Raw genomic sequence first — 72089 nt, forward strand, 5'->3', positions numbered from 1 at the left:
ACCTTTTTGCAGATTCAATGTAAGATTTAAATTGTGAGATTTTATCTAACGATATTGTGTCGGTCCATGTTCGCTCTGCTGGACATTCCCCAGGTTTTGGGCTAGACATTCAAGGATGCTTGTGTATTCGATGATATTGGTAGGTATTATGCGTCAGAGCTTTATAATTTTTTCGTTGAAGTATTTCGCAAGATTGGTTGCAGATGAGGTGTCTGTATTATTAGAGGTAACCGGTGTAGTATTTAGGAGTTTGTTTACGAGTGAGAAGAGTTTGTGTGTATCCTTGTAGTTTGGTCCTATTATGGTTTTTTAGTGCGTTCTTTTAGTTTGTCTGATGGTGTATTTGTATTTCTTTGTAACTGTTTCTGTAGGTGTTGTCCATTAGAGCTCACAAGGGTTTTTTTAGAATATCGTCACAAAATCATTATAGAGAAGTCCTATGATAGAGAAATTCGTCCACCCTTAGAGGGCTCCCTAAACAGGGGGCGTCTCACTTGGATGCGTTTATACTTCTGAGAACATCTCTATTAATTTAAAATAGTACATAGTTATATATTGTTCACCCAGAACCGTACTAGGTCAATCTTTTCACTAGTAGGGCTCCTGGAGTATGTTTAGGGATAAGCAAATGAAAAATATAGGCCTTTTGCCCCAAATTGAATCTTGGGTAGGAAATTTCCAAGTGAGGGTATTTCAGAATGGACTTCTAGAGTGAATACAAAATGACGACTTGAATATAGAGTCTAACGTGGGAATTTCTATAACAAGACGCCTCCATTTAGGTGCCCCTCTGCTGTACTCCAGATCAATGTCCTGATCTGTGCATAGGTGCCCCAGGGGCATCGTTTGGGCAGAGGGAGGGAGAGTTGCAGTGTATCCCTGCATTTTCTAAGATTGTCTCCTGGTCTCTTTAAAATGACTTTGCAAAGTAGAGGGGGAGGGAGGTTGAGGAGGAGGGGGATATAGGAGGGGGAAGGGTAATGTTCAATGCATAATAGAGGGACATGTGTATTATTAGATAGGAGAACAATCCTTTGAAGGAGCACATTAAGAGGACCCACCAGTAAATATTGTTGGGATAATACACGAGTTATAAATATTGGAGTTTCATATAAAAGTTTATTGTTAATAGTTATGCAACTGCACAGTAATTATACATGTTCACATTATAGATATAGGAGAAGACAAGAAGGAAGGGATAGGGGAGAAAAGTTTGGAAAACATTGATGATGGACGTTTCAGGTTTAGTAATGTGTACCAGACTTCGCTGTTCTACGATTTATATTGACTGAGATGGAATTGTATACCATGTGACCTCATCAATGAAAATTGTTGAAACATAAAATGACTTTGCAAATCAGTGACCTTCCCATGAGAAGCTCTTCTCTAATATGACTGTTTTCATTCCTTCCTTTAGAAGGTTCTTAACATCTATTGCCAGATCTATCATTGTGTTACTGTCTCAAAATATTTCCTTTCTTACCCAAGTTTCTGTTTGCCCCTCTAGGACGACTCAAAAGTCCTTCTCAGTTTAATGGAGTTCATAGATGAAGGTAAAATCTGCTTCATATTTTAGATATATTAATAGTTTATAATCAGAATGAATAATCTCGTGCATGTGGATTTCAGGCTGAAATCAAGCCTGGCTGTGTTCAATCAGTTGAATCTAATTATCAATAAAATTTGCTCCACAGGTTGATTGACGAAGTTTACCAAGCAGTGGTAAAAGGGGCCCTGTGGTGGTGTCTGGCCCCCTTTTTTTTCTAGAAGGAAATGGCCATGTGGTAAGTTAGACACTTCCAGTGCTGCCATTTCCTGGGGGAGCCCTTTCCGCCTCCTGCCTGATTAGCAACACAGAAAACGTTTAAAAATTCTGTCACAAACCAAACAGAGAGGGTAAACAGCATACATAGAAAGTGCACAAAGAACGCCTGCCTCACGGGTCAGGGTCTGGATGTAATTTGTTTAGAAATATGTGTCCACAGGGCCGCCGAGAGGGGGGGGACAGGGGGGACAAAATTCCCGGGGCCCGGCGCCACAGTCCCACCCACCTCTGCCACCGGGTCGAGCCCCTTCCACCCAAACGCCCGCCAGCAGAAGTGCTTCCTGTCTTCTGACTCTGGCATGCGTGGCCCACACAGACGTGCTCCTCTCAGCTGATCTTCGCTGTACGCTGCAGGGCTTCTGTGCGTCTGACGTCCTGCACAGAGTGTTGCTTTTTTTGTTTGTAAAAATTCTGTCACGCAGGAAACTGCAGGAGATGGGGGCGGGAACTCCCAAGGGAGCCCGGTGGTAGAGCCCAATTGGCACGTGGCAAAAGGGCCCCTAACAGCAGATACTTTATCATATGGCTACTACTCTGGCTATCAAACAGTATACACAAAAAGCATACAGAAGAAAAAAGCACAACTGGGCCTTCAAGACCGAGACAACATGAGTCCTTTATTAAGATCAGACCCGACACGGGCCGTGTTATGGCGCAAACAGCACCTGTCTCAGGGGTCCAAGTTTAATATCAAGATACGCAGGTAGGGAGCTCTTTAAAAACTGTGAGGTCCTTTGATTACGTTGTTGTTTTAGACACTAACATGTGCCTAATGCAGCAAAACATGGAGTACTATGGGATGCACTCAAGCGTCCTGCGGTAACTCTGAAATCTGTGCAAACTATAAAAAAGTTTCTTTTGGTGGGTGGGGAGTCGGGGCAGAAAATGGGAATTCCTGCAATAACTATAACAGGCTAACTGGTTGGTTCACAGATGAAGCAGGAGCCCTTATTGTGTATAAAATGGGTCGTGTGTAATTTTAAAAAATGGCCATTAATGCAAAAAAATAGAAAAAAGCCATTTTTGTGGCTGCGATAAAAATGACCTCAGTGTTATATGTTTACTCAGGATTCCTTTGTCTAATATTACAGAAAATTGTATTAAGATACTTTTTTTATATTACGTTTAAGCTCAGAATCCATTCAGGGGAAATCAGGAGGGGGGTCAATACTTTTCACATCACTGGACATTAACAGCCTGCAATCAGAATGATTAATCTTGTGTTGAAAGACTAAACAAACATCAAATGCAAACCAATTGACCCTTCCAGTCTACCCAGTGATATTCTTTTCCTCTTGTTTTCTACTACTTTGGGTTGATCACATTTATAAACCAACTTTTGCTTCCCCCTCCTCCTCTCAATTCTTCCTCACCACTGACCTACTACTACTACTACTACTTATCACTTCTATAGCGCTACAAGGCATATGCAGCACTGTACACACAAAGACAGTCCCTCTGGAATAATTTTACTGAAATCTTACTTCAGCATTGACAGGATGTGACAATTCTGTTCAATGAGCCTCCCAGTTCCACTTGTAACATTTTGCAGTTTGGGTCAGTCCTGTGGTTCAGTGCCATCCCCATGTACACCAAGTGGGAGGATTCAGGAGAGACCCGAGCCTATTCTCTGACAGTGTGGGTCTAGAAACACTGCAGAGGGGGCATTAACTGTGCCCTGAGGCAGGGGCGTAGCCACGGGTGGGCCTGGGTGGGCCTGGGCCCACCCACTTTGGGCTCAGGCCCACCCAGCGACGATGCAGAGCGACGACAAAAGAATTGATCCCCCGCCGGCACGCAGGCCTTCTTTCCCCTCCCTCCCTCCCCTTCGGGCAGCGCCGCTGTCTATCGCTACAGCTGAGCAAAGCTGCAGCGCACCGGGTTCGTCTCCGTCCTGCCGCTACTTCTGCCCTCTGGCTCCGTGATCTTTGTTTGCTTATCTGCAGCGGTTCCGGATCTGTGCGCTCCCAGGGCTGTCTGTGTATGCTGCCTGCGACTGCTTCCTCTGCGCTGGGCCCCGCCTCTTCAGAAGAGTAGGCGGGGCCAGCGCAGAGGAAGCAGTCGCAGGCAGCATACAGACAGGCCTGGGAGCGCGCAGATCCGGAACCGCTGCAGAAGAGCAAACAAAGATCACAACGGAGCCGGAGGGCGGAAGTAGCGGCAGGACAGAGACGGACCCGGTGCAGTGCAGCTTTGCTCAGCTGTAGGGATAGACTGCGGCGCTGCCCGAAGGGGAGGGGAAAGAAGGCCTGCAGCCAGGTGCCAGACTGTCGCTGGGGAAAGGTAGGGAAAAACGTGTGTGTGTGTGGTGGTGGTGTGTGGGTGGGGGGTCGGGGAGAGACAGGAGCACTGTTGGGATGAGGGAGTGAGACAGAGTAGAGCTGGGGAGGGACAGAGAGATGCTGCAAGGGGAAAGAGAGGGAGAATTGTTGGATATGGGTGGGAAAGGGCATGAGAGATAAAAACATTTTGGACATGGAAGTGGAAGGGAGTGGTGAGAGGGGAAATGTTGAACATGGCCGTGAGGGAAAAGAAGGATGGAGAGATGATGATGGTGGTGGTGGGGGGCAGAGAGAGATGTCAAACCAGGGGCTCAAGGCAGGGAGAGGGAGAAAAGTTGGACATGAAGGTGGAGAAGAGGAGAGGAAAGGAGAGATGCACAAGTGAGGGAGGGGAGAAAGAGGGAAGATGGATCCAGGGAGAGAAGATAGACAGTGGATGGTAGGGAAGAGAAAGGGAAAATGCTGGACAATGGGGGAGGGAAGAGAGAAAATTTTGTGCCCACCCACTTTGTGCTCAGGCCCACCCAAAATTGGCTGTCTGGCTACGCCACTGCCCTGAGGGAAGGACTGGGGCACAGAAATGTCTCTCAGAGCATTAAATACTGGCAGTGTCCTCCCTTAGAGCTGGAGCCCTTTACTTTCGTTATATCAGAGAACAGACATGAGAGCATTCCTTATTAAAAAGGAAATATGAGCAATCAGATAACAAAATCCTCACTGGCTACCAGTATAATACAGGGCTAAATTAAAAACTCTCTCTCTGACCTTCAAGGCACTTAAAGGGAATGGGCTAGAACACTTGAAGAACAGATCTCCTTCTAGGTACCTCCAAGGTTACTAAAGTCCTTCCAAGGAATATCCCTAACCTCACCCTCTCCAAAGGATGCACCAAAGAAGCCTTCTCCGGAGTAGCCCCCTTAGAAAGGCTTCACTTAATGCAAGGTTATCTCTGCTTCAGGAAGCAGGTGAAAGCTTGGCTCTTCTTCAAGCCTTTAAACGCAAGCAGCACCTAACTAGCTAGTCAGACACACAAGGACTGACACCAACTGCACATACTATAGCAGGACTTGTTTACTACAGGGCACCTTTTATAAATCCACATGCACCTTTTGTGTAAGTTAATCACCCTTATCTCCTATCTAAGCTCCAGTCAGTGGCGTACCAGGGGGGGGGGGGGCGGTGGGGGCGGTCCGCCCCGGGTGCACGCTGCTGGGAGGGTGCCGCGCGCCTGTCAGCTCTTTGTTTTCATGCTCCCTTTGCCCCGGAACAGGTTACTTCCTGTTCCGGGGCAGAGGGAGCATGAAAACGAAGAGCCGGCAGGCACGCAGAACCCCCTCCCCCCCAGCGGCGTGCACCCGGGAGGGGGGGTTCTTTCACCAGGGGATCGGGGGTTCTTTCGCTGGGGGGGCGTCGCACTGTCCCAGGGGGCGGGGCGCATCGGCGATCCGCCCCGGGTGTCAGCCCCCCTAGGAACGCCACTGGCTCCAGTTACTCATATCTTCTGTCTCCATGTTCAACACCCCCCCCCCCCCTTACCTCCTTTGCTGTCTAAGATGCTTTAATCTGTATTGTGCTGGCATTGTAAATGACTAAGAGACGTATTTTCAAAGCACTTACACTTACAAAGTTACTCAGTAACCTATGGAACTTTAAGTGCTTTGAAAATGAGCCCCACAGTATGCTATAAAGTGCAGCTGTAATTATCCAGGTTATTCTTGCTGTACAGTGCCTTGGCTGAATTTATTCAAAAAGTCAATAAATAATGCAATAAATGTTAATAAACAGGTACAATCACAGCAAATTAGCAGCCAATTAGAATCCTTCTACTGTACAGTCACCACTAAATTGAGCAGCCAATGAAAGTCGTTTTATACTACAGTTAGAACTCTGCAGTAATCCGGATAATTCCATGATGCAATCATAACTAATGAGCAGCAGTGTTGCCAGATGGGCGGTTTTACGCCACGGGAAATTTTTGCCCGCGGCGGGTCGCGGTTTTTTGGGCTTCTTTTTTTTCTTTTCCGCGGTTTTCAGGCGGTTTTTTCGGCCGCGGGGGGCGGGGTTAGTGACATTTTGGGCGGGGTTAGTGACGTTCTGGGTGGGGCCGATGACGGGGGAGGCGGGGTTGATGACGGCGGGGGCGGGGGTGATGACGCGGGGGTGGGGGTGTCAGCGGCGGGGTTTCAGTTTGGGCGGGTTTTGGGCTGTTTTTAGGCTGGATTGGGTGGGAAAAAAATTTTCCACCTGGCAACCCTGATGAGCAGCTAATTAATGTGCCCTGGAGGTGCCTTTACAGTACCTCCCTGCTTAATGTAGCTTACTGTGATCCGATCAGATGAATCTTTTATTTTTCTGTTAAAGATTGATTCTCTTTTGTATTTATTGGTCTTATTCAGTGAAGGTTTATTATCGCAAGTACTTGCCATGAAGACAGCTGAATCCTGTGTGCTCCTTTCTGTTCAGCATAGGGATCTTCCTCCATTTCTGCTGGCACACGAAGGACCTCGCTCTCTAGACACTTCTCATGATTCTGCTGTCCCTTGTATCACTTCCTGAATAAAGTAAAAGCAGTGACGTTCCTGGTTCTCCTACTTTCTTCTCTTTTCCCAGGAGAAAAGAGATTCTTTCTAGAGTACATAAGATGTAATCTGTACATTTAATTTATTTATGTATTTTGTGAACGTAGCCTGCCTGCAAACCTAGGTGGGTTACATCCTTTAAAACATATACAATATGATTAAAAAAACACAACTTATTTATTTATTAGAATTTATTAACCACCTTGTGAGGTAGTGGGTGGTCCATGGCTGGATTCCCATAGGATCACTCCGTAACTGAGACTGAGAGTGAGTCGCCTTAGGGTAGGTGGAGTTAACACATGCTGAGTCAGAGGGGCAGGGCTGAGGCAGGGAGGTGGTTAAATGCCCTGAAGTAGACTGGATCAGAGAGGCCCCAAGACAAGAGGTCTCCAAGAGAGAGAGGCCTGAGTCAAGAAGCCTCTGAGAAGCAGCCCTGGGAGAGGACCTCTCAGCAGTGGCGGATTTAGGGTAGGTGCGCAACTCCTTAAAGCCCTCTTGGCTCAGTCTTCACCCGGGCAATGACAGCGGCACTCATAGCCTGCCTGTAGCCTGCTCCGGGACTTTCTCGGTTCAAGGAGGAAGCCCCGGAACAGGCCGTGTATGAGTGCTGCTGCCCGGTTCAAGACCAAAGTCAAAAAGGTTTTAAGGTGGCGGGTGGGTGGGAGACAGAGACAGGGGTGGGGATGGATATGGGGTGGCAGCAGCAACATGGCACAGGCAGGGCCGGTCTTAGCAAGTGCGGGGCCCTATGCAGACCAATTTGGTGGGGCCCCATCCTAGCCCCACCCCCACCATAGCCCCACCCCACCGTAGCCCCGCCCCTACCCTAGCTCCACCCCATTGATAAAATTATTCCATTTTTAGAACATTTTTTTACTTATGAAATTTCAAATAAAGACAAATGAAGCTAAACTTGTACAAAAAACTGATTGAAATAATAAGCACAATGCTATCATGAAACCTCCCCTCCCCAGAAATTATTCCGTTCAAGTCCACTACAATTAGTAGTTCCAATTCTCATAACAAAGGAGAATAAAGGAAAAATATTAAGAAAAGATTCAGTACTTTCAAATTCCCCTATTACTCTGTAACCCATATATGCAATAAAATAAATATGAAATGAAAAGATATACAATAAAATTAAGTGATATGTAAAATATAATGTACAATATAAAAACATATAGACCACCAAGGTATTAAAATTGTTTTAAAATATATACCACAACTCTCTGACTCAAGAAGACTCCGACTCTGTCATCCATAATTGTCTGACAACACACAGAAAAAAATAAGTAAAAAAAAAAAAGTCACAATTAATACCTTATACACCAATATACCAGCCATACGGAAAATGCAGATTATCAACAATATGAAGCTAGCAAGGGATCATAATATCACAATTCTCATGTAGAGCCACAAAACACCCTTTTAGAGAGAGTGTGTCATGATTTAGGCTCTACACCCTTTCCGATGTTTGGTGCCACCTTAGTAAGGCCAACACACAATCTCTCCACTGCAAAACACTATACACAAACGTGTGCAAAAACACACTCATAACCTTAACAAACCATAAACAGCACTAATTCCAAGGACAGGACGAGCTACAACCTTATGCGTGGCGTGGAAAGGCAACTGTAATTACACCTGGCTCTAAAACACCAGTGCACAACCTAGTGAAAAAAACAAACAAAAAGGGCTGCAAACTATATGCTAGCAGAATACTGCACCTTCCTTGATCACACCTGAAAAACACATGAATGCAAAATACTGAACTGGAAAGTTACCTCAAGAAGTCAGACTCAGTATGTAGCAATACTACAAAAATTAAAACTTACATGAAAAATATCACAGATGCACATTTCCAAAAACTAACATATTCCAATTAATAAATCCTGAATAAAATAGTTTTTTCTATCTTTGTTGTCTGGTGACTTTGTTTTTCTGATCATGCTGGCTCAGTATCCGATTGTGCTGCTATCTGTCCTCTTAACTCTGTTTCCAGGGCTTCCTTTCCATTTATTTCTTTACTTTCCGCCTTTCTTCGGGATAAACATAAAGGAATCCTGTTCAGAAGGAATGGATCCTCAGAAGCTTAGCCGAGATTGGGTGGCAGAGCCGGTGGTGGGAGGCGGGGCTAGTGGTTGGGAGGCGGGGCTAGTGCTGGGCAGACTTCTACGGTCTGTGCCCTGAAAATGGCAGATACAAATCAAGGTCAGGTAAACACATAAAGTAGCACATATGAGTTTATCTTGTTGGGCAGACTGGATGGACCATGCAGATCTTTCTCTGCCGTCATCTACTATGTATGTATGTTACTATATTTCAAAGCAGCACAGGGAATTGATCGTCAGGCCTGGAGCAGTGAGAGTTGCTAGCATCAGGACATCACTTCCTGGAGCAGTTTAAGAGTGGAATGTAATGCTTTCTGTGTTACAGCGTTTAATCTCTCAGGGGTTCCAGCTGTTCCCAGGCTCAGAGAAGCAGCTGGACAACTAAGGCAAAATGAACCAACGCTTCACAAAACTGCCACATTAAACCAGAACAAGAAATCTTAGTACATCGGGGATCACTTCCCCCTCCACAGACCGAATATTGGGAAAAAATAACATAGTAAATGACGACAGATAAAGAAAGACCTGTACGGTCCATCCAGTCTGCTCAACAAGATAATCTCATTTTACATGGTATGTGATACTTTATACCCCAGTTTGATTTCTCCTTGCCACTCGCGGGGCACAGAACGTAGAAGTCTGCCCAGCACTGTTCCTGTACTAAAAGTTCTGAAGATTCTGGAATCCTAAAGAGTTACAAGATTCCGGAATCCCAATTAGTAGCAACATTTTCAGGGCACAGACCGTAGAAGTCTGCCCGGCACTGGCCTTGTACTCCAGTTACAGAAGCTAAATCTGGCCAACATTACAATGTGTTGACATTATGCCATACTTTGTATTGTCATTTGAATATTTTTACTGCTGTAATTGTCTTCTGCTTATGTTTGATTTATTTTTACTGTACACCGCCTTCAGTGAATTCCTTCAAGAAGGCAGTAAATAAACCCTAATAAAGAAAAATAAAATCCTGAATGATGGCTGGTGTAAATGGGCACATTTGGGATGTTCCAGAAAAATAAATTCTAGCAGTGTTTTTAAACAGTCTTTTCTTTTTTTATTTCTCAGATTCGTTGTAATGGTGAGTAAAGTGATGTGGTGGTCGTGTTAGTCCACTTTTAAAGGTAATAAACAGAAATAAAACAAAACATAGAAAATAAAATAAAATCATACCTTCTTTATTGGACTAACTTAATACAATAAAAAAAGGTATGATTTTATTTTATTTCCTAAGTTTTGTTTTATTTCTATTTATTACTTGGAATGGTGACAACGACTTTATACAGAAAAACTGATGCTGGTCGACCTTCCAGCAACAAACATGTCTATATCCTCAGGAAAGTACCTCAACCTGCAGTACCCCAGCTGTAAAGGTCTCAAGTACAAAACTTATTATGGATCCAATTTCTCCTTCCTGGGCAGCCGTCTATGGAACGCTCTCCCTAGACCTATCCGAGCAATCCATGACCACCTACCATTCAGAAAAGCACTAAAAACCCATCTATTCAAACAAGCCTACCCAAAAGACCCAGATTAATCTCATGAACCCATCTACCTTACATATACTGAAGAGAAAACGACATTGACCCAGAATCTATCTCCCACCTTACCCTCCTCTCTCTATCACCTGTCTCTACCTACCTACCCATCCATCCTTCTATTATGTTATACTTAATTTCCTACTTTACATAACAAAATTCTGTGTTACCTATTACTATGTAAGCCGCATTGAGCCTGCTTTTAGTGGGAAAGTGCGGGATACAAATATAATAAATAAATAAATAAATGTATTGATCTCAGCACTACTGGTGGCCTCTGTCCCAAAAATAGACCAGAAGTCCAGGCTCCTCCTATCTGTGTAAATGTTACCATGAACCATGCACAGCATGCTGGGAAGGAGGCAGGGAAATAGGGGCAAAGACTAGAGTGTTGCCACAATTTGGGTTTCTGCCAGATACCTGTGACCTGGGTTGGCCACTGTTTGGAAAACAGGATACTGGGCTAGATGGACCATTGGTCTGACCCAGTATGGCTACTCTTACGTTCTTAGGCCTGCTTGGGCAGCAAGGGTTATGCACGGCCATGGTTGGTCCTCTGTTTATTCAACCCTCAAATCAGCTTTTCTGCTTCTTGGGTTATTGGGGCTTGGGATGCTAAGAGGTAGCATGATTGTAGGGTTCTGGAAGGAGAACTGATGCATGACCCCCCTGGCCCAGGACTGATTCTGCAATGACTAGTCTAGGTACATGTGGGGTGGGGCAAGGAATATAAAATGGGGAAAATAAGGTCTTTGAGGCTAAGGCTCATGCTGCTAGATCCCAGACCTGCTTGGTTCTGATTGAACAGGAAGTGCAAAGGAGCAAGAAACTGCTGATCCTTCGTTACATTTTTTACACTGAATGATATATACCACATTGGAAGATGAGCAAGTGATAGCTCCCTGATAGTAACAAAGGGAAATGGGACTTGATATACCACCTTTCTGAGGTTTTTGCAACTACATTCAAAGCGGTTTACATACATTCAGGTACTTATTTTGTATCAGGGGCAATGGAGGGTTAAGTGATTTTCCCAGAGTCACAAGGAACTGCAGTGGGAATCGAACTCAGTTCCCCAGGATCAAAGTCCACTGCACTAACCACTAGGCTACTCCTCCACTAGCAACATTCCATGTAGAAGCCTGCCCTTGCAGATCAGCAACGCAGCGCGGCCATGTTGCTGATCTGCAAGTGCCCCTGGTTTGGCTCCCGCCAGCTGAAGTGTTTTTTTCCAGCGCTGGTCTCCGGCGCTGCCGCGTGTCCTGCCCTGCTCTCTCTTCCCCTCACATCCGGCACACACAAAGGGAGGAGAGACCAGGGCAGGAGGTGTGGTGGTGCCGGAGACCAACGCTGGAGAACGTTCGGCAGTGGCGGTGCTTCGGCTGGTGGGGGTTGGGGATCCCCACCAGCCAAGGTATGTGTAGCAGAAGCGGGGGGTGGCAAGACGGCAGTGGGGGGTGGCGGGGAGGGGGACCAAAATGTGCCCCTTCCCTTTGGGCTCCGGCCCCTCCCGCCTCAAAGTCTGGCTACGCCCCTGCTGCCGCCTATTTTGGTGAAGGTATGGGCTCCTACACTAAGCCGGTGCTACTAAAAATACTTGTAATACTAGAAACGGCACGCACTGGGTGTGGGATCTACCACCAGGATCCTGCGGTAGCCCGGTAGTAATTCCGAACTGGCGCTCGGCAAGCCCTTTGTAAAAGGGCACCTTAATGAGCTCACTACCATACCAACTCACGCGCTCAACCCCTATCCGGATTCTGCGGCTGATATGCACGCACACTCCACGGTTGCGGTATGGTTGGGCTCATGGCAGCTTTCTGCTTTGTCCTCTTTTGTGTTGCTGCCGTGCACTGACCAGTAAATCTGATGAGGCAGTATTAAATTCCCTGCTAGGGATGTGCTCAGGCCAAAACTTTTTGGATTTTTCAGGTGTCTCTTCAGTTCATGTGTTTTAATAACCTTTTCTAATGTGTGTTTAGAATTGTCACAGGCATACATGTGGTGATGCACACTCACATTTTTAAAGCATGCCAACGAACGCGCATCCCTTTTCTTCCACTGGCCTGAATCTTTTTTTTTTTTTCTCTCTCTCTCTCTGTTTAATATCCAACCTAGGACGTCAGACTCACAGAAACAGAAGCCTGCACAGCCGCATCACTGATCTGCAAGGGCAGGCTTCTACATGGAATGTGGCTAGTGGAATAGAATCTCAATAGTAGCAACATTCCATCTAGAATCTCAAATAGTAGCAACAGAATCTCAATAGTAGCAACATTCCATCTAGAATCTCCAATAGTAGCAACATTCCATCTAGAATCTCAAATAGTAGCAACAGAATCTCAATAGTAGCAACATTCCATCTAGAATCTCCAATAGTAGCAACATTCCATGTAGAATCTCAAATAGTAGCAATAGAATCTCCAGTAGTAGCAACATTCCATCTAGAATCTTAAATAGGGAAAGGGAACTGGGACTTGACATGCCGCCTTTCTGTGGTTTTTGCAACCTACATTCAAAGCGGTTTACATATATTCAGGTATTTATTTTGTACCAGGGGCAATGGAGGATTAAGTGACTTGCCCAGAGTCAAAATTCTACTCTCCACAATACTGGCACCTGCGCATGTTCAGTTTTTAGCGCATGCCTGCTCCAGACTGCCAAGGTGTAAAGAAGCATTTTCCTGCCAGCTGAGATATTCTTTTGGTGGTGGGGGGGGGGAGGAGAACATTTGGTGCCCACCCACTTCTTACCTAGGCCCACTCAGAATCTGTCGTCTGGCTACGCCCCTGCCCTGTATGGATTAATAAGGTGCTTGAACCATGTGGTTCTCTGTAGCAGTACTGACCATGCATATTTCAAACATGGCAGGAGGAAGCACTGGTGAGCACTGAAACAAGAAGAAGCAGAAGGTTAGAAGCGCTAGCTGCATCCGCCTTCCCTAGGTTGCATTGTAGAGGAGGAACATGAGGAGATCTGCAGCCCCTCCTTACCTCTCAACCCTCATCTCCCCTTACGTTCCTACCCGTAACCTCCGCTCTCAAGACAAATCCCTCCTTTCAGTACCCTTCTCCACCACCGCCAACTCCAGGCTCCGCCCTTTCTGCCTCGCCTCACCCCACGCGTGGAACAAACTCCCCGAGCCCATACGCCAGGCCCCCTCCTTGCCCATCTTCAAATCCCTGCTTAAAGCCCACCTCTTCAATGTCGCCTTCGGCACCTAACCTCTACACCGCTGCCCAGGAAATCTTGACTGCCCCAACTTCACATTTCGTTCTTTAGATTGTAAGCTCCTTTGAGCAGGGACCGTCCTTCTTTGTGTATTTTGTACAGCGCTGCGTAACCCTAGTAGCGCTCTAGAAATGTTAAGTAGTAGTAGTAGTAGACTGAGCGAGAGCAGGTGGAGGGCACATAGTAACATAGTAAATGACGGCAGATAAAGAACTGTACGGTCCATCCAGTCTGCCCAACAAGATAAACTCATTTTACATGGTATGTGATACTTTATTTGTATACCCGAGTTTGATTTGTCCTTGCCTTTCTCAGGGCACAGACCGTAGAAGTCTGCCCAGCACTGTTCCTGTACTAAGTTCTGAAGCTAACATCGAAGCCCCTTAAAATTTACATTCCAGCCCATCCCTATCTATTCAGTCACGATCAGGGCATAGACCGTAGAAGCCTGCCAAGCTCCCATTTTGTTTCCCAATTACCGGCGTCGCCACCCAATCTCGCGGAACCATTCCTTCTAAACAGGATTCCTTTGCGTTTATCCCACACATGTTTGAATTCCATTACCGTTTTCATCTCCACCGCCTCCCGCAGGAGGGCATTCCACATATCCACCACCCTTTCCGTGAAAAAATACTTCCTGACATTAGTCCTGAGTCTGCCCCCCTGCAACCTCCTTTCATGTCCTCTAGTTCTACCACCTTCCCGTCTCCGGAAAAGGTTCATTTGTGGATTGGCTTCATATCCCCACAAAGGTAGTGTAGCCAGACAGGACATTTTGGGTGGGCCTAAGGGCAGAATGGGTGGACACAAAATGTCCTGTCTGCCCCTGGCATACCCACTCCACTCAACTCACAATATAAGTACCTGATCTGGCAGGATATTTGCCTGCGCCCCATCCGCTGAAGACCTCAACCAGGATGTTATAATGCCTTTGTATCGCTCCATGGTGCGACCACACTTTGAATACTGTGTGCAGTTCTGGTCGCCATATCTCAAAAAAGATATAGTGGAATTAGAAAAGGTGCAGAGAAGGGTGACGAAAATAATAAAGGGGATGGAACGACTTCCCAATGAGGAAAGGCTAAAGTGACTAGGGCTCTTCAGCTTGGAGAAAAGGCGGCTGAGGGGAGATATGATAGAGGTCTATAAAATAATGAGTGGAGTGGAATGGGTAGATGTGAATTGCTTGTTTACTAGGATCAAAGAAGCTACAAAGTAGTCAATTTAAAGCAAATCGGAGAAAATATTTCTTCACGCAACATGTAATTAAGCTCTGGAATTTGTTGCCAGAGAATGTGGTAAAAGCAGTTAGCTTAGCGAGGTTTAAAAAAAAAGGTTTGGATAGCTTCCTAAAAGAAAAGTCCCTAAGCCATTATTAAAATGGACTTGGAGAAAATCCACTGCTTATTTCTGGGATAAGCAGCATAAAATGTATTGTACTGTTTTGGGATCTTGCCAGGTACTTGTGACCTGGATTGGCCATTGGAGACAGGATACTGGGCTTGATGGATCTTCGGTCTGTCCCAGTATGGCAACACTTATGTAGTTACTTACTTATGTAGTCCTCTGACGGCGTTCTGAACACACACTGTCAAGCTCAGCAACCATCAGCTGTGTTTCTGCGCCTGAGTCAGCACCTAGCACACGCTCACTTCTCACTCGTGAGCAAAACCTGAACACGTGCAAAGTGCTGGCATCAGTCACCGGCAGCTAGATTTCGCACATGCTCTAGGTGACAGCTCGGGCTGAAGAATGCCAATGCCGAACTTGGCAGCATGGTGTTTGAGTGCCTTTGGAGGACTGGAGGAGGCCTTTAGCTCATAGGAGCCAACTTTTCAAAATGATTGCAGGTCTAAACCCGATGGAAATTATACCCCCCCCCCCCCCCCCAGACACAGTCAAAGAGTTTGCTCATTATTGGGGGTGCTCAAGCACCCACAGCACCGGCCCCTATGGTCCTGCCCACCCAGGTCCACCCATGGCTTCACCATTGCCCCACAAACTGCTTCTATAGGTGACCCAAAATGGCTGCAATTTAAAAAGCCGTCAAGGACCGACCGTTCAAATCTCAGTGTCTGACTGTTTGCTCTTGTGTTGGAGAACTGAGATAAATTACAGTCTCTGGCAATTCTCCTCTCTGGTGGGGAATGCAGTTTTCACCTGACTAATCACAGCAGATCACATAATACTCAGCGAGGAATGCGTATTCTCTGAATAGATAGAAAAACAAATCCTTTTTACTGGGAAGCACAAGATGTTGTTCAACTGTGACCCATAAAAAAGGCCTTAAAGTGTTCACTTACTGTCGCTCAGACAATCAGGCTGGCACAGAATAGAGGAATCTGGATTTTAGATATGTTAAGGGATGTCTACATTCTGCCTTAGAAAGAGCTCAGCAGCGACCTCTAGTGCTCCACCAGTATTATTACCTGTTGGAAAAATCTCAGAGGCTGATATTCAAAACCATTGATCCTGGTGAGAGAGGCTCCTAACCAGTGAGAAGGCACTCGGACCCCGATGCTCAAAACCCTGGCGCTGTTCAGTACAGCACTAGAAAAGTACTGCCACAACAGTGCTGCAACACAGCTCCCTAATGCTCAACACTAATGGCATGCAAATTTAGGCGAGCTGTTAGCATTGAGCCTTAGGGACTTCCAAGGGAGGATGGTGTCTGGTGCATGCGCTCGGGAGTTGTGCATTAAGCACAGCTCTTAAGTGTATGCCTAGAACACTGGGGGGCAGGGCTGCCGAGAGGGGGGGCAGGGGGGGGACAAAATTCCCCAGGCCTCCAAGGGGGACCCGGCGCCGGGGTCAGGCCACCGGCACTGCAGTTCCCGGTCTCACCTGCCTGCCTCCTCGGCTCCAGGCCCCTTCCATTCGAAGCGGCAGTCACAGATCGCCTCCCTTCGGGCCTTCCCTCCCTGTGTCCCGCCCTTGCGGAAACCGGAAGTTACATCAGACAAGGGCGGGACACAGGGAGGGAAGGCCAGAAGAGAGGCGATCTGCGACTGCCGCTTTGAATGCAGGGGGCCCGGAGCCGTGGAGGCAGGCAGGTGAGACCGGGGACTGCAGCAGCGAGGGTGCGACAGGGGGCAGCAACGATGGGCGGCAGCGGCGGGGGGTGGAGGCGGGGCAGCCTTGCCCCGGGCCCGGCCTAGTCTCTCGGCGGCCCTGCTGGGGGGGGGGGGGGGAGGAAGGAGGAGGAGGAAGAAATGAGCTGCAGCAAGAAAGTGAGAGAGGAGGGCAGGGGAGGAATGCTTCCACCGAGCAAGCCAACAACAGGGAAGGACAAGGACGGGGTCAAATTCGTGGTGCTGAAGAAGAAGAACTGGCCAAGGCGTCAGGAAGAAGTGAAATATAAGGAAGCAAATAATATTCAGCACTGAGTTCTAACATTGTTGAAGACAAAAAAGTAAGTTTTCAATAAATTACAAAATAACCCATAATCAGTAGTATATTTAATTTGTTTAGGAAGAGAAATCCAAATTTTGGTGCATTAAAAAGAGGATTGTGAATTGTTCTGTAAGATACATTTCTGCAACTGGGGGAAATGTAACATAGTAGATGACGGCAGAAAAAGACCTGCACGGTCCATCCAGTCTGCCCAACAAGACAAACATATGTGTAAACCTTACCTTGATTTGTATCTGCCTTTTTCAGGGCACAGACCGTACAAGTCTGCCCAGCAGTATTTCCTGCCTCCCAACCACCACTCCCGCCTCCCATCATCGGCTCTGGCACAGACTGTATAAGTCTGCCCAGCAGTATCCCCTGCCTCCCAACCACCAGTCCCACCTCCCATCACCGGCTCTGGCACAGACCGTATAAGTCTGCCCAGCACTATCCTCGCCTCCCAACCACCACTCCCGCCTCCCATCACCGGCTCTGGCACAGACTGTATAAGTCTGCCCTCCACTATCCTCGCCTCCCAACCACCAACCCCTCTTCCCCCCACCTGCTCCGCAAAATGTAAAATGAGATATTCTCTGGATGACACGGAAGCATTGCGTGGAGGTAAATCAATTAAGTTCATTCATATAGGATGTTGAGTTTCGTTCTGCTTCAGGTACACAAACATCCCACTCTCACTTACACTCAGGTACACAAATCACACAACTTATTGGACCTTTTGGCATTCTTGAGTTCTGATTCATTTGATATTTTGTTAAGGGTGGACACTTTCCAGCCTGTTCCTTGGTCTGACCATTTTTTTATTTGAATTTGTGATTAGTTGGAAAGTCAAAAACCTAACTTCTCAGTTTCCCAAAGTTATAGGAAGAAAATTGACCCTGATCAATTTTGGGTGAAAGTTGATAAGTTATCGGATTCAAATGCGGAACACGTGGAAATGGCAGCTGAAAACTGGAATAATTTTAATGAGACTATTTTAAAGGACATCGCTCCTATGAAGACAAAATTGAGAAGAATTTGGAAGTCTGATAAATAATGAAAAGAGCATTTAGAAAACTAGAAAGGAAATAGAGAAAGGTCCCATCTGAGGAAAATACGGTCAAATAGAGAATAGCCATTAGGAATTATAATTTAGCAATTGTAGATAGGAAAACATAATATTTCTCTAAGTCTATTGGGAATGATAGACCAGATCCATTCAATTTGGTCACTTCCCCGACTAACACTGATCATTCGATGATCTCTATTACTACCACAATACCTAATGCTACTGAATTTGGGGCCCTTTTACCTAGGGTTACCATATTTTGTCCCCCAAAAAGGAGGACACATGCCCCGCCCCCACCACACACCCCACCCTGCCCCATCACACCCTCGCTCCGCCCTGTCACATTTTCCCCTCCCCCTGTCACATACCCCATCGCCCCCCCTCCCCGTCACCCCCCTCTCCTTACCTTACTACTGCCCTGGTGGTCTAGTGACCTCTTCGGGGCAGGAAAGAGCCCCCTCTTTTAAACAGGAAGGATGCATGCAGGGCAGCGCTCCGGGCAGGAAAGAGGGGGCTCTTTCCTGTCCCGAAGGCGGAAGAGGTCACTAGACCACCAGGGCACTAGTAAGTAAGGGGAGGGGAGGCTAGCAATCTGCCCGTTTGTCCAGAAATCCGGACAAACGGGCAGATTGGCAAAACCTGTCCGGTTGCCCGGACATGCCCTCAAAAAGAGGAGATGTCCGGGTAAATCCGGACATATGGTAACCCTACTTTTACCAAGCTGTGGTAAAAAGGACCATGCAGTAGTGGCAGCGGCCATTTTTGCTGCACACTGAGGCCCTCTTTACCGCAGCAGGTCAAAAGGTTGCAAAAATACATGGCTATGTAGTAAGATTGCTCTGAGTGGCCATGCAGAGGGAAGCACTTTTGGTGGTAAGGGCTCCCACGCGAAACCTGGCGGTAACTGGCTAATGTGCGGCACTGCCTGATTACCGCCAGGTAACTGCCGTGCAAAAAAAATCAAGCTCAATTTTCCCCAGCGAGTGGAATGGCTTGTGCTGGAACTACCAACAGTGCCCACGATGGGTTGGCGGTAGCTCCAAATTGGCACACAGTAAGCCCGTGTTGGGCTTACCGCCTGTGCAGAAACAGTGAGTTTTAAGCCTGTAAAATGTATTAGATATTTTCCTATTTTGATTATGCCCTGAAGTGTATTTCTCTTATCTGGCCAGCAGGTAGTGTTTCTTTGCTGTAATGTAAAACTGTTATAGCGAACGGAATATTCTTTTTTTTAACACAAGCAGCAGTATACTTTCAAACCTTGTTAACTGGGCTCTGATTGGCCCAGGAGCTCATTTCCTTTAGAGTGTACTGATTTTGCCTTCAGTCTTGGCCTGGAAGAAGAGGGAGACAGATCTCTTTGCTAAGGCTCTGTGAACAATTATATGTCCAGATCTTCCCAGGTACTGTTTAGACAGAATATAGATGTTTAGTTAGCATTATAATTGATCCATATTTCAATTACCTGTTATTGTTTGCCAACTGCACATTTTTGTCAACTGTTCCAAGTTCTGAGAATAAACACAATTGTTTGTTTGTTTGTTTGTTCGTTCTGTCTGAACTGATAAAGAATCCTGGTGGTTTGTGTGTTGGGTCTGTGAGGGATAACTTGAGTGCGGGAGACTCGCCCATAGGTGGTTGTGACCCAGTTGGTGGGAGGAGGGTGCTAGCATAGAGCACAAGCAGCAGGTGCATGCGGACCTGAGCTGTGCTGGGGATAGACCCTCTAAGTGGCCGCGGGGAAACCCCAGCCGTGTGGCTAGGTGTTTCGTCACACCACCACTTTGTAAAAGGGCCCCTTTATCTTATTTCTAAAATAAAAGGCTAAGACAATTACCTCCCTATTAAACCGCGTGCTAATGCCGGCACAGCCCATTCACTCTGAATGGGCTGTGGCGCCACTGCCACGCGGCTTAATAAACAGGGGGAAAATTAGTCAGAGGGAGCTGATCTCTAACCTCCCACTTTACTAAGCCGAATGGCAATGAAGACACAGCCTATTGTCAGCATTAGCGCACAACAGGTGCTAGCGCAGCTTAGTAAACGGGGGGGGGTTAGGATTTTATAGATTTTTATTATATCTGCATACAGACATCTTTTCTAGCTGAATAGCCCTAACTTTTTCATTTCCTCAGAGGTCAACTGTTCAGTCCTCTATCATTTAGGTTACCATTCTCTGTGCGTTTTCTAATTCCACTATATCTTTTTTTTTGAGATGCGGTGACCAGAATTGCCCAAAATGCTCATGGTGCGATTGCAACATAGAGTGATACACAGGGGTTATGATGTTCTCTGTTCTGCTCTCCATTCTTTTCCCTTAATAAATCCTAACATTGTTTGCTTTTTTTTAACCACCACAACACACTGAGCTGAGGATTTCAACATATTGTCCACAATGATACCTAGATCATTTTCCTCAATGGTGCATCATGTAGCTATAGTTTGGGTTCCTCTTTCTCACATGCATCACTTTGCATTTGCTCACATTAAACGTCATCTGCCAATTGGATGCCCAGTCTCCCAAGGTCCCCTTGCAATTTCTCATAATTCTCTTGGTGATATAAATTATTCAAATTTGTTAAATCATCAGCAAATTTGGTCATTTCACTTGTTGTTTCTTTTCCCAGATCACTAAAAAATATCCAGCTTATTTTCGAAAGAGATCGCCGGCCATCTTCCGACACAAATCGGGAGATGGCCGGCGATCTCCTGAGTCCGGGCCAAATCGGTATAATTGAAAGCCGATTTTGGCCAGCGCCAACTGCTTTCCGTCGCGGAGCCGGACAAACTTCAAAGGGGCGTGTCGGCAGGGTACAGAAGGCAGGATGGGGGCGTGGTTACGAGATGGCCGGCTTTGCCCGATAATGGAAAAAAGATGGCCAGTTCTGACGAGCATTTCGCCGGCTTCACTTGGTCCATTTATTTTTACAGCCAAGCCTCAAAAAAATGCCCCAATTGACCAGATGACCACCAGAGGGAATGGGGGATCACCTCCCCTTACTCCCCCCCAGTGGTCACCAACCCCCTCCCACCCAAAAAAAAATATTTAAACATTTTTTTGCCAGCCTGAAATGTCATATCCAGCTCCCTGACAGCAGTATGCAGATACCTGGAGCAGTTTTATGTGGGTGCAGTGCACTTCAGGCAGGCGGACCCAGGCCCATCCCCCCCCCCCCCCCCCCCCACCTGTTACACTTGTGGTGGTAAATGGGAGCCCTCCAACCCCCCCCCCCCCAAACCCACTGTACCCACATGTAGGTGCCCCCCTTCACCCCTTAGGGCTATGGTAGTGGTGTAGAGTTGTGGGGAGTGGGTTTTGGGGAGGATTTGGGGGGGCTCAGCACCTGGGAGCAATTTTTATTTTATTTTTTTTAATTTTTAGAAGTGCCCCCTAGGGTGCCCGGTTGGTGTCCTGGCATGTGAGGGGGACCAGTGCACTACAAATGCTGGCTCCTCCGACGACCAAATACCTTGCATCTCGCCGGGTTTGAGATGGCCGGGCCCGGTTTCCATTATGGCCAAAAACCGAAGCCGGCCATCTCTAAACCCGGCGATCTCAACATTTGACCGAAATGTTGAGATTTAGCCAGCCCCAACCGTATTAGCGAAAGAAAAGATGGCCGGCCATCTTTTTTGAAAATACGGTTGGCCCCGCCCACTTGCGGCCGTTCGATTATGCCCCTCTGTTAAAAAGCACCAGATCCCTGGGGCATTCTTCTCAGTGGAGAAAAGGGAATAGTAACCTGATCATGTAACCTTATTCTCTGTTCACTATCTTCCCCATTCCAGGCCCTTAGGCCACTGTGGCTGTTAGTGGATGTTCTGTGGTGAAGGCGGTTAGCTTAGCAGAGTTTAAAAAGGGGTTGGACGGTTTCCTAAAGGACAAGTCCATAAACCGCTACTAAACGGACTTGGAAAACTCCAAAATTCCAGGAATAACATGTATAGAATGTTTGTACGTTTGGGAAGCTTGCCAGGTGCCCTTGGCCTGGATTGGCCGCTGTCGTGGACAGGATGCTGGGCTCGATGGACCCTTGGTCTTTTCCCAGTATGGCATTACTTATGTACTTATGTTTATATGTTTCGTTATGCTTATCCTCTTGTTGAGCACCACGATGAATCCCAAATTACGGTATAGCACATTCTCTTAAATAAATAAAATGTAATCAGTTTCTAATCCACAATAGGATGTTGTCTCATGTGGGGACTTTGTGAAACGCTTTCTAAAAATCCAGATACAGAACATTAACACACTCACCTTATTCACATGTCTATTCACGCCTTCAAAAAATGTAGCAGATTGCTGACGCCAAGACTTCCATTGGCAAAATCCAGGTTGGTTCTAGCCCATTAAACCATGTCAATCTAGATGTTTAATAACTTTGTGGAGGAGTAGCCTAGTGGTTAGTACAGCGGACTTTGATCCTGGGGTAACTGAGTTTGATTCCCACTGCAGTTCCTTGTGACTCTGGGCAAGAAGTCACTTAACCCTCCATTGCCCCTGGTACAAAATAAGTACCTGAATATATGTAAACTGCTTTGAATTTAGTTGCAAAAACCTCAGAAAGGCGGTATATCAAGTCCCATTTCCCTTATGACATCACAATATCAGAAGTGAGCCAAGTATCGGACAATCAAGCCATTGTGACATCACTGATGAGGTTGGCTCTTATTGGTGGAATGAGTGGAGGAGTAGCCTAGTGGTTAGTGCAGTGGACTTTGATCCTGGGGAACTGGGTTTGATTCCCACTGCAGCTCCTTGGGACTCTGGGCAAGTCACTTAACCCTCCATTGTCCCTGGCACAAAATAAGTACCTGAATATATGTAAACCGCTTTGAATGTAGTTGCAAAAACCCCAGAAAGGCGGTATATCAAGTCCCATTTCCCTTTCCCCCTTTAGAATCGTAGCTACCATTTTGTCAAATCATATGGGGATTGTAAAATATTTTCTGCTAGTTAGGGACAGAATTTCATGGATTATCCCCCCCTTTAATCTCTGCATTTGCACAAAGTATGAAACCTAAGCGGAGGCCGGGATATTTATTCTGTCAGCCCCACTACGTTCCTAACGTAGGATGTTCTTAACAGAAAACACAAGGGCTAGAGCAATGCAAGTCAGACTTGCTTAACGATGACAACTTTATTCACATAAACAGGCTGAATTAGCAATAACAAGAACCAGGTATAAAGTGACACTCATTGCTATAAAGGCTCTCTTTTGTAATATCACAGCATTAATGACTCACAAACCAAAATACAGCTTGGACGCTTTATAACCTTCGCCAGGTAATACAGCCCCCCCTCCCCCCAAGTCTTCTCTTTAGTGCACACAGGAGAGCTTCAGTCACTGACAGTGCAAACACAATCACTCTTTAAGTAGCTGTAAGCTCTGTCTCGGGAGAGTTCAGACATATAAGAACAAAATAAACCAATCAGAGGCTGAAGATTCCAGCTGTAAATCACACAAAACTTGGGGATCTCCTTGCCAGTCCATTTATACAACAGCGCTAGCCCATGTGTCACTGCTAGGGAGACTTGGAAGGACCCAGCCCTGGGGTATGAAGCTTCCCTCAGGATGATCCGAGGGAACCAGGTACTGATCCCAGTCATGCCTGTAACAGAAAAGTTTCTGGCGGTGAAAATGCACTACATACTCATCAAGCCTCCTGCATTTAATAAGCATTTAGACAGATTCTTAGAGCACCATTCCTCAGAATAAGGATGTCACCATGATTTCCCATTTACACTAATGAGTGAATATCAAATTCAGTCTCTGAGAACCTCCATAAGATGGAACATAAGGACAGAGGCGGACGGACTTCTACGGTCTATTTCCCAGAAACGCCAAAGAAAGACTCATGGTAACGTATATAATATCACATTCATTGTTGATTTAATCATGAATCATAGTAACATAGTTACATAGTAGATGACGGCAGAAAAAGACCTGCACGGTCCATCTAGTCTGCCCACGATAAACTCATGTGTATACCTTACCTTGATTTGTACCTGTCTTTTTCAGGGCACAGACCGTATAAGTCTGTGCAGCAGTATTTCCCGCCTCCCAACCACCAGTCCCGCCTCCCATCACCGGCTCTGGCACAGACCCCGTATAAGTCTGCCCTCCCCCATCCTAGCCTCTCAACCACCAACCCCTCTTCCCCCCGCCACCCAATTTCAGCTAAGCTTCTGTGGATCCATTCCTTCTGCACAGGATTCCTTTATGCCTGTCCCAAGCATGCTTGAATTCCGTTACCGTTTTCATCTCCACCACCTCCCGCGGGAGGGCATTCCAAGCGTTCACCACTCATCGATAATGAGTGTGACTGTTGGGCAGACTAGATGGACCGTTCAGGTCTTTATCTGCCTTCATTTACTATGTCACTATTCTGCTTATTTTCGAAGGAGAAGGCCGGCCATCTTCCGACACAAATCGGGAGATGGCCGGCCATCTCTTAAAGCCGGCCAAATCGGTACAATCGAAAGCCGATTTTTGCCGGCTTCAACTGCTTTCCGTCGCAGGGCCGGCCAAAGTTGAAGGGGGCGTGTCGGCAGTGTACCGAAGGCGGGGCGGGGGCGTGGTTACGAGATGGCCGATAATGGGAAAAAGAAGGCCGGCTCTGACGAGCATTTGGCCGACTTTACTGGGTCCATTTATTTTTAGGACCAAGCCTCAAAAAAGTGCCCCAAATGACCAGATGACTACTGGAGGGAATCGGGGATCACCTCCCCTTACTCCCCCAGTGGTCACCAACCCCCTCCCATCCAAAAAAAAAAATGTTATACATTTTTTTGCCAGTCTCTATGCCAGCCTCAAATGTCATACCCAGGTCCTTGGAGCTGTTTTTAGTGGGTACTGCAGTGGACTTCAGGCAGGAGGACCCAGGCCCATCCCCCCCCCCCAACCTGTTACACTTGTGGTGGTAAATGGGAGCCCTCCAAAACTCACCAGAAAGCCACTGTACCCACATCTAGGTGCCCCCCTTCACCCGTAAGGGCTATGGCAGTGGTGCACAGTTGTGGGTAGTGGGTTTTGGGGGGGGAGGGTTGAGGGGCTCAGCACACAAGGTAAGGGAGGTATGTACCTGGGAGCTTTTTCTGAAGTCCACTGCAGTGCCCCCCTTGGGTGCCCGGTTGGTGTCCTGGCATGTGAGGGGGACCAGTGCACTACAAATGCTGGCTCCTCCCACGACCAAATGCATTGGACTTGGCCGGGTTTGAGATGGCCGCCATTAGTTTCCACTATCGCCGGAAACCAATGGCGGCCATCTCTAACGCCGGCCCAAATGTTGAGATTTGGCCGGCTCCGACCGTATTATCGAAACGAAAGATGGCCGGCCATCTTGTTTCAATAATACGGTCGGGTATGCCGCTTTACGGGGCCGGGCCTTAGAGATGGCCGGCCCCGTTCGATTATGCCCCTCCACGTTACATGCGCTGCTGAATTAAAACAGGTCAGTTTGCCTGAAGGCTGCATCACTCCAGGGTTATGAAGGTCTGGAGCTGACGAGCACAACTTACAGAACCTGACAACGTCTTTCTTGTTACTGGCACCTGACTGACAGCGAAAGGAAGCATATTATTGTTATGAATATTCCCTAATTATGGATGCTAAACGAGGCAGTGAGCCACAGATGGGGTAACTGGCAGAAATATCCTGAGATACAAGTAAATAATTTGATTTCTTCACACTAACAGAGTTGTGACAGACTAGAATATGAAAGTGCATCTCACAAGTTTTCACGTATAAATTAGATCTACGGGTCCCAACTTATCCTAGGGGACACCCAACTAGCCAAGTGTTCAGGATGTCCGTAATAAATACACATGAAATAGATTTGCATGCCTCGTGTCACCGCAAGGAAATTTCTCTCGTGTGTAATCATTGTGGACATCCTGAAGACCTGACCGGCTGGGGGGTCCCCCAGGACAGGTTTGAGAATTGCTGCACTAGATCATGGCTGGATTTCTAGAAAGCTACTGCAGCCCATGATAACTAACGTATCACTGCCTCACACTCACTACATAAAAGGGTGCCTGGCATACGGGGGGAGTACGGGCAGGACGGGAAAAAAAAATGCTGCCTCCCACTTCTAGATATATCCTGAACTCACCAAAGACAAAAATTGCTACAAAAGGTAAGTAAGCAGGAAAAAAAAAAAAGTTTTAAAACAGCAAGAAAACGCTACAGAAATCTAACAACGACAGTGCTGGAATGTGGTGGTACCTGCCATGATCCAGATCTGCTCAGAACGGTTACCATCACCTGCTCTTTCCCTGCTCCGTTGAATCCAAAGCCACTTCTCTCCCATGTGCTGCACCCTATACTGGGTCCCACCCAGGGGCGTAGCTACGTGGGGCCACGGGGACCTGGGCCCCCATAGATTTGGTCCTGGACCCCCCTCTCAACCCCCACTCCTGCCTCCAACCCTCCCCTGCCGTCGCCGTGGGCTACCTTTGCTGGCGGGGGACCCCAACCCCCGCCAGCCAAGGTCCTCTTGCTTCCCGCAGAAGCCTTCGTTCTGACGTCAGACTCACAGAAACAGAATGAAGCCTTGTGCCAGAAGAAGAGGGCCTCGCTGGCTGATCTGCAAGGCTTCGTTCTGTTCCTGTGAGTCTGATGTGACGTCAGACTCACAGAAACAGAACAAAGCCTTGCGCGGGAAGCAAGAGGACCTCGACTGGCGGGGATTGGGGTCCTTCGCCAGCAAAGGTAGGCGACAACGGAGGCGGCGGGGGGGGGGGGGGGGTCGAGAGGGTCGTCAGCAGGGGGAGGGGCAAAGTTGATGGTGGTGGTGGTGGCCGGGGGGGGGGGGGGGCTAAAATGTGCACCCTCACCTGGGCTCTGGACCCCCCTCCCGCCGAAGTCTGGCTACGCCCCTGGTCCCACCCTTTTCCTTCATTGACCAAATCAGAATTTATAGAAACGACAAGAGGAGGCCACACAGTACAGCAAAACCCAGCAACGTTCATACACAAAATCCTAGAGAATATTTTGAGGCGAGGGAGAGAGGCTGAAGACAGCTCCTACCTGATCTGGAGGAGGGCTGGGACAGAATGCTCAGCCTGCATATAGTACTGTCTGAAAGGCAGTAGCGGAAGAGGTAACTCATCTGGTACAAAGAAAAAGAATAAAGACCGTTAAAACTTCAACTACCAATGCCACAGCTCTGCCTTTCAAATGTCACATTTAAGCGGCACACCAGCTCAGCCTAAGCTGCAAAGGACTGGCATGTAGTGTTAGCAACACAAAACCCCTGGGTGCTAACAAACTGTCTAGTTCCAATACCTCCCCAGTCCCTAGTTAGGAATCATCACAAGCTCCTCTATTCCAGGATTCAGCAGATGTCATGCAGCAGTCAGGACCAGGGGCGCAGCCAGACCGGCGGCAGGGGGGTCCAGAGCCTGAGCTGAGGGGGCACATTTCAGTCCCCCCCCCCCCCGCCATTGCCGACACCCCCCGCCGCCGCCAGCACCACCACCCACAACTTTGACCCCTCCCTGCCGACGACCCTCTCGACCCCCCAGCCCGCCGTCACCTACCTTTGCTGGCGAAGGACCCCAACCCCCGCCAGCCGAAGTCCTCTTCTTCCTTCGTTCTGTTTCTGAGTCTGACGTGCAAGACGTCAGACTCACAAAAACAGAACGAAGCCTTGTGATCTGCAGGGCTTCGTTCTGTTTCTGTGAGTTTGACGTCGGACTTCAGACTCAGAAACAAAACGAAGGAAGAAGACTTCGGCTGGCAGGGGTTGGGGCCCCCCGCCAGCAAAGGTAGCAGATGGCGACGGCGGGAGGGGAGGTTGAGAGGGTCGTCGGCAGGGGGGTCCAGGGCCAAATCTACGGGGGCCCAGGCCCCCGTGGCCCCATAGTAGCTACGCCCCTGGTCAGGACATCTGCAGCCTGAGCTTGCTCCAAATTACACAGGTGGCTAGGGGTTTTTTTTTTTTAGTTATTAAGGTTCAAGGTTCAACTTCCTTTAATATACCACAAATCACAAATATCTGAGCAGTTTAGAAAGGGTACATAAGTATATAAGTATGGCCATACTGGGACAGACCGAAGGTCCATCAAGCCCAGCATCCTGTTTCCAACAGTGGCCAATCCAGGTCACAAATACCTGGCAAGATCCCAAAACAGTACAATACATTTTATGCTGCTCATTCTAGAAATAAGCAGTGGATTTTCCCCAAGTCCATTTTAATAATGGTCTAGGGACTTTTCCTTTAAGGAAGCCATCCAAACCTTTTTAAAACCCTGCTAAGCTAACTGCTTTTACTACATTCTCTGGTATACGAGAGAAAGAATAATGGAACGACACATAAAATAACTAGTTACAAATCTTCCGTTATAAGGAAAGGGGATAAGGGGCAGGAAGAAATTAATCCTAAATGAAACAAAAGGAGGGTAGGGAATAGGGAGAACAGAACTGCACAAAAAGATAAACACATTCTAGGACCTACAAAACGTTAGAATTCTAAACAGTATTGCGGGGTCTTCAGGTTCATATTATGCAACACCGAAAGCCTTTTTGAAAAGGTATGTTTTCAGAGCTGCCTTAAAATTCAAAAACAGAACTCAACACGGAGATCCAGGGGTAGGAGGTTCCATTGAGAAGGGACACAATCTGCGAATGAGAAGGAATAGTACGTAGGTCTATAAAACACTGAGTGAAGTGAATCACTTGTTTATTCTTTCCAAAAATACTAGGACTAGGGGGCACACAATGAAGCTACTAAGTAGTAAATTTAAAACAAACTGGAGAAAATATTTCTTCACTCAATGTGTAATTAAACTCTGGAATTCATTGCCAGAGAATGTGGTAAAAAGCAGTTAGCTTAGCAGGGTTTAGAAAAGGTTTGAATAATTTCCTAAAAGAAAAGTCCATAAGCCATTATTAAGATGGACTTGGGAAAATCCATTGCTTATTTCTAGGATAAGCAGCATAAAATCTGTTTTATTGTTCTGGGATCTTGTTAGGTACTTGTGACTTGGATTGGCCACTGGGCTTGATGGACCTTCGGTCTATCCCACTATGGCAAATGTAATGCATGGTGTAGTGTCGTGTCGTGTCGTTTAGTGTAGATGTTGGTTGGAAGAATGCATAGGGGAGAAGTGATCTGAACAGAAACTGGGGACTCTGGAATGGAGAACTTGATGTGTTAACGCTAGAACCTTGAATGCGATACAAAATGGATGGGAAGCCAATGTTCGGAGCTCGAAAGAGAGGTTACACTATCATATTTCTTAGCCCCATGAATGAGCTTAACTGCGGTATTTTGGATTAATTGTAGTTGACGTAGCTGGTAAAGTGAAAGACCATGAAAGAGAGAATTGCAATAGTCAAGTCAAGAGATTACTAGAGTATGTACTGGCAAGCGAAGAGATCTAGTAACGCTATAGAAATAAGCAGCAGTAGTAAAAAGAAAGACGATTATGGACTAACACCCCAAGGATTTTCACAGAAGCCTCCAGTAGAATAGGCAAACCGCAAAGTAAAGGAGAACATGGGCTAACTGAAGTTAAAAACATTGAAGCAGCTTTTCAGACATTCAGTTTTTACTTATTGGAACTAAACCAATTAGCAATCTTATAGAGTTTCAGAGTAATTGCATCAATACTGAGAGAACAATTTTCAAGTGGGAAAAGAAATTGGAAAGTCATATTTATTTGTTGCACTTGTATCCCACATTTTCCCACCTATTTGCAGGCTCAATGTGGCTTACAATGTTCCGTCATGGCAATCGCCATTCCAGAGTAAAAGATACAATAGGTATTACATAAAGAATATGGATGACATAATAGAATTAAGCAATCAGGTATAGTGAGATAACATTCAGAGTATCAGGTAAGTGGTGATGCGTTATGGATCACTGTGGTATGCCTTGTTGAAGAGATAAGTCTTCAGTGATTTACGAAAGTTGGTTAGGTCGTAGATTGTTTTCAGGGGAAGTGGCAGTGCATTCCACAACCGCTTGCTCATATAGGAAAAGCTGGACGCATGTATTAATCTGTATTTTAGTCCTTTACAACTGGGGAAGTGAAGATTCAGGAATGTGCGTGCTGATCTTTTAGCGTTCCTGGTTGGCAAGTCAATGAGGTCTAACATGTAAGCCGTGGCATCTCCGTGAATGATTTTATGAACCAGAGTGCAGACCTTGAATGCGACCACGCTCTTTAAGTGGAAGCCAGTGTAGTCTCTCTCTTAGGGGTTTGGCACTTTTGTATTTTGTTTTTCCAAATATGAGTCTGGCTGCAGTGTTTTGGGCTGTTTGAAGTTTCTTGATGATTTGCTCTTTACAGCCAGCATAGAGTGCATTACAATAATCAAGATGACTCAGAACCATTGATTGTACCAGGTTGCGAAAAAAAGTAATGCCCAGCAACTGCAAAAGAAGTGCAACTGGAGAGAGAAATATATGAAAGAGAATAGGTCTGAGAACAGATCCTTGAGGTACACCGAGAGAGAGGAACGGTTCAGACAGGGATTTTTGCCACTGTTTACGAAATGTTCTTCCAGATAGGTAGGAGCTAAACCAAGATAAGGCAGTATCAGTGATGCCCACAGATTCCAAGCGATATAAAAGAATGTCATGATCAATCAGATAAAATGGTGCGCTGAGATCGAGTGAGACGAGAAGAACCTCTTGGACTTCATCATGACTGAGATGAATGAAATTGGAGAGTGCAAAAGTGTGTTGAGTGCTGTATTGTGCACGAAAGAGTCTGGCACGGGTGTAAAACATTAGTCCTATCAAGAAATAAGGAGAGTGACTCTTCCATGATTTTTTCCGTAACCTTAGATATAAGGTCTATAAAATAATGGGTGGAGTGGAACGTGAATCGTTTGTTTACTCTTTCCAAAAATACTAGGACTTGGGGGGCATGCAATGAAGCTACAAAGTAGTAAATTTAATATGAATTGTTGAAAAGTTCTCTTCACTAAATGTGTAATTAAACTCTGGAATTCATTGCCAGAGCATGTGGTAAAGGCGGTTAGCTTAGCAGGGTTTAAAAAAGGTCTGGCCAGCTTCCTAAAGGAAAAGTCCATAGACCATTATTAAATTGACTTGGGGAAAATCCACTGCTTATTTCTGGAAATAGGATGATAATACAAAGGATTACAGAAGTCTGAGGAATGATCTTTGAGAAGGAGAGACAGTGGCTGTTTTCCATTTATGAGGAAAAGTACCAGTAGAAAGGCTGGTCACAACCATAGTATGGATGTAAAAGATCAAAGATAGACCAATTTGTTTCAGGAAATAAGCAGGGATTGGATCAGTGGAGATGGTCATAAGTACATCAGTATGGGACAGCATTTTGAAAGAAGACATTGTACTGAAACTAGCAACCTATTTAACACAGGAGAGGACTCAGCTGGTGGCGAAGGAGGAGGAGAAACAGAATGCCTCACATCCTCAACTTTCTCAGCGATGCCTGGGCAAAGGCATTTGAGTCCAACTCTGATCGCAAGGAAGCATGCTAAGAAGACTTAGTAACTTGTTGGAGAATTTCATACAAGCATGAGTGATTTAATGTCGTGTCGAAGCAGAGGAGGACTCCTGCTTTGCTGAAAGGACTACAGCTCTGAATTGCAAGGCTTTATTTAAAAAAAAAAAGAAAATATTTGATTAAACTTGCACCATTTGCACTCATAATGGGGAAGTTGGTGCTTCGGGAGACGAAGGCCGTCATGGTACCATGGATGGGTTTTGATTGTAGGAGGTTTGAACAGAAAGCAAGCTGTAAAGCGGTATCCCACAGACAGGATTGGTCATCCAGAGAAAATGATACATAATCCAAGGGGAAAAGGTGGCAAAATGCAAAAAAGCATTCAGGGATGAGGTCTCTTAACCGCCTAACCAATTTAGGAAATGAGGGAGAAGTCTGAGATAGAGCTGAGGAAAGCAGATGGCAAAATGTAAGAAGGAAGTGATCTGACCAGAAGACAGGAAAATCAAAGACAGGGAGAGAAACAGTAAGTGAGGGTGTTCATTCATTCATTCAAGCACTTATATACCGCACAGATCTAAGCGGTTTACAGTTTCTGGGTCTGTCCCTAGTGGGCTCACGGTCTAAGTAGTACATTGTACTACTGTTGTACCCGGGGCAACAGAGGGTTAAGTCACATGGAGCTGCAGAGGGAATTGAACTCGGTTCCCCAGGATCTCAACCCACTGCTGACCATCAGGCAGCAGCGGGAATTTAACCCAATTCCCCAGGTCATAAAAGAGCCCAGGATGTGAACTGCAGAATGGGTCTGAGAGGTTAGATTTTCAGAGAGGAAGGAAAGAAAACCAAGAACAATATCGTCAGTTCGGTCTGAAATGGGGATGTTGAAGTCATAAGTACATAAGTAATGCCACACTGGGAAAAGACCAAGGGTCCATCGAGCCCAGCATCCTGTCCACGACAGCGGCCAATCCAGGCCAAGGGCACCTGGCGAGCTTCCCAAACGTACAAACATTCTATACATGTTATTCCTGGAATTTTGGATTTTTCCAAGTCCGTTTAGTAGCGGTTTATGGACTTGTCCTTTAGGAAACTGTCCAACCCCTTTTTAAACTCTGCTAAGCTAACCGCCTTCACCACTTTCTCCGGCAACGAATTCCAGAGTTTAATTACATGTTGGGTGAAGAAAAATTTTCTCCGATTTGTTTTAAATTTACTACACTGTAGTTTCATCACATGCCCCAATATGATAAGAGGGAGGGGGTCAATAAGATACGGAGAAAGAATATCATAAAGGGCTTGCAGGGAAGAATGGGAAATAGGTGGGGATAAATAAATCAGGAGAAGATCAATGGCCAGAAATAATTTCAAATGCAGAGTCAGGGCCACTGCCTCAAGGACAGGAGAAGAGAGTATTGGTGCGTAACAGAGAAATCAAGGAAAGAAAAGAGGACAGCCAGACCACCGCCATGCTTATGTGGGAGGTTAGAATTTTGTTACATTTGTACCCCACGCTTTCCCACTCATGGCAGGCTCAATGCGGCAGGCAATGGAGGGTTAAGTGACTTGCCCAGAGTCACAAGGAGCTGCAGTGGGAACTGAACCCAGTTCCCCAGGATCAAAGTCCACTGCACTAACCACTAGGCTACTCCTCCACTAGCAACATTCCATGTAGAATCTCAAATAATAGCAACATTCCACGTAGAATCTCAAATAGTTTCAACATTCCATCTAGAATCTCAAATAGGGAAAGGGAAATAGGACTTTTTGCAACTACATTCAAAGTGGTTTACATAGTACTAGTGCTTTTTTTGTGCCGGTACGCACCGGTACGGCGCACCGGCACCTTTTTTTGTAGGTCCCCTCCCCGACCCAGTCCCCACCTGCCTACCAGCTCCGTGCCAACGACCCTCTTCTCCTGCCACCCTGCACAGTGACACAGCCTTTAAAAAAATCTACGAAGCAGCGGAGCGGTGCCTCGCGTCGGCCTGTAAAAGAAGAAAAATCGCCTCGTCGGCCAGCCTTCCCTCACTGTATTCCGCCCTTGCGGAAATAGGAAGTTACACACAGAAAGGGTACAGAGAAACAGAACAGGGCTTAGCTTGAGAGCAGAGCTAACAGGAAAGAATCCATTCAGGTTCAAACCAGAACCACACACACAGGGAAACAGAACAGGGCTTAGCTTGAGCAGAGCTAACAGGAAAGAATCCATTCAGGTTCAAACCAGAACCACACACACAGGGAAACAGAACAGGGCTTAGCTTGAGCAGAGCTAACAGGAAAGAATCCATTCAGGTTCAAACCAGAACCACACACACAGGGAAACAGAACAGGGCTTAGCTTGAGAGCAGAGCTAACAGGAAAGAATCCATTCAGGTTCAAACCAGAACCACACACACAGGGAAACAGAACAGGGCTTAGCTTGAGAACAGAGCTAACAGGAAAGAATCCATTCAGATTCAAACCAGAACCACAAAACCAGAACCACACACACAGGGAAACAGAACAGGGCTTAGCTTGAGAGCAGAGCTAACAGGAAAGAATCCATTCAGGTTCAAACCAGAACCACACACACAGGGAAACAGAACAGGGCTTAGCTTGAGCAGAGCTAACAGGAAAGAATCCATTCAGGTTCAAACCACACACACAGGGAAACAGAACAGGGCTTAGCTTGAGAACAGAGCTAACAGGAAAGAATCCATTCAGGTTCAAACCAGAACCACACACACAGGGAAACAGAACAGGGCTTAGCTTGAGAGCAGAGCTAACAGGAAAGAATCCATTCAGGTTCAAACCAGAACCACACACACAGGGAAACAGAACAGGGCTTAGCTTGAGAACAGAGCTAACAGGAAAGAATCCATTCAGGTTCAAACCAGAACCACAAAACCAGAAGCACACACACAGGGAAACAGAACAGGGCTTAGCTTGAGAACAGTGCTAACAGGAAAGAATCCATTCAGGTTCAAACCAGAACCACAAAACCAGAACCACACACACAGGGAAACATAACAGGGCTTACAGAAAGAAGGAACAGAGCTTGGCTTTAACAGAGAGCAGGAACAGAACTAACAAGATGACCAGTTCCCTCAGAATCAAACGCAGTTACAACTATAACAAGAAAAGGGAAACAGACATGTTGCAAAGGCAACCCAGGAAAGTTTCCCCGGGTCCTTATAAAGGAGATGGCTGATGATGTCACGCTGGGCAAAGAGGCTTGCAGGCAGAGAGACCAGAAGCAAGGCTTGGCTAACAGGAACATCAACAGCAGGAAAAGAGCCAGATACAGAAAAACAGAAAGTCTGGACCTAAAGGCACAGCCATAGCCGTGACACGGGTGCCCTTTGTCCATCTATCTTGCTTTGCAACATGGGTGAAAGTGCAGGACTGTGTGCTCCTGCTTTGGAGAAGTACCTCAACCATTTTTTTTTAATTCAATTAAATCATGGTCAACATCTTCAGAAGTGTGTACAACTTGTGCTAATAATACAATCTTTACTTCTACTTCAAGAGAAAGAAACGAATGAATACCAAGGAAAGTTGACTCTCTGCCAACTACCGTGTTCTGTTACTTTTGTTGTATAGCCCCCACCTACTAACTCAATTAGGGAACCCCGTCCCTTCCCATGCAACCACCATACCTCATTGTCCCAACCCCCATCTCTCACCCACGCTGCTCTTTTTCTCTATCAATAGTATAGATTTCACTTTGCCGCCAAAATTCAAATTTGTGACCAATAAACTTTGCTGCCAAAACTCAAATTTGTGACCAACAGACTTCCCCGCTAAAATCTTCCTTTCTGGGGGGTTTTAAAACCCACTATATATAAAGACAAATTGCACACCTCATAGAATACCCTGAAGAAAGCCACAACATGATGGCCGAAACCTCGGTTCCAGTTACTCAGACGCGGCAAAACCCGGACAACTGCAACAATCATTAGGCTTCACTCTTCCCCCTTCTGTTCCCTGCTCTGTTGTTTGTACCCCTTATGACGGGGACCCCAGACTGCGGCCCTTCCTCACCCCCAGTCCCCCCTTTCTGCTTAGCCACTAGTTCTTCCAGTGGGATCCTCTTCGGCCTCAATATAATGCCTCAGTTGCCTATAATGAAGATAATACTCCAACGTTAATCCATATGGGTAAATTCTATAAATGCCACCAAAGATTAAGCACTGGGATGATGCACGCCGAGTGTGGATTGAATAATGGCAGTTCCAGTACAGAACACGACCGTAAGTTTACAGTTTCGCACCTAACTTTAGGTGTGAGCACTTACACCATGTCAAAGGGTGGGGTAACCCCTAGTATTCTGTAAAATGTACATCTAACTCTACTACTACTACTCATTTCTACAGCGCTACTAGAAGTACGCAGCGCTGTACACTTGAATATGAAGAGACAGTCCCTGCTCCAAAGACTAAGGAGGCTAGGGCTTTTCAGCTTGGCGAAGAGACGGCTGAGGGGAGACATGATAGAGGTATATAAAATATTGAGTGGAGTGGAACAGGTGGATGTGAAGCGTCTGTTCACGCTTTCCAAAAATACTAGGACTAGGGGGCATGCGATGTAACTACAGTGTAGTAAATTTAAAACAAATCGGAGAAAAATTTTCTTCACCCAACGCGTAATTAAACTCTGGAATTCGTTGCCGAACGTGGTGAAGGCGGTTAGCTTAGCAGAGTTTAAAAAGGGGTTAGACGGTTTCCTAAAGGACAAGTCCATAAACCACTACTAAATGGACTTGGGAAAAATCCACAATTCCAGGAATAACATGTATAGAATGTTTGTACGTTTGGGAAGCTCGCCAGGTGCCCTTGGCCTGGATTGGCCGCTGTCGTGGACAGGATGCTGGGCTCGATGGACCTTTGGTCTTTTCCCAGTGTGGCATTACTTATATACTTATGTACAATCTAATTAGGATAGACAAACAGGACAAACAAGAGATAAGGGAATATTAAAGTGAGGATGATAAAATACAAGTGAATAAGGGTTAGGAGTTAAAAGCAGCATCAAAAAGGTGGGCTTTTAGCTTAGATTTGAAGACGGCCAGAGACGGAGCTTGACGGACCGGCTCAGGAACTCATAGGCACACTCCTGACCTGCCCGTGCCCCTCCAACGGCCATGTCTCCTAGATGCGGTGCATGACAGAAAATGAGGGCGCAGCTTCTAGAATAGCGACTGAGGACAGTTGTGCATGCAACTACCAGCTGGTGCCAACTAACACCAATTTAAGCAAATAATTGGCTGTTAACGACAATTAACAGATAATTATTAACTTAAGTTGCGTGCGCAACTGACCTCATTCTATAAATTGGGTGCAAACGTCCTAAAAAGTCAGCACATAGCGGTTTTCTAAAGTTAGTCGCAGTTTACAGAATAGCACTTAAGCCCAGGGATTGTGCCTTCGTTTAGGCGCAGCCATCTGCACCAATGAAAACGTGGTGCAAATGGCGCGTCGAGCTCCCTTATTCTATAATTGCGCCTGTAACTAAAAGTCAAGCCCCCCAATCCGCCCATGGCCATCTCCATTTCCGCACCCCCTTTTCCGACTCACATGTAACATTTAGGCACGGATTTATGAGCGTACATGTAAATTGATTCTAATTAGTGCCAATAATTGCTTGTTAGAATTATGGGGTAAGTGTAAAGTTGGGCACATGTGTTTTAGCATCTCTTTGGAACCCCTGAACTTCCCCCCCTCCCAACTTATCCATCAGTTGTCCCACCCAGACCAATCCTTTCTCTCCATTCCCGAAACGACTTTTAATGCAGTTCTGGTGCAAAGTAATCACTGTGACCCATTCCCCTACTAACCTTCTCCTCTCCTTAGCCCAAACCCCCACTGTTAGGTCGGTGAAAGGACTCAACAATTGTATCACTCTCTCTATAACATGAGGCACCCAATGATATCTCTCCGGCCTGCTCCTGTTCCATCCTAACTCCAGCCCCTCCACTCTTGTATTGCCTTCAGCTGAACTGCTACATATCTTTCAATCTGCAGCCCCTCCCCCCCCCCCCCCGGTCCTTCTTTCTAAATAACACTTCCCCTACTAATCGCGTTGGCCTTTTCTTCTGTGTACAGCCAATTACCTTCTGTTGGATACATCTTAGCACTTTCGATTCATCTTAATTCTGGCTGTCCTCCCAAGCTATGTCAAGTCCAATCCTCCCCCATTCCTCCTTATCCTTAAATAATTTTTCCAGGACAGGTCCATAATTACATTGGTACAACTCCTCCAGGCCCCACATATTTACCCCCGATACCAAATGGTCTTCTTGGCTCACTTGGAGGGAAAGCACCCCCCCCCCCCCACCATGCTTCCCTCTCCTGTACCAAGTACATTTTTTAGAACTTTGTAGTTTCCAAACATTGTTTTTAAATCTTGATACACCCCCATATCATGTCAATTCCTGCTTCATTACTGGTAGAGCGAACCTTGGCTGCACGATTGTGAACAGGATGTCATCTGCATTGAGCATTACGTGGACTCGGATCTTTGATATTCCTGTTGTGTTGAACAAGTTTGGCTAATGGCTCCAATGTTAGCACAAAGAACAGAGGCAGCAGGGACCCCCTTGTCTATAGTCCCCCTAGGGAGAACAAACTCTCCACTATTACATCTCTGGAATCCACCCCGGAACTTTCCTCCCAAAGCCCACTGTTTGTTGGTCTGCTGCTCAATCGTAATACAACTGCAAAGTTTCTCAAAACAAAGTCATACTCAAAACTTTTTCAGTAAAGTCAATTATAACACAAACCACAATTGGATTCCCGTCTAACCCCACCTCCCCACATATGACCGTGTACAACATTTTGCCTGTTGTTGTTTCTTCAACGAACTTCCACCAGAAAACCCTTCTCACAAGTTTCTTCATGCCCAGGATCAACCTCCTCCTCCCCTCGTCCACCCTCCCCCCTTCTGTATGAAGCACGAAGGCCTAATTTACCAGTTTGGCACTGGTGGCTAACAATATTTTGGGAATTCTTCCCTGCTTGGCCCTCTAGGTCAAACATAATGCCCTTCTAATACCTTCTGCTGCATACCGCCCTGGTCCCTGTGTACCAGTTCCAATATGCAGGGAATCGGTTTGCTAAAACCTTGGCCTAAACGTTTAGGTCTAAATTCAATAATGAAATCGTCCTGTAAGAGCCTCATTGCATTGGGTCTTTCCTGGCTTTGGTAACACTAATCCCTGCCCTAAGGACTCCCCCTCCTTATCTCATTGAACAGATCCACTACTTTAGGTGTTAATATGTCCTGGAACTTTTTATAAAATCTGCTGTCAGCACATCTAAGCCAGGCACTGTCCCCACTTTTAACTCCTTAATGGCCTGCACCTTTTCAAGTTATTGCTCTATCTGATACAAAAGCCTGTAGGCTGTCGGTATATCCTGCATACAAGGGTTAATTATGCACGAAACAAAATGTAAATAGCAACACAATCCAACTATCTGTTTTCTGTCCAACTTTACATCATCAGTCAATCAATGTGTTACATGTTCCACTCACTAAAAAGAAAATAAAATGTTTTTCTCTCTCTTTGTTCTCTGGCTGGGGTGTTTTCCCCAATTATGCTGGTCCTGACTCTTTTTTCTATCTATCTCCTTTCCAGTCTCTGTATTCCTCCTCTTGTCTCCTTTTCCTCCATGTCTCTGTTCTCTACCTGTAGAGCTCTTCCTTTCATCTTCATCACCTCACTCACAGCTGGATCGCACACCTTCCTCCTGTTCTTCCTTTACCATCCCTCACCCTCTGGTTCTCCCCATCCCTTTCAGCTCTCCATCTCCTCCTGACTAGCTTTCTCCTCCATCAGTCTCCATCCCCCCCAACAGCCATCCCCTCTTACTCTCCTCTCTGACGTTCTTCTTTCTCCACTGGCTGACTCTGTCACCCCCAATTATCCTCTGTCATGCTCTTCCAATCACCCTCCCTTGGATCCATTCTGACCCTCAGTCTTCCCCCTGCATCTATCCCCAAGATCCTTCACTGGTCTATCACCCCTTTAGAGAGAAAGAGAGAGGGTGTGTGAGTGTGTGTGTACCTTTCCTCTCTCCGTCTTCCACTCCTCCCCTCACCACCTCTGCCTTTCTCCCACACACTATCACCATGACTTTCCCACCCCAACATGATATCTGGGTTTCTTTCACATGCACCATTCACCTTCAGCTCCATTCCTCAGGCTCACTCACATTCACCCACCTCCTTGCTACCAACTCTCTTGCCTCTTGTACTGCTGCACCAGACAATTTCACCCCCTTTATGGTTCTCCATCTACATCTGAACCCTAAGCCCTATTGAGCCTGCAAATAGGTGGGGAAATGTGGGATACAAATGTAATAATAATAATATCCTCATACACCTACTGCAAAACATGGATCCTGGAGAAAAAAGCACTACCACTGCTGCCTTCAGGGAGATGCAGAGGAGACAGTATCCACCTGAAATTTATCCCCCTTCCCCTTCACAATGAGTTACAGCTGGCCTGGGGCTGTTTCAGTTCAACATTCACACCCCCAAATAAAATCCTTGGCCTGCTGTCAAGACCAGCTCCTAGAGGAGGAATGGGAAGAAAATCTGGAGCTCACATAGCACAGCGAAGACCCTCCTTGCTCTCTGCCTTAATCCCTCCCCCCTAAAATTGCTGTATTTTTCTTCTAGGGCTGAAAAGAAAGAGTTCCTCTGTTTTGCTCTGCAGTGTCTGCTCAATTTGGTCTCTCAACATACAGAACAGAGGACAGGAGCAGATAGATAAGGAAACACTGGGTGAGACAGAACAGCTGTGAAAATGCAGAATACAGACACTTAATGCCAACAGCAGCAGAACACAGATTCGCTGATGGCAGGAATATAAACATGAGTGAAAAGCCATGGCCCATGTACAAGAATGTATCTACTACTACTTATCACTTCTATAGCGCTACAAGGCATACGCAGCGCTGTACACCATATACGAAAGAGACAGTCCCTGCTGAAAGAGCTTACAATCTAAATAAGACAGGTAAACAGACAGAACAACTAAGAGGTAAGGGAATTAAAGAGGTGGGGTACAGGGCAGGTGAGTAGTGACTAGGAGTCAAAAGCAGTGTCAAAGAGGTGGGCTTTTAGCCTGGACTTAAAGGCGGCCAAAGACGGGGCTAGACGTACAGGCTCGGGAAGTATATTCCAGGCGTGAGGTGCAGCGAGGTAAAAGGAACAGAGTCTGGAAGTAGCAGTAGAGGAGAAGGGGACAGACAAGAGAGATTTATCAGCACAGCGGAGAGACAAGAGTGGAGAGGTACTGGGGAGCAGTATCTTAAAGGAAGTGAAGGCTTGAATATCACAAAGACATATTTAAAACCGTCTTAGATCGTTTAGCCTCCAACATTACTTTGTGCAAAAAATATTTTTTAAAACGTATACAAAGGACTTATCTGTTCCTTGACAATAGGGTACAGCACATACGATTCCACAGAAAAGCTGACGCGATCATGTTTTGAGCCAAAGCTCTGCATCAGGACATTGCTATATGCTGCGGCAAAATTAACCCTAGAGTAATCAGGGAGAATGCAAGTGCACTTTCTCTAAAAGAAAAAAAACTTTTTAAAGGGAATTCTTGTGATGCTTTGAAATTTTGACATAGCATATAGCCATGCTACTGCTTATCATTTCTATAGAGCTACTAGATGTACGTAGCGCTGAACACTTGAACACGTAAGAGACAGTCCTTGCTCGACAGAGCTTACAACCTAATTAGGACAGTCAAACAGGGCAAATAAGAGATAAGGGAATTACTAAGGTGGGGATGATAAAATAAGGGTACTGAACAAGTGAGTAAGGGTTAGGAGTTAAAAGCAGCATCAAAAAGGTGGGCTTTTAGCTTAGATTTGAAGACGGCCAGAGATGGAGCTTGACGTACCGGCTCAGGAAGTCTATTCCAGGCACACGGTGCAGCAAGATAAAAGGAACGGAGTCTGGAGTTAGCGGTGGAGGAGAAGAGTGCAGATAAGAGAAATTTACTCAGTGAATGGAGTTCCTGGGGAGGAATGTAGGGAGAGATGAGAGTGGAGAGGTACTGAGGAGCTGCAGAGTGAATGCACTTATAGGTCAATAAGAGGAGTTTGAACTGTATGCGGAAACGGATAGGAAGCCAGTGAAGTGACTTGAGGAGAGGGCTAATATGAGCATAATGACACTGGCGGAATATTAGTCGTGTAGCAGAACTGTGAACAGATTGAAGAGAGATGGCTAAGTGTCCCTTCCTCCCTTCTCACCCATTACTTCCCTCACCCATAACTGTCTTGTTTGTCTGTATTACTTAGATAGTAAGTTCTTTTGAGCAGGGACTGTCTCTTTCTATCAGGTGTTCAGCGTTGCGTGCGTCTGGTAGCGCTATACAAATGCTAATAATAATAAGTGGGAGACCTGTGAAAAGCAAGATGAAATAGTCTAAGCGAGAGGTGATAACAGTGTGGATAAGGGTTATGGTAGTGTGCTCAGAAAGGAAAGGACAAATTTTGGTGGTATTATAGAGAAAGAAACGACAGGTTTTAGCAGTCTATGTGCAGAGAAGGAGTCAAAGGCAACCCCCGGGTTACGAGCTGATGAGACACGGAGGATGAGAGTGTTACCCGCAGAGACAGAGAATGGGGGAGGAGGAGAGGTTGGTTTAGGGGGAAAGATAAGAAGCTCAGTCTTGTTCAAGGACTGTTTTAAAAATGTCTTTATAGAAAATTTGAGACTTATGATTACAGTAAGATTAAAGCAGTAGATGAGATGCTGTGTTCAGCATGTTGGTGGAGGTGTACATTGTACTCATGAAGGCCTGAACCAAGCAGTTTCAGTGCTGCTAAGTATCTAATATCTAAGAATTAATGTACAGACGATGAGAAGTGGAAATGTCTCTTTTTTCTGTAAATTACAATGATATTAAGCAGGCCAGGTGAAGCAAGTACTCCCCACCTCTTTCCCCCACCTTCCTCTGACCAAGCAAGTGAAAGACAATGAGCTCCTCAAATGAATGTGTGTATTAGCCTTTGAGAGACTTTTAGGATGCAGATCAAAGGAAGTTCCAGGTGTAGGTGGCAGGGCTGACAGAGGAGAGAGAGATAGAAATCCTGTAGTAAGGACTGGATAAGAAAATATTATTGCAGAAGGGGAAGAATCTCTCCCTTTGAATATGGCCAAGAGACAGAATTCTTTCCCATGCCCTTGGAAGTAAGGCTAGTATCCAGGACAGAATTACCCTTTTACAACCACAATCAGGTAACACCTTGTTTCCTTCTCTGCCTAGAACAATTCAAACACTATCTCCCTGGTCCCTGGAGTCAAAAGCAATAGTTCTATTGACAAGAGAAACCTAACACCTCTATAGCAACTGGAAGCAGTAAACTTTTGTCTCCTCTTTTAGAATAGGGGAGATATTAAATTAAAGGTTTGAGAAATGTATGTCCAAAACATTTGGACAACAGACCAAATGCATCTTCAAAAGGAAATATAAACAGATGCTGTGTATTTTATTGATACTAGAGATCCTGACTGTAAGGTGCTAATTAAGGGGGTGTGACAACCCCTCCCCCTTGTGCTCCCTTTTTGTCTTGTAAGGGAAAAGAAACTCTATATATTATGTCTTTGCCAGATAAGAAGTTGGTCAGTGTCTAGTGCACTCTGCCCCATGCCAGGGGATGGAGAGCCTGACCTGATCATTTCCATTGTCCTTTCATGTTTTTTTCTCTTCTTTTCTATACTAGACTATACTTGAATATTTTCTTATTTTTTTTATCCTAATCTCTGGATAATTAAATAAACCTGTGTTAACCCCAGGAAGCGCTTCCTTGGTCTCTTTTTGTCTTGGTTACAGTCTAAAATAGTGCTACCAGTTGTCTGGTTCTCTTAAGATATCGATTGAGAGAAATTATATTGTGTAAGTAGTGCTGACCGTGATTAGAGACTCTGGAGGCAGCACGAACAGGCACAAACAAGCATCAAGTGAAGTTGATGCATTCATATGAATCACTGCCCTTTACATGATGGTCCCACCACACTAAAATAAAATTCCTTTTATAAGAATCATTATTATTATGAGTTTTTTTGCACAGCACACATTTTTTAAAAATTATTATACGGCTGGAGTGCTTTACAGGTTTTTGCAACATATAAGAACTAGCCTTTCAGCCCGTAAAAACGGGCTAGTATAGGAAGGGGGGGGGGGTTGAAAGGCCCCCCACCCCGCCGCCGAGTTCGCCGCTGCCACTCCCCGAGTTTGCCCTCCCCTCCCCAGAGCTGTCGCCACCCACCTTCCACCCGGTCGGGCCCTCGCTCCGTTATTGAAACAGCGAGGGCACGCAGCACACAGCTCTGCTGAGCTGCCGTGGCCTTCCTTCTTCTTCTCTGCCTGTGTCCCGCCCTCGTGTGACGTAACGTCGTCGAGGGCGGGACACAGGCAGAGAAGAAGAAGGAAGGCCGACGGCAGCTCAGCAGAGCTGTGTGCCCTCGCTGTTTCAATAGCGGAGCGAGGGCCCGACCGGGTGAAAGGTGGGTGGCGGCGGCGGCGACTCCGGGTGGGGGGAGCGTTAGCGACGGCGGTGTCCCTCGCAAATGCGCAGTAGAGACCCTCTCTGTTCCGCCCCCGTCATCACGTATTGACGCGGGGGCGGGGCAGAGAGGGTCTCTACTGCGCATTTGCGAGTGAGTACGACACTCGCCATTTATATATACAGTGGGGGAAATAAGTATTTGATCCCTTGCTGATTTTGTAAGTTTGCCCACTGACAAAGACATGAGCAGCCCATAATTGAAGGGTAGGTTATTGGTAACAGTGAGAGATAGCACATCACAAATTAAATCCGGAAAATCACATTGTGGAAAGTATATGAATTTATTTGCATTCTGCAGAGGGAAATAAGTATTTGATCCCCCACCAACCAGTAAGAGATCTGGCCCCTACAGACCAGGTAGATGCTCCAAATCAACTCGTTACCTGCATGACAGACAGCTGTCGGCAATGGTCACCTGTATGAAAGACACCTGTCCACAGACTCAGTGAATCAGTCAGACTCTAACCTCTACAAAATGGCCAAGAGCAAGGAGCTGTCTAAGGATGTCAGGGACAAGATCATACACCTGCACAAGGCTGGAATGGGCTACAAAACCATCAGTAAGACGCTGGGCGAGAAGGAGACAACTGTTGGTGCCATAGTAAGAAAATGGAAGAAGTACAAAATGACTGTCAATCGACAAAGATCTGGGGCTCCACGCAAAATCTCACCTCGTGGGGTATCCTTGATCATGAGGAAGGTTAGAAATCAGCCTACAACTACAAGGGGGGAACTTGTCAATGATCTCAAGGCAGCTGGGACCACTGTCACCACGAAAACCATTGGTAACACATTACGACATAACGGATTGCAATCCTGCAGTGCCCGCAAGGTCCCCCTGCTCCGGAAGGCACATGTGACGGCCTGTCTGAAGTTTGCCAGTGAACACCTGGATGATGCCGAGAGTGATTGGGAGAAGGTGCTGTGGTCAGATGAGACAAAAATTGAGCTCTATGGCATGAACTCAACTCGCCGTGTTTGGAGGAAGAGAAATGCTGCCTATGACCCAAAGAACACCGTCCCCACTGTCAAGCATGGAGGTGGAAATGTTATGTTTTGGGGGTGTTTCTCTGCTAAGGGCACAGGACTACTTCACCGCATCAATGGGAGAATGGATGGGGCCATGTACCGTACAATTCTGAGTGACAACCTCCTTCCCTCTGCCAGGGCCTTAAAAATGGGTCGTGGCTGGGTCTTCCAGCACGACAATGACCCAAAACATACAGCCAAGGCAACAAAGGAGTGGCTCAGGAAGAAGCACATTAGGGTCATGGAGTGGCCTAGCCAGTCACCAGACCTTAATCCCATTGAAAACTTATGGAGGGAGCTGAAGCTGCGAGTTGCCAAGCGACAGCCCAGAACTCTTAATGATTTAGAGATGATCTGCAAAGAGGAGTGGACCAAAATTCCTCCTGACATGTGTGCAAACCTCATCATCAACTACAGAAGACGTCTGACCGCTGTGCTTGCCAACAAGGGTTTTGCACCAAGTATTAGGTCTTGTTTGCCAGAGGGATTAAATACTTATTTCCCTCTGCAGAATGCAAATAAATTCATATACTTTCCACAATGTGATTTTCCGGATTTAATTTGTGATGTGCTATCTCTCACTGTTACCAATAACCTACCCTTCAATTATGGGCTGCTCATGTCTTTGTCAGTGGGCAAACTTACAAAATCAGCAAGGGATCAAATACTTATTTCCCCCACTGTATTGATGGCGCTTCCACAGAGGTGTTCTCCGAGTGGAAAGACATCTTTCGGATTTACTATAGAAAGTGATGTTTATTACTCCTTGTGGAACAGCGTCACACAAACATTTCAACTCACTCAGCTCCCAGGTTGGCTGTGGCGTACTACAGGGTCATGTGTCTGTAAAAAGGCATCTCATGAGTTACTTACCTGTCCCGTGTAAAAGAGCAGAATTCACTGCTCTCTAGGGGCTGATCATTTAGGCAGAGGGATGTGCAGAGTCCGGGAACTTACCAGGATTCCCGAACAAGATGCTGTTGATTTCCCGCTGCTGCTGTAACAGCTTCTCTCTCTCTTTCTTCTGCTTCTTTTCTTGTTCCCGTTTTCGCTCCTCTTCCTGTTCTCCCTCCAGCATGACTCTCAGGGCTCTCTCTTCCGCATCGTACAGCTCCGTGCGCTTCCTGATCAGCACTCGCAACCTGGCCACATGCTGCTCAAAGGTTTCATCAGCTGACGGAGGTGGAGAGATACCTGCAAGTAACAGTAAATGATATGGAGTCTTTCATCAAAGGCCTCACACAAGTTACAGCTCGTGATCTCCAGAAAGAAGCTCTCTTTGGCTCGGAAACCACATTGTCAAAAAAGCAAAAGTAACCCAGGGTGATGTTGCCAGGGCTGCGGGTTTCTCGCCCAATTGGGCTCCTTTCCACGAGCCGCTGTGGCTTTTTCACGCCGCGTGCGGGTTGCGGGATTTGGGGCGGCTTTTTTAAGCCCCGCTGGCATTTTTTTTCGCCCACTGCAGTTTTTTTCCCCCTGCGGCCAGCTGGTTTTCCCATGGCCGTGGCCAGTAGAAGCCCCATGGAGGCAGGCTTAATGACATCATTTGTATGCAAATGGACTCATTAATATTTATTAATGATGTCATTCACATGCAATTGACTTTGTGCGGTTTTGGGCTGGCTTTGGATGTGACAACTTTTTCCCATCTGGCAACACTGCTGGCCAGCACCCAGGATGCCTGCTGAAGGTTAAACACCCTGCCAGCATCCAACACATGGCTGCTAATACACTTAAAACCCATGGGAAAGCATTGTCCCATAAACGTTGGCTTCGTAGCTGCTTTAAGTACCTGGTAGTACAACAATTTACCTTTCCTTCCTGCAGCTTCTTTCCGAAGTTTTCTGAGCTTCTCCAAGGCCCGCAGCACATCCACCATTCTCTTTGTGTCAGCCTGTTTCTTCCTCACTTCAGACAAAACGCTGTCTGCTGCAGCTTTCAGCTCACGTTCCTAAAGCAAACAAGCAAACTTTTTTTTCCCTGATTTGTTATTCACATCTCAGCCATACACTGAGGCCACATGCTGGTTTCCTTAAAGAAGTACATCAAAGGTGGCCGGACAACTGCACATTCATCCAACAGAGCTAATCCAGTCCTGGGTTCATACCACCCTGACCTGCCCCTTCCCTTCCTTTTGCAAGGACTTGTAATTTTCCTGCTTATAATAAGATACACCCAGGACTGGATTCACCCTGTTGGGCAAACCAGAGCCCGGCTGGCAACCGTAAGTCTTTCTACATTTACCAACTTAAGATCATCAGCTAAACTGACTCCCACAGTTGTCTAATATAGCATTAACTACTGTAGGAGGAAATTACTTACTAATTATTTTCACTACAATTCTAGGTTTTTCTTGGCTGCCCTCTGCCTGCCTCGAAGCTCTTGCACAGACTTTCTAAACATTTCACAAGGCTCTGCAACACCACTGGCAATAAGAACTGATCGCAGGCCCTCAGGATAAATTGGATGCTCATTTGCTAGACTCTCCATCTCTACCTTATTTACAGTTTTTATAGGTCATTTTTCTCAGCTTACAGAAATAATGCACTTTAAGTGAGAATCCAATGCTTGTCTTGGACACTCACAAAATACACAGATTAACAGCCTAACCCCGTGGTTCCCAAACCTGGACCTGGAGGCACCCTGGCCAGTCAGGTTTCAGGACACCCACTATGAATATTCATGAGAGAGAGAGAGATTTGCATGTAGTGGAGGCAGTGCATGCAAATCTCTCTCAAGAATATTCACTGTGGGTATCCTGAAAACCTGAGTGGCCGGGGTGCCTCCAGGACCAGGTTTGGGAACCACTGGCCTAACCACTTTGCACAAAAGAAGGGAAGCCTTTGAGTTTCTTGTTATTGTGGGTCAGTGTGGAAGTCCTGAACAGCTGCACTTTGAGAACACCAAGCATTGCTTAAGAAGCCTCAGGACTGACCCGTACAATCCTGGCCCTCACATTTTCTGCCACGCTGCGAGTACTGAGCATTAATTGTAAACCGTTCTGTCTTGCAGTAGCAATAAGATACGGTATATAAATTGACGTAAATAAAATAAATAGCCCTGAATGAACATAGGCACATTAAAACGGCTTGTTTTTGTATTTAAAATAGGTCCAGCAGCACTTATTTATAGAATCTGTAGGCGGCAGGGATAATTTATCTTTTAATATTTATTTAGCGAAGGAAAGAGTTTTCCCACGTGCAGTGATTTTTCACTCTCCCCCTCATTCTATAAACTTGGGCACAAAGTTGCACAGTACATGAAAGAATAGCACCTAACTTAATTAGACTATTGCAACTTGCATCTCACAGGTCTCCCACTTAGCCATCTCTGTCCTCTTCAATCTGTTCAAAATTCTGCTGCACAACTAATATTCTGCCAGTGTCATTATGCTCATATTAGTCCTCTCCTCAAGTCACTTCACTGGCTTCCTATCCATTTCCACATAAAGTTCAAACTCCTCTTACTGACTTACAAGTGCATTCACTCTGCAGCTCCTCAGTACCTCTCCACTCTCATCTCTCCCTACACTCCTCCCCTGGGTAAATCTCTCTTATCTGCACCCTTCTCCTCCACCGCTAACTCCAGACTCCGTTCCTTTTATCTTGCTGCACCATATGCCTGGAATAGAGTTCCTGAGCCGGTACGTCAAGCTCCATCTCTGGCCGTCTTCAAATCTAGGATAAAAGCCCACCTTTTTAATGCTGCTTTTAACTCCTAACCCTTATTCTCTTTGTTCAGAACCCTTATTTTATCATCCTCACTTTAATATTCCCTTATCTCGTTTGTCCTGTTTGTCTGTCCTAATGAGATTATAAGCTCTGTCCGGCAGGGACTATCTCTTCATGTCCAAGTGTACAGCGCTGCTACGTCTAGTAGCGCTATAGAAATGAAAAGTAGTAGTAGTAGTAATTAAGCAGGCGCTAATTGGTTTTAACTGTCAATAATGACCCGTAACTGGCATTAATTTGCAGTTACCCATGTAACTGCACACAGGCCTAAGGGAAGTTAACATGAGAGGCGAATGGACGGGTCAGAGGTTAACAGAATGCACACACAACTGACAGTATTTAGGCACAAGAATTTATACCAGTCTTTGACATGGCATAAATGCTCACACCTAAAAGTTTGGCGCTCAAATATTGACTTGTGATAGTATTCTGTAATGGCTTCAGAACCCAACTTTGCCATTACAGAATACTTGCTCAATTTGTGATGCCCTTTCTGAACCTCCCCCTATATGAACATGCCACAAAGCTGCCGCCAAGTGTTACTTTTAGCTGCAGGTGTCTATCTTCCTTGCTGCTCAATCTCACTTAGGCTGCCACAGAGAACTAAAGGCACCAGTCCACTGGTTACTATACTCAAGTCATTTTACGGAACACACACCCTGTTTTTTTCTTCTACTTCTTGGATACACTTCATTCTCCACTTGTCAATCTTAGCTTCCCTTTCGGCTGATCTAGTTGCATCTTCTTTTCCCTCGGGTGTTTCTTGCTTTCTTCTCTGCAGCCGTAACCTTTTCTTCTTAATCTTCTCCAGCTTCTTTTTAACCCCTTCTATGTAACCAGGTTCATTAAGGATTTTCATTTTCTCATCTACGTCCTTGTAAATGTTGGTAGCTTTCAGGTAGGTCTCAGACCAAGCTGTCCCGTTCTCTGTCATTTCCTTTAATTCTTCACATGCCACAGTGAGCTCTGAAACCAGCCTCAAGGCACCATATACTAGTTTGCGAACTTCACTCACAGAAGGAGAGCCCACTGTCTTTACAATGGGGTGAACTTTCTTTCTTCTATTTATCAGAAAGCTAGAGAGCCATTGCTTATCTTGCTCATCTTGCAAATGGCTCTGATCTCCGCCCTCTTCAGAAGGAAACATCAGCCTGTCTTCATTAATCCAAGCTTTCTGTCCAGTAAGAAGCTCAGGGTTCTCTTCCCAGTGCATTTGAGATCTATTTGGGTGAGAGAATGGATAGCTGCTTTGCACTGGTGGTCTGTCTGTGTGAGGGAATGGATGGTCTGTTTGAATTTGTGGCCTGTCTGGCTGAGGGAATGGATGGTTTGTTTGTACTGGTAGCCTGTCTGGCTGAGGGAACCGAAGTTCTGTTTGAACTTGTGGCCTGTCTGGCTGAGGGAATGGATGGTTTGTTTGTACTGGTGGCCTGTCTGATTGAACAAATGGATGGTTTGTTTGCAATGGTATCCTGTCTGGCTGAGGGAATGGATGGTTTGTTTGCACTGGTGGCCTGTCTGGCTGAGGGAATGGATGGTTTGTTTGCACTGGTGCTCTGTCCGGCCGAGGGAATGGATGGTTTGTTTGCACTGGTGGCCTCTCTGGCTGAGGAAATGGAAGGTTTGTTTGCACTGGTGGCTTGTCTGGGTGAGGGAATAGATGATCACTTTGTAAACTCCTCTGGAAAGCTTGCTGCTTAAGGTCGCTCATCACTGGACTAGGAGGAAGTAAAGGTGAGAGAGAATCACTCCTCTGCACTTCAGCATTACTGCATAAAGAGCTGCCTGAACAATTAAGTCCTTTGAACTCAGAGCTTATTTCTGTTGCCCTTGGTATGTGTACAGCTGAGAAAGCTTCAAGTCTAGGTGGAGGAGGTTGTCCTTGTTGGCCACGCAAAGAACTACCCCCCGGGGCTGGGAAGAGGGCCTGGTTTTCATTTGGACTGAGAAAGTCTGGGCTATGTGTACCTGTCAAAAGTGGTGACTGGCCATGATGGCCAGAGTACTGTTGCTCAGGATGTGTACGTTGCTGCAAGGGGTGTTGCTTAGGAGGAGGAAATTGAAGTTGTGTTGTATGATGCTGCAAATGAGCTTGTTTTTGTGGATGCTGATGTTGAGGTTGTTGCTGCTGCTGGTGCTCCTGAGAATGCAGATATTGACGAGGTTGCTGCTGCGGTGGACACAGAGGTCGTTGCTGTTGTGAGTGCAGATGTTGAGATTGTTCCCGCTGCTGTAGATTTTGAGGACGCTGCTGGTGCTCCTGAGAATGCAGATATTGATGAGGTTGTTGCTGCTGCTGTGGATACAGATGTTGAGGAGGTCGTTGCTGTTGCGAGTGCACATGTTGAGGTCGCTCCTGCTGCAGATTTTGAGGACGCTGCTGGTGCTCCTGAGAATGCAAATATTGACGAGGTTGCTGCTGCTGTGGATACAGATATTGAGGAGGTCGTTGCTGCTGCTCAGGGTGCACATGTTGAGGAGGTGTTTGTTGCCGCTCTGCGTGCAAACATTGAGGAGGTTGTTGCTGTCGTGAATACAGGTATTCAGCAGGTTGATGTTGCTGCTGTGGATGCAGATGCTGGGGTTGTTGTTGCTGCTGTGGATGAAGATGCTGGGGTTGTTGCTGCTCTAGATACAAATGTTTAGCGGGTTGTTGCTGTTGTGGATGCAGATGTTTAGCCGGTTGCTGCTGCTGCTGTGGATGCAAATGCTGGGGGTTTTGCTGCTGTGGATGCAAATGCTGGGGGTTTTGCTGCTGTGGTGGATGAAGATGGGGTTGTTGCTGCTCTAGATACAAATGCTGAGCGGGTTGTTGTTGCTGCTGTGGATGCAGATGTTGCCGTTGCGGATACAGATGTTGGGGTTGTTGTTGTTGCCGCGCTCCCCCTATCACGGAGGAAGCAAAGGGCGCCTGTCTCTCCATAGCAGCAGGTATAACGCTAATACAAATTAATACATAAGTAAATGTAGCGCAACACCGTAACCGGACTCTCTGGCGCTTAGGCCGGGGCCAGCAGCAGCACTTCCGCAAACGTCACAGACTCGTTGCCGCCGTAGGAGCCGGGGAGCGAGCGGCCTCTGGAGGTCGGGAGGAAGTATGGCAGCATCGACTCATTCCTCGCCCAGCAAACGCTCGACGCGCTCCCTAAAGGCTGGGAGGGCGCGTGACAGGTCAGGTCGGTGGATGACTTCTGGAGAGGTTTAACCCAGGCCCAGTGACCCAACTGATCTCTCCAGACTTGCAGCAGCGGCGAACTGGCGGGCGGCGGCACTAAAAGCATAAAGCAGCGAAGCTCTTGGAGTCCGTCCTTCGCTTTCCGTTTCCCGCCCGAAAGGAAATGACATCAAAGGAAGGCGGGACGCTGAGAGGGCAGGAAACGGAAAGCGAAGGACGGACTCCAAGAGCTTCGCTGCTTTATGCTTTTAGTGCCGCCGCAACTCCAGAAGGAAGCCATTTTTTAAAAATCTGTTTCTACTCCCCTGCGCAGCCGTCGCCATTCACTGTCTGCATCCACGTTGTCTTCTTTATTCAGCAGAGGGAAGGATGGGACTGGGAGGGGTGGTAAGTACAGAGTATGGGGAATGGGGGACTAATGAAGTGGGTGAAAGATGGGGGAGGAATTTAGGAGACTGGGTAAGGGAGATGGTCAAAGGGGAGAGAGGAGCATCGATGGGAGGACAAGGACCAGGGAGAGAGGAGAAATTGCTGGATATGGAGGGCAGGGGAGTTGCTGGACATGGGTGGATAGAGGGGAGGGCAGGGGAGAGGAGAGTTGTTGGACATAGGTGGATGGAAGGAAGGGCAGTAGAGAGAGGATGGTTGCTGGACATGGGTGGATGGAGGGGAGGGCAGGGAGAGAATTGTTGGACATGGAGGGAAAGGAAGGGAAGACAGGAAGGAGATGCACATGGATGGAGGGAAAGGGAGAGAGAAGAAATGCTGACATGGATGGAGGGGAGGGAAGAGAGAGGAAGGATATATGAAGGGAAAGGAAGAGAGGAGAAAAACAGCACATGGATGGAGAAAATAGGCAGAAGCTGGATCCACTGGACAGTCAAGTCTGCAGAGGACCCAGCTTTTACTTACGGATGTAGAGCAAGAAAGGAAGGAGGAAAGTAAAGAAATAAATGGAAAGGAAGCTCTGGAAACGGAGTTAAGAGGACAGATAGCAGCAGAATCGGATACTGGGCCAGCATGATCAGAAAAACAAAGTCACCAGACAACAAAGGGAGAAAAAAAACATTTTATTTTCATTATAGTGTTTGGAATATGTCCACTTTGAGAATCAGGTGCTCAACATTAAAAGTTTATATTTATTTATGGCATATTATCCCACATTAAACATGAATTAGATTGGAACCTGGGATCATTTAAATTTTTTTTTTCCTGGAGAGAGTAATGCATTGCCTCCCCCCCCCCCCCCCCCCAAGGCTCTCTCTCCGGCTATAGCCAGCTCTGCAATTTTGAGGGGAATCCAGGCCGTGGCAGAAAGGGCTACAAGTCTCTTTTTAGTCAGAGGATAAGTAGAGTTGATATACTGGAGGGCTAATTCAATCGCCTCATCCTCTGTAGCAACGGAGGAGGGTAAGGACAAAGCCTCTCACTTAGAGCGGTGCGGGGATGGTGGCCTGAGAAGAGGAATAACTTTAGGAAAATAATTCAAGGTTACCAATACACAAAAATCATACGTGGGGGGAAGAATCATGTGGAGGACATTATCACAGAGCCAGTAATGACCAAGGAGAGGGTGAGGGAAGTTCCCAATAAATGTCGGCTCAGACTGGACAAGGTACTTAGGATGCCCATAATGCGAGCCCCTATCCCAGGGGGAACGAAGACGAAATGGAGACTTTGCACACCATAGGTGCCAATCCCCAATTGTGACAGGCTGCTCATTTGTTATAAACTCTTCATACCCCGGGGACTTATGAAAGTAGAAAATAAGCTTGGACACTATAGTCCTCTTAGTGGTACGGTTAGGAGCCAGATAATCACCTGGGTCATAATCTGCAGGTACGGTAGTAGGGCACATAGGAGTACCTGGAGAGACTACCCACACAGATTCCCCCTTCTCTGGGAGAACATTGGTATAGTTACAGGAAATGGGAGGAACAGATGAGATGTTTCTTGTTAAACAAAACACTCCAGAAACTGGATAGGGAGACGTAAAGACTGGCCTTAGAGAAGATTCAGAGGGGGAGGTAGCATTATAAAAGGACCACCAAGTATAATCCTGGCTCCAAGGGCCTGAACTCGAAAAGTAGGAAGGTATAAGAGCAGTAAGCGGCACAGGAACAGCTGGGACATCTGTAGTGTAAGGAGAAAATCGGGAAAACACAATACAAGGGGAAGTAATCTTTGCCTGGCTAATTAGTTCCTGGACAGAGTGTAGCCAAAGGTTGGAGCGAGTTGGGGTATTAGGAACAAGGAGGCAAGGAGTAGAAAACAACAAAAGCACCCAAATTACTAACATTTTCTTTCTTCCTAATCTAAAACAAATATAGCAAACTAATTAAGCAATAATATTCCAACAGTCTGTGCTAGTCACAGATTACTCTAATATAATGTTCTCAGTCTTTGAGTTCTTATACCAGTTGGGATAGACCCTCAACTGACAAGGATCAAGCTCTCAAATTCCAGGAAAGCCAGAATCAGGCAAGAAAGAGTCTCAGTATGAAGCCGAAGTCCAGCAGCTCCTGCGGTATGCAGTTGACCCTTCTTTTCAGCTAGCAGATTCTTTGGTTCGGGTCAAGCGCAACTTCAATGGCTCCGCTGGATCACTTTCTGCTCTCCACTGTCTAGGCTCCATCTGATCCGTACTGGGCTCAGTCTGGTCAGCAGACTTGATTCGAGACCAATGGACCCATGGAGTTATCCCTGCGACCTTCACAGCTGTAGGGGTAGAAAGCAAAACAGTAAAAGGTCCTTTCCACCAGGGCCCCAAAGGCTGGAGCCTCCAGTCTTTCACCCAAACTCTATCCCCTGGCAGGAAGGAATGTACCTGAGCCTGGAAGGGGACAGGGTTTATTTCTCTCACATAAGACTGAAGCTCAGAAATTATCCGGCCCAAAAGGGCTACCTGCTCCTGCACCTGGGCAGACCCTAAAGTCCCTATGTCTCCCTTAATTCCCTGCAAAATGGCTGGGGGCTTCCCATACACAATTTCAAAGGGAGAAAGGGCTGTTCCTTTAGTTGGGGTGCATCGGAGGCGGAAGAGGGCTAGTGGCAGTGCCTGTGGCCATTTCAGTTGGGTTTCCTGACAAATCTTTGCTAGGCTATTTTTCAAGGTTCTGTTTGCTCGCTCAACCTGCCCTGAACTCTGGGGACGGTAGGCACAATGCAATTTCCAGGTAATGCGCAATGCGCGGGACAGGGCCTGAAGTGTGGCTTCAACAAAGGCGGGACCATTATCTGAACCTATGGCAAGGGGCAGTCCATACCTGGGGATGACATCCCTAAGGAGGGCTCGAGCTACTTCTGTGGCTTTCTCAGTGACTGTAGGATATGCTTCCACCCACCCAGAAAAAGTACAGACCATTACCAAGAGGTATCGGAGCCTACCGCTCCTAGGCATTTCTGTGAAGTCTATGACTAGGGACTCAAAGGGTGTTAGTCCTCTGGACTGAACTCCTGGTGGAATACGGGGTCCCTGACGAGCATTATTCTGGGCACAGAGAGTACATCGGGCAGAGGCAGTGGCAACCAGACTATCCAATCCTTCCAGCACCACTACTCGACTGAGTAGGCGGGCTAGTGCTGTTTTCCCTAAGTGTGATAGGTCATGAGCTTGAGACACTACAGGCCAAGCTAGGTGGCGTGGCACCAGAACTCTGGTATCAGGGAGATGTAACCAGCCATCAGGTCTCCTTACTGCACCTTCTTCTTGAGCCCATTTCTCTTCCGTTTGGGTGTATATAGGCGTCCATTCTTGCAGTCGAATTTGGAACAGGGGAGTCACAGTACCTACTGGGGGTCCTCGAGCAGCTTCCTTGGCCACCCGATCAGCATGGCGATTCCCTCGGGCCACTGGAGTATCTATCCTTTGGTGTCCCCTGCAGTGAATGACAGCTACCTTCTTAGGGGCCCAAACAGCCTCTAGTAACTGCAGTATTTCAGGTCCATACTTAACAGGTTGGCCTGCAGCATTTATGAGTCCCTTTTCCTTATACAAAGCTCCATGAGCATGTAGAGTTGTGAAGGCATACTTGGAATCAGTATAAATGTTGGTCACCAGTCCTGCTGCTAGCTCCAGAGCTCGTATGAGGGCCACCAGTTCTGCTTTCTGGGCTGAAGTTCCTTGGGGCAGGGCCCTTGCTTCTATCACCTTGTCCTCTGTCACCACAGCATAGCCTGCCAATCGCTTGGAGTTCTCCACGTAACTGCTTCCATCTGTGAAATAAATTACATCTGGGTCCCTCCAAGGAACATCTTTGAGATCTGGTCGACTGGAGTACACTTCATCCATGGTTTGGATACAGTCATGATCCGGTGGTCCCTCAGATGCTGGCAAAAGAGTGGCGGGATTGAATGTAGCCACTGTTTCCAGGTGTATCCGTGGATTCTCACATAAGCTGGCTTGGTACTTAACCATGCGGCTATTTGTAAACCAGTGGTTGCCCTTGTACTCCACGAGGGTGAGAACTGCGTGGGGGACTTTAACAACCAGTTCTTGCCCCAAGGTCAACTTGTCAGCTTCCTGAACCAGTAAGGCTGTTGCTGCAATAGCTCCTCATGCAGGCTGGCCATCCTTTAGCCACTCCATCCAGCTGTTTAGACAGGTATGCAACAGGCCTCTGCCAGGATCCCATCATCTGGGTCAACACACCCAAAGCAACCCCCTGTCGCTTGTGGACATACAGTGAGAAAGGTTTCTCCACATCAGGAAGGCCTAACGCAGGGGCTTGGAGTAGGGCTTTCTTTATGGCGATGAAGGATTGTTGAGCAATAGGTCCCCATTCAAATGGTTCCTTTTCACCCCCCTTTGTGGCCTGGTAAAGGGGTTTCGCCATCAGTGCAAAATTCGGAATCCAAATTCTGCAGAATCCGGCTGCTCCCAGAAATTCCCTAACTTCCCTTCTGGACTTGGGTTGGGGAATTGCAGCAACCGCTTGCTTCCTACTGACATCCAGTCTCCGACTTCCCTGGGAAATGCAGAAGCCTAGATACTTCACTTCTGACTGACAGAGTTGGGCCTTCGAGCATGAGACCTTATAGCCTGCATCCAAGAGTAACTCCAGCAATTCTCTGGTAGCCTCGAAACACTCTTCCTGGGTCACTGCTGCAATCAGGAGGTCATCTACATACTGGAGTAAAACTCGCTTGGAAGGCTCAGATTTAAAAGTCTTAAGGTCTTGTCCTAGGGCAGTCCCAAAAATGGTGGGGGAGTTCTTGAACCCCTGTGGCAGGCGGGTCCATGTATACTGAAGCTTCTGTCCTGTCCTGTTACTGGGTTTTCCCATTGAAAGGCGAAAAGCAGTTGACTGGCGGGGGCCACCCGAATACAAAAGAAGGCATCTTTTAGGTCCAGTGTTGTGAAATGGGTAGCTCCAGAAGGTATCAATCCCAGCAGGACATATGGATTAGGCACTACAGGGTGTAATGAAATAGTGGATTTGTTGACCACTCGTAAGTCTTGGACTGGCCGGTAGTCCTCAGTCCCTGGCTTCTGAACTGGCAACAGTGGCGTATTCCATGGAGACTGGCAAGGTCGAATAATTCCATGGGATAACAGACGATTCAGATGTGCTTGAATCCCTTCCAGAGCCTTTCGGGGAATTGGGTATTGACGAAGATGGATTGGCCGGGCACTCGGAAGTAAGTCTACATGAACAGGAGGAATATTTCGGGCCAACCCTGGGGGATTATCTTCTGCCCATACCCCATTGACCTGGAAGCTGTCGGCCAGGGATAGGTCAACTTGGCCATGCGACTGATGCAGCCGCCATTCTTCTTCAAGAGGGCAGCAGAAACTCAATATGCCCTTAGGGCTGGATGTCGGGGGCCGAAAGGAGACTGAAGTCTGGCCATCAGAGTCAAAGGAAATTTGGGCCCTAAGCTTGGACAGCAGGTCCCGGCCTAACAAAGGGATTGGACAGTCTGGCATATACAAGAATTCATGAGTGACTGTGTGTGAGCCTAATTGGCATCTACGGGTCGTCAGGAAGGGCCTCCGGTTCTGCACCCCCGTGGCTCCCACCACTCGGACAGTTTTTCCAGACACAGGCGCTAATCGCTCCGTCACAACAGAATGTTCAGCTCCTGTATCAATCATGAATGGAATTGAGCGGCTCCCTATGGTTAGCTTTGTTGGATTATTTGTAGTAAATAATTAGCAGATTTTAGTACACACAGCTTCAGCTTTAGAAATGTTAATTTCTTTCTTCATCTCTCTCTCATTCACCCCTGAATAATTCACTGCTGAGTCACTTTAAAGTTGAGGTAACAAAACATCTGTTTACTCACAGTTTGTAGTTAGATTATAATCAGACAGGCTTATATTTACATATTACTATACATTTGTCTTATCAGCTCCTTCCATGTGCTTAGATGGTAATGGATGCTCACACCACCATAGATCCTCTCAGGTTAGGAGAGATCATGAGCTCCATGTGCTCCATGTGCTGCATCTGCTGTGTCTAACCCCCACAGGAAGTTGCATAGCTGTGTGACCTCTCTAAGTAATTCACATCAGAGGTCACAGAGTAATCACAGAGAAATAATAGGTGACAGGCAATGCATGTAAAATACAATTACATTCCAACAAACCCCTTCTCATGCATAACTGTCATGCAATTATTTATTCATACAAAGTCCAAGCTTTATACGCAGATTCACAAAATGTTCTCTGGGTAACGGTTTGGTCATGATGTCAGCTGTCATCTCACTGGTGTGACAATAGTGTAGACTGATGACCCCTTCTTTCGCCAACTCTCGCACGTTGTGGTATTTCGTTGCGATGTGCTTGGTGCGTGACTGAACCTTGTCATTCTGTGACAGTCGGATGCAGCTCTGATTATCTTCCATTATCTGGATTGGTCTCTTTTCAGCTATTCCGAAATCCAGCATAAGTTTTTCAATCCACATCAGTTCTCTGCACGCTTCCGATACAGCCACGTATTCAGCTTCTGTAGAAGACAAACTCACAATACTTTGTTTATGACTGGCCCATGAAATTTGTACATTTCCATACATAAACACATATCCACTTGTGGATTTATAATCAGAATGATCCCCTGCCCAATCTGAATCACAGTAACATATTAGTTTTGGATTACTATTGGCTGAAACCTTTAATTTACAATCAATGGTACCCTTTAAATACCTTACCATCCTTTTAACTGCAGTCCAATCTGATTTGGTAGGTGAGCTGACCCTTCTGCTCAAAATTCCTACTGCATTTGCTATATCAGCCCTGTATGTGGTAGCTAGATATAAAAGCTTACCTATGGCTGATCTATATTGGATGTTATCTGGTAAAGGTTCTCTTACTGTTTCATCCTTCAGAAAATCAGTGATCATGGGAGTGCTTACAACTTGGGCATCTTGCATACCTAAACTTTCAATAAGCTCATTTATTTTCTGCTTCTGGCTTAGAAGATAAGAACCATCATTTTGTTTCTCAATTTCTATACCAAGATAGTATGACACATTACCAAGTTCTTTTATCTCAACATTGAGGTTTAAACATTTTACAATGTCCTTGTACTCTTGCTCACTTTTGCTTGCAATGAGCAGATCATCAACAAAAGCTAAAATGTATGCATATTGTCCATTTGTGCACCTAGTGTACAAGCATTTATCTGCTTCACCTTGCTTAAATCCTAAATTTGTCAATATTTCATGCAATTTATCATCCCAACATTCTGCACTTTGCTTTAATCCACAAAGACCTTTGTTTAATTTACACACTAGCTGTCTTTGTTTTGTATTTATGAAACCTGTTGGCTGTTCCATGTACAAGTCTTCAGTTATTTCTCCATGAAGAAACGCTGTTTTCACATCAATGTGGTTGACTTGCATGCCTTTTGAGACTGCAATGCTCAGAAGTGTTCTTATTGTCGTGTGTTTCACTACAGGTGCAAACACTTCATCAAAATCTTCTCCATATTTTTGAAGATATCCCTTTGCCACTAATCTGGCTTTATACCTTTCCACTTTTCCTTGTGCATTCCTTTTTAACTTGAATACCCATTTGCATCCTATAGCTTTCTTGCCAGGAGGTAATTTTGTAAGAATCCAAGTATTATTTTTATCCAATGCATCAATTTCTTCTTGTGCAGCTTTACGCCATTCAGCAGCTTCTTCTGCTGGCATTTTCTCAATCTCATCCCATGTTAAGGGCTCTTGAGCTTCTGCTGACCTTGTTAGGTAAGACAGTCTTGGGGGTGGAACACCTTTGTTTTCCCTGGATGAGCGTCTGACAACAGGTTGGTCTGACCTTTCCGCATCCTCTAAATCTGAGAGTTCTTCTCCAATTGATTCCCCTTCTCCAACTGTACTGTCTTCTTCAATGATCCTTTCTGTGTCTGTTTCCTCTGCCTGTTCCTCGTTAGATACAGATGAGTTGCTTTCAGACATCTGCCTTGGTATGGCATTTATATACACTGGCATGTCTATTATGGTTCTATTTTCATATTCTGGATGATAAGGCTCATCTGGGATAATCCAGCCTTTATCAACCCTTTTGTTTTCATCAAAATATGTAACATGTCTTATGCCAACAATGCCAGTTTTCAGATTCAAAATTCTATATCCTTTGTGTCCTGGAGCATAGCCAACTAAAATGCCCCTTTCTGTTGTGGAATCCAGCTTATGCCTTCTTTGCTTTGGTATATGAGCATATGCTGTACTTCCAAATGTTCTTATGTGTGACAGGTTTGGCTTCCTACCATGCCATGTCTCATGTGGTGTGCGCTCAGCGCCCTTAGTTGGCATTCTGTTTTGTAGGTACACTGCTGTGAGAATGGCTTCCCCCCATAGTCTTTTAGGGAGATTGCTATCTGACAGCATACATCTGGTCATTTCCACAAGTGACCTAAATTTTCTCTCTGCAACAGAATTTTGCTCTGGTGTATAAGCTACTGTTGTGATATGCTGAATGCCTTCTTGTTCTAGAAATGTGCGCATGCTTTGTGAAGTGAACTCACCACCATTGTCGGTCTGAAGAACCTTTGGTTTTCTTTCAAATTTATTGCTCACCATGGCTACGTATTTCTTCAGCATGTCTGTGACTTGACTTTTTTCTTTCAGCAAATAGGCCACACAATATCTAGAGAAATCATCCAAGAATATTAGCACAAATCTGTTATTTCCCAATGATGGGATATTAAACGGTCCACATAAGTCACTGTGTATTAAGTCCAGTACTTTATTACTCCTATTTCCTGTGTATGCAGGAAATGAGGGTCTCACACCTTTTTGAGTAACACAGTCTATGCATTTCTCCATTTTACTAGCATCTGCACTTATCTGAATGCCGGTGGCTAGTTGCCCACTGTGAAGATCCTGGATCACCTTAGAATCACGATGTCCCAGGCGGCGGTGCCAGATTTCCAGACTACATTTACCATCATTCTTCCTTACTTGCGCCATATGTGAGGCTTCACCTGAAATGTTCAGCTTATAAACATCATTATGCATAAAAGCTTCAGCATACACTTCATCATTTTTAGAGATTGTGCACTTACTGTTTTCAAAATGAATCACAAATCCCTTCTTATCTAATGTAGATACACTAAGCATATTGCAAACTGCTTGGGGAATATACAAGACATCACTTACAGGAATTTCTTTAACTTCATTAGACACTTTGCATTTTAAGAATCCAATACCTTTTGCTTGGATCTTAGCAGTCCCTGCGTTGCAGTTTTAAGAATACCTTCCTCTGGACACATTTCCTGAAAGAAATCCTTACAATTGGTTAAATGGCATGTGCTCCCTGAATCCAAAATCCAAGTACTTTCATTTGAATTATTATTTACCATAGTCAAAGATTTTTCTGCCATTAGAAAGCCCTTGTGTTTATCTTTGTCCTTCATACATTTCCTGGTTTGAAAATTCTTTAGTTCCATTGGCTTAGGTGAGCTAGAGGGAGTGTTTTGTGTTTCCTTACACCATTTAGATACATGTCCCTCCTTTCCACATGAGTAGCAAATCAGCTTGCCCTTGGGTGGAGTTTTCCCATAGCTCCGCCTTCCTCTGTTCTTTGCCAAGAAATTTGTTCATTTCTCTCTGACTTGCTTTGAGAACACATCTCCTCAGAATCATTTATTATGCATTCCTGCCTTAGTTTTGATGTTGTCTGTTCAAAAGATTGCCCTTCAATGGCCTCATTTACAGACCTAAAAACATCAAACTTCTTTGATAGTGAGGTAAAAAGAAATGCTCTTTTCAATGCATCACACATGGGAATTCCTGAAAGTTCTAACTTTTGAAATGAAGACATAAGATGCATAATGTGATCATTACATTTACTTTTATCCCTTAATTTGGTTTCATTCAACTCTGCCAACCAAATTGGTTGCTGCTTTGCATATGTAGTTGCATACATAGTTCTCAGTTTATATAAAATGTCCTTTGGTGTATCTTTTCCCTCCACTAATATGGCTTGTTTCTCTGAGAGAGCTTCCAAAAGCATGCACTTCACATAATAGTTTGCATTGTCCCATTCAGCCATATTTTCAGCTGTTCTGTCTTGGTCTAAGCATATATTTAATCCTTTTGCTCGAAGGAGACATATGAATCTTAATTCCCACTGCTGATAATTAAACTCAGTTAATCTAGGCACCTTGAGAGAATAGAACAATGGTGAATTTCTTCCCTCAGCCATTTTCTTAGCCTTCTGTCTGCTGTGTGGGGGGAGAGAGAGACAGACTGAATCTTTCCTTTAAAACTTAAGAGAAAAATGTGGCCTTTTTTTCTGCCTGGTAATATTTCTCTTCTTTTTCAATTCCTGGACCCTGGGCCCATAACCCTTTTGTTGGATTATTTGTAGTAAATAATTAGCAGATTTTAGTACACACAGCTTCAGCTTTAGAAATGTTAATTTCTTTCTTCATCTCTCTCTCATTCACCCCTGAATAATTCACTGCTGAGTCACTTTAAAGTTGAGGTAACAAAACATCTGTTTACTCACAGTTTGTAGTTAGATTATAATCAGACAGGCTTATATTTACATATTACTATACATTTGTCTTATCAGCTCCTTCCATGTGCTTAGATGGTAATGGATGCTCACACCACCATAGATCCTCTCAGGTTAGGAGAGATCATGAGCTCCATGTGCTCCATGTGCTGCATCTGCTGTGTCTAACCCCCACAGGAAGTTGCATAGCTGTGTGACCTCTCTAAGTAATTCACATCAGAGGTCACAGAGTAATCACAGAGAAATAATAGGTGACAGGCAATGCATGTAAAATACAATTACATTCCAACAAGCTTGACCATGGGTTCCTGGGAGCCCAGTTTGTAGGAACCCGGTCTGTCCTATTCATCCCATTCTGCCATCTCGGCTATCCCAATGATGTCAGATTCAGAAGGCTCATACCTTCCCTCTCGAACTCGGCCTCCTCGATCTCCTGGTCCCCTTCTCAGTCCCTGGCGCCTCTGGGGGCATTCATCTTTCCAGTGCCCTCTTTCCTTGCAGTAGGCGCACTGATCCCTCTCCAATCGTGGTCTGGGATTCTCCCCTCGTGGCCGGGATTGATTGAAGGAATCTCGGAGCCTGGCTGGCGGTCCGGGGTCCCACTTTGGCTTCCCATTAGCTAGAGGTCGACCTCGGTTAAGGGTGGAATTAGTAATGGCTGCCGCCAAAAGATCGGCCTTCTTCTGCATCTTCCGGTCAGCCTCTCGGCGCATCTCCTGATCCCTATTAACGAAAACCTTTGTTGCGATCTCAATTAACTGGGTGGTATTCATCCCTGCGAATCCCTCCTGACGCTGCAGCTTCTTCCGGATATCTGGCATACTCTGGGCCACCAATGCACTATTCTCTGGTTTTCTAGTGCCTCAGGGTCAAATGGGGTGTATGTTCTGTAGGCTTCAATTAGTCGCTCTAAAAAGGCCCCAGGGGATTCAGTTGCCCCTTGGAGAATTTCAGAGACCTTTGCCAGATTAATGGGCCTCTTTATGCCTTTCCTCATACCTTCCAGCAAGTCCCGGCAATAGCCAGACAACAGTTCATAGTGCTGCCCATTATTTGGATCCCAAGCTGGAGCTGCGCGAGGGAACCGAGTTCTAACCCATTCCTCTGGGTCCTGTATCCCCTCGGGAACACGCGCTCGCGTGATGGCCTCAGCATTTTGTAAAATCTTCCGCCTCTCCTCAGTTGTGAAGAGGGTCAGGAGAAGTTGTTGACAATCAGTCCAGGTTGGGTTATGGGTGGCCATAATGCTAGCCACTAGGTCCACCACTGCCTGAGGCTTTTCAGTATAAGAGGGGTAATGCGTCTTCCAATTCAGGAGATCGGTGGTTGTGAAGGGTACATACTGGTAGGCCTGTGCCTGCATAACCTGACCCTCATTATTAGGATCCGGTCGAGTGGTGGTTACCTGACGCAGGGGCAGAACTCTTGAGGAGGTGGGAATGGAGCCTGAGGTAGAGCTAGGAGCTACCCCCCTATCATGCTCAAAAGTGATTGCCGCGGGTCTAACCCATTCAGGGGAGGCGTGTTGAACCCCTGAGAGATGGGGAGGGGTACTCATAGACTGAGAGGTGGTCACAGGTGATTCAGTCCATTGAAAGGGATGCTGGGCCCCTGATGAGTGGGTAGGGGTACTAGAGGGAGAGGCTGGGCTGTCGGGAGTTGAGGAGTCAGGGGGTGCAGCCCAAAGCGGGTCTTTGGAGGTTAGCAGGGAAGGATGTGGCAGAGGAGGGTAGAGGCTGGGTGAAAAGTCCAACCTAGGATGTGGCGGGGTTCGCACAGAAGGGGAGGAACTATCCGGAGAAGCCTGTGCTGGAGAGGCTTCGGCTGGACGCCGTGGATCTCTAGGGGTGGCACGGAACCCCAACAATGGGCCATAAGGTGGTGGCTCAAGATCTGAGGGGTCATCAGAGAGTATGGGTTTCTCGGAGAGGGTAGGGGCGGAAGCCACCGATTGGGTGGTAGGCTTCCTGGGGCTCTTTCCCTCTTCCAGTTTAGATTTTCTAATAATCTTTCTTTGAACGCGGCCCAACATGAACTTTACTGGGGATCCCATATAAGTTTTCAACCAAGAGGGAGGGTCAGTCACAAGGCTGTCCCAGGAATCTATATAGGGGAGTTGTTCAGAATACTCTGGTTCTCCTACAATTATGCTGTAGACCTTCCGGATTACTTCAATATCTAAGCTGCCACTAGGGGGCCACCCCACTCCCATAGATGGCCACTCAACTTCACACAAGGTTCTTAGAGTACTTAAGCTTAAAGTCTGTCCATAATCATTAATTAAAAATCCTTTCTTGAAATTCTTAAGCATACAATCTAGGGGAGTAGCAATTTGTCTAGATGATGTCCCTCCCATAATGCTTACAGTTACAACACACAAAAAGGGAGGGAATTTTTGGAATTGTGGTAAGGGGTCCACAGATCCAGAGACAAAAAGGTAAACAAACAACAATCGCTTCCTTCCGTCGCTGGCCAATTGAACTCGCGTTAACTGGAACCGCAGCTATAAGAAGTCCACACTCATTTAACATTCATCACACACATTCTGCACAAAAAATCCCACCCAACAATTTCAGATTTCTCAGATACAGATTAGCTCTGGCGGTTTCCCTACTAATCTCCACTAGACTAGAGGTACTAAGGCCTTCGCTGAGAGTTGATCAGACTCCCCTTCCCTCAATTTTTGAGGGGCTGGTTTACAGTTTCCTAGCTAGGATTACAATACAGAATACAGGATACAGAATACAAAATACATACCCGGCTAATGTTCCTCAGGCAGTTGGGTGCCAGAAATTGATGCAGGGTTCAAGATCCCACTTCTGACACCAAGAATTGTTGCAGGAATTACCACTATTGTTAGCAGAATCTGTGGTACTTCAGGAGTCAAACAGCACACGCCAGAATGAGGGAGAAATCTTCTTTATTTGCCAGCAAACAAAGTAGGACATCAGCTCTAGCTCTCTTCTTCTCTTTCTCAGCTCCCTGGATCTTATGGCTTCTGTCTCAGCTCCTTCTCTTCTTCTTAGCTCTCTCCTTCTTCTTCTTCTGAGCTCCTTCTGACGTAAACTGCTTCGGCTCCCAGTTATATACAGTTTTAAACCCCTCTAGCCCCCCTTACTTTCCAGATGGTAAAGAATAGATTGATTACCCTGTCTGAACCAATCATCTCTATACATATGTTCAAAAATATCAGTTACATAGGTTTGATATTTCCTGAACTGACCTGTGACCTGGGGCCTCTCACACTAGACAATGGGGCACCAGAACTCTTACATTTTATTATTATTCACATAATCCCAGTCATAGCTTAAACTGGGTTCATTTAGGGGCTAAGGGGCAGTCTTGCTTAATGGCATACAGTCCTACATTTTGCTATAATCCATCAAGGAAGTTGACTTTTTCTGACCTCTTTCACCTATTAGCTTCCTTCACAGAACTCGCTAGGACTGTGGATAATTCAAACCAGATAATGACCTTTTCAACTGCAATCTTACTTGAAAAGTAACACTGAATTAAAAGATATTCTACATAGAATTATTAATTACACAGAATAAAACATATTCTAAAATAAGCAAAAATCGGAATTCCTTATAAGACAAAATCTACATATCAAGAACTTCTAAAATCTAACTATTTTCTTCTAAGCACTTTAAACTAATCCTTTAAACTGCCTGCAATATGCCTGGCTCATAATGGTATCCATATGTGGTAAACTAATACCTTTGAACTAACATTAACCCCAAAAAGGGACAGTGAAAGTTCCATTTCTCTCTGACCTTTTAAACTCTAGTCTAGCAAAAGCTAGACATTTGAATAATTAAAACCATATGACATTCCTTCACTTGCAGAACTCAATCAAACTTCTAACCACCAAATTAATATGGCTTCTTTTCCTGCCCAGGCTGCCTCAATGTCTCATTTTATCCCCTCCATTCCTCTTATCTGCTTGCTTGCTTGCTTTCTTTCTTTTTTTTTTTTTTTTTACCTACAGGTATGTAAATTTTATTCTCTCCCCCCCCCCCCACCCCAATCCTGGGATGTACTTGTTGATATGGGAATGTTCCATGTCAATTAATAATTACACTTTATGGGGGCAATTCTAGAGCTGGACACCACAATTTGGAAATTTTATAACAGCATCTGTGCACCAAGATACTGCTAAAAAATACTAGCTTAAGTCAGCACTGATGCAACTAAATGAAGACGTGCGTAAATTAGAGAATAGTGCTTTTGCACTTAATACGTGCACGCTGTATGTGTGTACGTTAGTATTCTATAACATACGTGCCCAAATGGTGCCTAACTGTAGCAGTCTGTTATAGAATTAGGGTTTATGTAATTTACCAAAAATTGAATAAATGTCAACTGCTGTGGGAACTGAAGGTGAAACTGGGGGAAGAGCTTGGATGCCCTCAAACAAAAATGCATTCTGTTGCCCCTGGGAGGAGAGAGAGAAGGTGTTGGTTGAGAGGAGAAAAAAAAGAAAGATGTTGGATGGGTAGGGGGCACCAACTAATAAGCCACAGGGAAGGCGCCAAAAATCCTAGCACCAGCCCTGGCCTGTGCCCACCCATAGCTATGCCGTTTAACCCCTCTAAAATTGAAATTTACACTACCCAGATTGTAGTGGCCTTAAGTACAAATCTACCTATGCCTCCAACGTCTCCTTCATAGGCACACAACTGTGGAATGCTCTACCCAAATCAGTAAAATCAACTCAGAACTACCTACATTTTAGAAAATTATTGAAGTCCGTCCTGTTCAAGAAGGCTTATTCTCCAGGTTCAACATAATCTGATTAACTCCTGGTTTCAACAAGATTCATGGACACTAATTATCATATTATGTTTTACATATTGTTGTTTAAATGATACCTATATGTTTACTATCTTACTTTTATACTGTTTAATTGTACTTTTCTGTACTGTAGCCTTCCCTGCAGTTTTGTGTAAGCCATATTGAGCCTGCAACTAGCAGGAAAATGTGGGGTAAAAATGTATTAAATAAATAAAATGAAACATGATTGTGTTGTCAATGCACAGAGGCTTTCAGCCACTGCTTTACTGTGCTGCCCTGCCCACCCAATTTCATTTCAGGCCCACCCAGAAGAGACACACATCATTGGTGGAACTGGTAGGGAACGCAGTCCTCTCTGAAAGCCTCTGAGCAGTTTCACCCCCCACATGTTTCCAGCTGCTAACGCTGGCATTCCCCCCCCCCCCCCCCCACTCTTCCGCACATGCTCAGTTCAATTGCCATCCCTGCATAGTTGAAAACTTTTTTGTAGGTTCTATTATATTTATGCTTACTTTCTACAGACTTCCTGTGTCCCAGGAATGGCAAATAAAGACCAGGATCAAGTATTCTACACGGCATTTATTTATCTGTATATTTATTGAGATTTTTAGAGAAGGTAATACAGCAATAGCCAAAGAACAATCTGAGCTTCTCTTTACATACAAATACAATCTACCCAATACATAAACTATTCTGATGTAAAAACTGTAAACTCACACGAGTGGGATATCAGGGTTCTTAATGAGCTACAATGCCATGGAGAATAGTAACAGAAAGAAACATAAATGAAAATACTAGACTTAGTCCTTAGTGGTGCTCATGATCTAGTGCAGGGGGTAACGATACGAGGGCCGCTTGATAACAGTGATCATAATATGATCGGTTTTGATATTGGCATTGAAGGAAGTGAAACTAGGAAATCAAGTACGCTAGCGTTTAACTATAGAAAAGGTGATTACGACAAAATGAGAAAAATGGTGAAAAAAAGACTGAAAGGAGCAGCTCGCAGAGTAAAAAACTTGCATCAGGCGTGGATGCTGTTTAAAAACGCCATCCTGGAGGTTCAGGACAAATATATTCCACGTATTAGAAAAAAGGGAAAAAAGACTAAACGTCAGCCGGCGTGGCTAAACAGTAAGATAAAGGAAATCATTAGAGCCAAAAAACAATCCTTCAGAAAGTGGAGAAGAGAACCAACTGAAAGTAACAGGATAGATCATAAGGAATGCCAAGCCAAATGCAAAGCGGAGATAAGGAGGGCAAAAAAGGACTTTGAGAAGAAATTAGCGTTGGAAGCAAAAATACATAGTAAAAACTTTTTTAGATACATTAAAAGCAGGAAACCGGCCAAAGAGTCGGTTGGGCCGCTGGACGAAAATGGTGTTAAAGGGGCGATCAAGGAGGACAAAGCCGTAGCGGAGAAATTAAACGAATTCTTTGCTTCGGTCTTCACCGAGGAGGATTTGGGGGGGACACCGGTGCCGGAAAGAATATTTGAAGCGGGGGAATCGGAGAAACTAAACAAATTCTCTGTAACCTTGGAGGATGTAATGGGTCAGTTCAGCAAGCTGAAGAGTAGTAAATCACCGGGACCTGATGGTATTCATCCCAGAGTATTAATAGAACTAAAAAATGAACTTGCGGAGCTACTGTTAGAAATATGCAATCTGTCCCTAAAATCGAGTGTAATACCGGAAGACTGGAGGGTAGCCAATGTTACTCCGATTTTTAAGAAGGGTTCCAGAGGAGATCCGGGAAATTATAGACCGGTGAGTCTGACGTCGGTGCCGGGCAAGATGGTGGAGGCTATTATTAAGAATAAAATTGCAGAGCATATACAAAAACATGGACTGATGAGACAAAGTCAGCACGGATTTAGTGAAGGGAAGTCTTGCCTCACCAATCTAATGCATTTTTTTGAGGGGGTAAGCAAACATGTGGACAATGGGGAGCCGGTTGATATTGTATATCTGGATTTTCAGAAGGCGTTTGACAAAGTGCCGCACGAAAGACTCCTGAAGAAATTGCAGAGTCATGGAATCGGAGGTAGGGTATTATTATGGATTAAGAACTGGTTGAAAGATAGGAAGCAGAGAGTAGGATTGCGTGGCCAGTATTCTCAGTGGAGGAGGGTAGTTAGTGGGGTCCCGCAGGGGTCTGTGCTGGGTCCGTTGCTTTTTAATGTATTTATAAATGACCTAGAGATGGGAATAACTAGTGAGGTAATTAAATTCGCCGATGACACAAAATTATTCAGGGTCGTCAAGTCGCAGGAGGAATGTGAACGATTACAGGAGGACCTTGCGAGACTGGGAGAATGGGCGTGCAAGTGGCAGATGAAGTTCAATGTTGACAAGTGCAAAGTGATGCATGTGGGTAAGAGGAACCCGAATTATAGCTACGTCTTGCAAGGTTCCGCGTTAGGAGTTACGGATCAAGAAAGGGATCTGGGTGTCGTCGTCGATGATACGCTGAAACCTTCTGCTCAGTGTGCTGCTGCGGCTAGGAAAGCGAATAGAATGTTGGGTGTTATTAAGAAGGGTATGGAGTCCAGGTGTGCGGATGTTATAATGCCGTTGTATCGCTCCATGGAGCGACCGCACCTGGAGTATTGTGTTCAGTACTGGTCTCCGTATCTCAAAAAAGATATAGTAGAATTGGAAAAGGTACAGCGAAGGGCGACGAAAATGATAGTGGGGATGGGACGACTTTCCTATGAAGAGAGGCTGAGAAGGCTAGGGCTTTTCAGCTTGGAGAAGAGACGGCTGAGGGGAGATATGATAGAAGTGTATAAATAATGAGTGGAATGGATCGGGTGGATGTGAAGCGACTGTTCACGCTATCCAAAAATACTAGGACTAGAGGGCATGAGTTGAAGCTACAGTGTGGTAAATTTAAAACGAATCGGAGAAAATTTTTCTTCACCCAACGTGTAATTAGACTCTGGAATTCATTGCCGGAGAACGTGGTACGGGCGGTTAGCTTGACGGAGTTTAAAAAGGGGTTAGATAGATTCCTAAAGGACAAGTCCATAGACCGCTATTAAATGGACTGGAAAAATTCCTCATTTTAGGTACAACTTGTCTGGAATGTTTTTACGTTTGGGGAGCGTGCCAGGTGCCCTTGACCTGGATTGGCCACTGTCGGTGACAGGATGCTGGGCTAGATGGACCTTTGGTCTTTCCCAGTATGGCACTACTTATGTACTTATGTACTTATGTACTTATGAACAAATAAACCCCATAGTAACATAGTAGATGACGGCAGAAAAAGACCTGCACGGTCCATCCAGTCTGCCCAACAAAACAAACTCATATGTGTATACCTTACCTTGATTTGTACCTGCCTTTTTCAGGGCACAGACCGTACAAGTCTGCCCAGCAGTATTTCCCGCCTCCCAACCACCAGTCCCGCCTCCCATCACCGGCTCTGGCACAGACCGTATAAGTCTGCCCTCCCCTATCCTAGCCTCCCAACCACCAACCCCTCTTCCCCCCACCTGCTCCGCCACCCAATTTCAGCTAAGCTTCTGAGGATCCATTCCTTCTGCACAGGATTCCTTTATGCATATCCCACGCATGCTTGAATTCCATTACCGTTTTCATCTCCACCACCTCCTGCGGGAGGGCATCAGGGGAGAATAATTAGCAGAAAACATACCCTTCACCACCCCTTAACTAACATACCTAAGTTTCCTGACACCCAACTATGATAAAGTCAGCTGTCTGAATGACAGGAGAAGCTGCCATTTAAGGTTAAAGGCCTGTTGCCTGTTCTGGAAAATTGCAGACGCTCTCTCCAAATCTACAATCTGCTAGATTTTCACCCACCAGTGTTGAATGGATGGGAGCTCTACCTTCTTCCATCTGGCTGCAACAACCAGCCAGGCAGCGAGGAGTAGGTGAGAAGAGATATCATTTTTCGATAGAATTCTTAAGACCAGATGACGTACAGAAAAGCATCATGTGTTTCTCCAGAGGAAGAAGCTCTCTGGTCATGTCTAACCCCAGACCAAAATATCTGTAACTTTGGGCATCCCCACCAGCACGTATCAGGGTTCTCCCCCTGTATCTTATGCAATTTTATTGGGGTGAGGTACAGTTTAAACAAAATTTTATATAGCGTGTCTAGATGTGTCAGACACCAAGACATTCGAAGAAAGGCAATCCATAACACCTCCCAAATCTCTTTCCCACCACCTAGGGTCAGCTTGTTCCCACTGTAATTTGTACAGAATCAATCCCCAAAATGTTTTCCTCGTAAGAATCTTATACAAGGCTGCCACCAGTCCTCTGCCCTTATGCCCTTGATATAATAAGTCTTCCAATGGGGTTAGAG

The 72089-nt window shown here is 45.9% G+C and overlaps 1 protein-coding gene across 4 annotated transcripts; it reads right to left on the bottom strand.

Moving 5' to 3' along the window:
• Positions 1-23132: 23132 nt before the first annotated feature.
• On the bottom strand, positions 23133-52131 carry LOC115459925 (ataxin-2 homolog). Of its 4 annotated transcripts, none has more exons than XM_030189761.1 (5): positions 51520-52131; positions 49469-51483; positions 46892-47030; positions 46037-46273; positions 23133-23635 (listed from the first exon to the last, which is right to left on the bottom strand). In XM_030189761.1, the coding sequence occupies exons 1-5, from the start codon at positions 51731-51733 to the stop codon at positions 23364-23366; spliced, it is 2877 nt and encodes a 958-aa protein (XP_030045621.1). In that variant the 5' UTR covers positions 51734-52131; the 3' UTR covers positions 23133-23363. The 4 variants fall into 4 exon arrangements, with proteins under 4 accessions (XP_030045621.1, XP_030045622.1, XP_030045620.1 ...); XM_030189762.1 differs by having other exon boundaries at positions 49469-50574; positions 50623-52131; XM_030189763.1 differs by adding an exon at positions 27055-27136 and having other exon boundaries at positions 23432-23635; positions 49469-52131.
• Positions 52132-72089: the final 19958 nt, after the last annotated feature.

The sequence above is a fragment of the Microcaecilia unicolor genome, chromosome 1 (genome assembly GCF_901765095.1).
Source record: "Microcaecilia unicolor chromosome 1, aMicUni1.1, whole genome shotgun sequence".
NCBI classification, from domain to species: domain Eukaryota; kingdom Metazoa; phylum Chordata; class Amphibia; order Gymnophiona; family Siphonopidae; genus Microcaecilia; species Microcaecilia unicolor.

Excerpts from the sequence above, each read along its gene's own strand:
- LOC115459925 (XM_030189760.1), bottom strand. The coding sequence starts at position 51,733 with ATGGAGAGACAGGCGCCCTTTGCTTCCTCCGTGATAGGGGGAGCGCGG. Across the intron at positions 46,274-46,891 it reads AGAAGCTGCAGGAAGGAAAG|GTATCTCTCCACCTCCGTCA; the intron begins GTAAATTGTTGT and ends TGTTACTTGCAG. Across the intron at positions 23,636-46,036 it reads CATCTTGTTCGGGAATCCTG|GCATGACTGGGATCAGTACC; the intron begins GTAAGTTCCCGG and ends TTTCTGTTACAG.